This window comes from Amblyraja radiata, unplaced genomic scaffold (genome assembly GCF_010909765.2).
Source record: "Amblyraja radiata isolate CabotCenter1 unplaced genomic scaffold, sAmbRad1.1.pri scaffold_543_ctg1, whole genome shotgun sequence".
Taxonomy (NCBI): Eukaryota; Metazoa; Chordata; class Chondrichthyes; order Rajiformes; family Rajidae; genus Amblyraja; species Amblyraja radiata.
The window spans coordinates 11,429-83,517 of NW_022630603.1; the positions used below are offsets into that span (position 1 = coordinate 11,429).

At 47.6% G+C, this 72,089-nt stretch overlaps 1 long non-coding RNA gene across 1 annotated transcript; it reads right to left on the reverse strand.

The window, feature by feature from the left end:
* Positions 1–12,703: 12,703 nt before the first annotated feature.
* Positions 12,704–22,557, reverse strand: LOC116970123. The gene is made up of 3 exons (XR_004411021.1): positions 22,544–22,557; positions 13,460–13,464; positions 12,704–12,917 (listed from the first exon to the last, which is right to left on the reverse strand). It is a non-coding gene; the product is annotated as an uncharacterized LOC116970123 (long non-coding RNA).
* Between the last annotated feature and the right edge of the window lie 49,532 nt (positions 22,558–72,089).

The window sequence follows — 72,089 nt, forward strand, 5'->3', positions numbered from 1 at the left end:
AAATGTCTTATAATACATTGTCAGGATCATAAGAATAGATTTATATATGTTACAGTCACCATACATTGGGAAGGAAATTAAGGCTTTAATGTGTGCTCCTCAATTTTTTCATTCAATTCAATGAAGATTTTACCACAAATTATCTCTGAAGTTCAGACAGGTTTTTATTAAAAATCGTTACTAATACTTTAACGTTAGGAGATGAATGAATATTGTACATACAGCGTCAAATACAACCCCAGAATGCGTCATCTCACGTGATACCGAGAAGGCCTTTGATAGAGTAGGATGGGAATACTTATTCAATACGTATTTATCTCTTGGATCAAGCTGATATATCTTAGGCTTCTGAATTTACTAATAATCAGAGATCCCCTGTTTTCAGGCTCTTTCGGGGTACTAGACAGGGCTTTACTATTTGATATTGCTTTGGAAACTTTAGCCACTGCTATTAGGGAATCCCCTAATATTTTTGGTATTGTCCGCGGGAATAAGACACATAAGCTATCTCTTTATGCAGATGATCTGTTATTATGTATTTCTCACCCTGAGAAATCTATTCCGGCAATAGTAGCATTATTTAATCAATGTAGTAGTTTGTCTGGTTATAAGCTAAGAGTGAGCTTTTTCCATTAAATAATCTTGTTTTGAATTATGGACATTTTCCATTTAGATTGACTACCAAAAATGTTACTTATTTACGTATTAAGATCACGAAGAAACACAAGGATTTATTTAAAGCTAATTTTATGCCTTTAATTGACCATATTAAACATCAGTTTACTAAATGGTCACCAATGTCCTTATCCTTAATTGGCCGAATCAATGCTATTAAAATGTTCATTTTACCTAAATTTCTGTATTTATTTCAGACGATACCAATTTTTATTGCCAATTCTTTCTTTGATATTATAGACTCCAAAATGTCTTCATATATATGGCTGAATAAAAATCCCAGACTAGTTAAAAAATACTTCCATAAATCAAAAAAAGATGGTGGTTTGGCACTGCCAAACCTTAGACTCTACTATTGGGCAGTCAATGTTCCTTATTTAACATTTTGGACAAAAGATTTAGAAGATACACAACGCCCAGGATGGATAAACCTAGAACGTGGTTCCTTACAAGGACTATCATTGGCTTCTATTCTAAGGGCCTCATTACCTTTTACAATTACGAGATTGAAAAAATATATGACTCACCCAATAATAAGACATACGTTCTGAATAATGTTTCAATTTCGTAAGTTTTTTGGACTAAACGATTTTATCTTATCGAGTCCTATTTTATCCAATTTTCTCTTCCAACCATCTAGTACTGATCAAGTATTTTTGTTATGGAAGAGGAAGGGATTAGTAGCTTTTCCTGATTTGTTTTTGGAGGGTTGTTTTATGTCTTTCGAACAACTCTGCAATAGCTTACCTAATTCACATTTTTTTTAGATATTTACAGATTAGACATTTTTTGAAGGCTACTCTACCATTTTTCCCGCTACCACATCAATCTGAAATTTTGGAATTTTTTTACAGTTGAACCCTTATCAAAAAGGATTAATAATGACTATTTATGAGTTGATTTTCAAATTACAAATAGATACATTTCATTAAATTAACAATGGCTGGGAAAGAGAACGCCAAATGTCTTTATAGAGAAATGGGAGAGTATTCTTCAATTAGTTAATACCTCTTCAATGTGTGCAAGACACGCTTTGATACAATTCAAGGTGTGTTCACAGAGCTCACAATTCAAGGTGTGTTCACAGATAATCAGCTGCTCCTGAGTGGGTCTAAAACTAAGCTGAAGCTCAGAGGGGACCGTGCCTTTGCTGTGTCGGCACCCAAATTATGGAACGATCTGCCTCTCCACATTAAACAGGCCTCTTCTCTGTCTGTTTTTAAATCACTTCTTAAAACCCATCTCTTCTCCGTGGCCTTTGATACCCAGTAAGATGTCGACTTTATTTATTTACTTGATTTAATTTCTTATTTTTTGATTGCTTTTATTCCGTGGCTATTATTTTTACTCATGTTTATGTCTTTTAATTTATTGTTGTATTTCATATGTAATTTTTGCGCCTCATGTGAGCTGTTATGGTGTCTGTTATGATGTCTTGTTTATTCTTCTGTACAGCACTTTGGTCAACATTGGCTGTTTTAAAGTGCTTAACAAATAAAGTTGGATTGGATTGGATTGGATATGTAAAAACATAAGTTAGCTCGTTTTTATGGTCATATAAATCTTACCTGTGACAGATGTAACTCTGAAGTGGCCTCACTGACCCATATGGTTTGGTCCTGCCCTCCTTTGGAAAAATATTGGAAATAAATTTTTGATACGATTTCTGTAGTATTAGGTATAGATTTACAACCTCCACCTATAACTGCAATTTGTGGGCTACCAATGTTAGATTCTATTCATTTGTCCCGCTCCACCCATCGGTTGATTGCTTTTACCACATTAATCGCCAGAAGATCTATTCTATTTTAATGGAAAAACTCCAACCCTCCGACTACACTCCAGTGGTATTCTGAAACGATATAATATTTAAATTTAGAAAAAAAATCAGGAGTGACATTGTTGAACCCTTGGTTAAATTTGATAAGACTTGGGGAAAATTTATTGAGCACTTTCATACAACATAAATTGCTCCCGCTTTAACAGTTATAAACATTATTTTACCTCTATAGTGTGGTACGGACTTGACGACAAACAGACATAAATTGTTGAAATTCTCAGTTCAGATTCGGTTTTGCTTTGCTTTGTTTATTTATTTATTTTATTTTTATTCTTATTTTATTATTATAAATTGTTTTCCTTTAGTTTAGGAGGGTTTTGTTTTTTCCTTTTTTCTTTTTCTTTTTGTCTTTTTATCTTTGTGTTTTTTTTACATTTATAAGTTTCCTTTTAAAGATTGAACTATATTTACATAGAGACCGGGAGTCTATATTCATAGTGTATTTTGACACTGGTCTCATATTAGGTTATACCTGTTATTAATGTAATCCTGATCCCCAAGTATCAATATCATTGTTATGTTTATCATTATTCTTTTTGCTGTTTTTTTATGTTTTATTTTGGGGGGTTTTGGGGGGAAAACACAATTGATTTCAATGAACCAACCACTTTTACATGTTTTCTCTCTGATTATCTACCTGTTTCTTCCCTTCTTTCACCCAATCCATCAGGTGAAACTTTAATCGACGCCCTCAGCCCAAGAGAGAGAAATAGTCATGAGTTGTTAAAAGGGGGGTTGCACGTAAGGTCACTGGGTCATAGGACTTGACGCACGGAGCCGCCAAATCCATCTGGAGGACATCCGTAACTTCCGGTATATGTTATTAATGTAAGAAACGCGTACTTTCATCAGGGCTGCCAACTCTCACGCTTTGAGCGCGAGACTCACACCCTCAAGCAAACTCTCACGCCCTCACGCTCATCAGAAATTTCTCACGCTCAGTGGTGAGAAATGTTGTGATCAACGAAAATTTCAAAATTCGGATAAACTGCATGGTCCGCTGGTGTTGGAGAGCCGGGGCTGCGGGAGGGATGGGAGAACGAATGTTTGCCGAGGCCGGCGTGTCGCTCGCTGCAGCTCTGGCCATGGAGCACTCCGGACAGTGAATGCCGCGAGAGTCTCTGTGCCGAAGGGACCAGACTCTCAAAGGGAGGTGGAGAGAGAGAGAGGGAAGGGAGACAGGGAGAGAGACGGGGGGGGGGGGGGGGGGGGAGTGGAATGGAGAGAGAGAGAAGAGGGAGGGGGAAGAGAGGGGAGAGAGAGGTAGGGGGAGGCGAGAGGAGGAGAGTGAGAGAGGGGTGGAGAGGGTAGGAGAAAGCATGGAAGATAGAAGGGGAAGAGAGAGGGGGAGGGGGAAAGAGAGAGAGAAGAAGAGAGAATAGGAGAGAAGGAGAGAAGTAGAGAAAGGGGAAGAGGAGGGAAGAGAGAGAGATATGGGAGAGAGAGGGAAGAAAGAGAGGAGAGGGGGACGGAGGGAGAGAGAGAGGAAGGAGAAGAGGAGAGAGAAGGAGAGAGAGGAAGAGAGAGAGGAGGGAGGAGAGAGAGAGAGGGGGAAGAGAGAGACGGTGAGAGGAGAGACAGAGAGAGAGGGGAAAGAGAGAGGGGAGTGAGTTGTGGAGAGGGAGAGAGAGGAGGAGATAGAGAGTGAGGGGGAAAAGACGTTGGGGGAAGCGATAGTGGGAGAGAGGAGAGAAGAGGGGGAGAGGAGAGAAGAAAGAGAGGGAGAGAGAGAGAGGGGGAGAAAGTTGGGGGAAGAGTTAGGGGAGAGAGGGGGAGAGGGGACAAGAGATAGGGGGAGGAGTGAGGTGGGAGGGAGAGGGGGGAAAGAGGAAGGAGAGAGAAGAGAGGGAAGGGGAGAGAGCGAGAGGGGGAGACAGGGGAGAGAGAGGGAGTGAGCGGAGAGAGAGAGAGGGAGGGAGGAGAGGGGAAAGGGGGGGGGGAGATAGAGGGGGAGAGAGAGAGAGAGGGGGTGAGAGGAGAGAGAGCTGAAGAGGGGGGAGAGAGAGAGAGTCTCTGTCTCGAATTTGCCCAGATGACCGGCATGGATCAGGCTGCGGCTCGGTGCATCCTGGAGGACAACCAGTGGCTGCTGGAGGAAAGTACCAAGCACTGGGTAGAAACGCTGGAAGATAGTTGAATTCAAATGGGGGTGATTGGAGAAAGCATCCTGCTTGCCTGCTAGATTTTCACTTACTGTAACTGCAGGAAAAATGTTCCCGATATTGGGGGCGTTCAGAACCATGGGTCACAGTTTAAGAATAAAGAGGGGGGGGGGGGGTGCAGTTAGGACTGAGATGAGAACAAACTTTCTTCACGTAGAGAGTTGTGAATCTGTGGAATTCTCTGCCACAGAATGCAGTGCAGGCCAATTCACTGGATGTTTTCAAGAGAGAGTTACATTTAGTTCTTGGGGCTAACGACATCAAGGGATATGGGGAAAAACAGGAAAGGTACTGATTTTAGATGAATAGCCATGATCATATTGAATGGCGGTGCTGGCTTGAAGGGCCGAATGGCCTATTCCTGCACCTATTTTCTATGTTTCTATGCTTAAGTATATGGCAATAAAACTCGATCACTTGATTTTACTTTGGAGTCACGTGAGTGACTATGTGAAGAGCCCGCTCAGCACGCATGCGCGGCATTACGTTCTGCAGTGCAACAACGGCCGCATCGGGAGTCAGGCGCTCCCGCTACAGGTGAAAGATCGGACCGTCAGGTAAGCTCTGAGGTCGGGTTTTCTTTCACAGGGAGCCTTCTGCTTTCAGGCAGAGAACAAAGGCTCTTGGACAAACCTGTCCCCCACTCGACTCTATGGAGGAGGGTTCCATCTTGGGGGGGGGGGCAGCATCAAGGCGGTAGGACCGCTTACCCGGCGCTCCGCTATTTCCCGACACCGTGCCGAGCCCAGCCCGCTAGCGCCTGAGCAGCGGGCTGGAAGTAAAGCCACGGAAGAGGCGTCCGGCCGGTGGCTTCCGACTTGTCGGACGGGGACGTATTTCCACCCGCCCGGGGGAGTGACAGCCGCCTGAGCGGCTCCTGGAGCAGGAGCTCCAGCAAGCCGCGTTTCGTGAGGGGCGCTCTCGCAGGGGGAGTTCAGGCACTCCCTCCACAGTGCCTTGTGCACTGCCCATTGCTTCCTCCTTACCCGAGGGTAACTTTGGTGACCAGGACTGGGCTGGTCAAGATGAGGGGACGATGGCTGAAGATCTCGGGAATATGCAAGGGGTGCAGGAACAGGAAGTGCTGCTAGGTGTGGTGGACCGCTACGTGGCAACCCCACGTGCAGGAGGCCGTTAAAGGCCAAACCAGCGGCCAGCATTAACCACCTCTCCAACAGGCCTCTACGGGAGAGGTGGTCAATAAGGCCTTAAAAAACTGCAGCGGATCCTCAGGCTCCTGACGTCAGCCATCGTATCGTTTGCTCGTTCCGTGGACAAATACGGAGATGACCACAACTTTCACAAATAAATCATAAAACCTGCCATAAAATCCTAAATTTGTGCATACCCCAGCCACTGAGCCAGACCCACTGCTCTTTGGCAAAAACCTCACAAAGCATATGAAGGATATGAAAGAGGCTTTAAAAAACTTTCGGTCTCATGACGGCAGGCCCAGGACGAGCAAACCAAAAACAATAATTCCTAAGCAGCAGCACCCCACCGCGTCCATCAGTCGACGTCTACCATATGGGACTGGTGTAAAGCTCGGGGTCCGCATTCTATCCCCGGAAGTCTTTTTTAGACCAGGGCCCAGAGCGGACCCCATGGAAAATGCGCCACCCCCCAACATCACCGCCACGTCAGACAACGTGCAAGACTCGTTGGACCGGCAGGAAACAGAAGAATACCCATAACCATAGAGGTAGGTGGATCTGGTTCCTACCAGCGTATAGAAAATAGAGGCTTAATACTAACAGGGGGAAGATTACACATGTTTTAAGAAGCACGGGAGTCTATCACGAGTGATCAGTATATACTCAATGGCATTAGTGGATATAAAATACAATTCATACTAGAAAAATTGCCACCAGTTCAACATTCACCCCAGAGGGTATTTTCCCTCTCCGTTAAAGAAACGAGAGGGACAAGCTGAACTGGTGAGACTAATTACAAAGGGTATCATGGGAAACATGAACCCTTGGAATTCGTATCAAATATTCGTCACTAAACCCAAAAAAGATGGTGGATGTCGCATCATCATTGACTTAACTTCACTAAATATGTTTGTTAAGTATATACATTTCAAAATGGAAACGGTTGTTACTGCCAAACAACTAATTTCCAAAGGATACTTCATGGCAAGCATTGATCTTAAAGATGTTTGCTATTTAGTACCATTCACAAAGATCATCGCAGATACCTGAAATTTACCTGGATGGGGCAGCAATGGCAGTTTAAAGCGTTACCCAATGAATTCACATCAGCCCAAGATTATTCACCAAGATACTAAAACCAGCTCTGGCAATATTCAGAAGACAAAAACATATTGTCATGGCATATCTTGAAGATATCTTAAATAATAGGCAAGACCATGGAATTGACTATGTTAGCTGTATCAGCTACCAAACAGTTATTCGAAACCCTGGGATTCTCTTACATCCAGATAAATCTAAGTTGAAGCCATCCACAATCATGAACTACTTGGGCTTCACAATTAATTCAGTCTACGTGACTGTAACATTGCCAAGAGACAAAACAGTTGAATTGGCACAATCATGCAACAATTTAATGATTCGGACCTTTGCACTGTCAAAACTTACAAAGAGCAAAGGTACAGGCACCAACACGACATACAGGTCATTATGATCATGTCATAAAGTTACCCACTGAAGCAATATCAGAACTACAGTGGTGGGCAAAAAACGTTTGCATAATTTCAGCCCTATTATCATCACTAACCCTACGTTAGTTATCCAAACAGAAGCCAGTGCTCAAGGCTGGGGAGCAACTAACTCTATATTCAGCACAAGTAGTAGATGGACTAACCCAGAGTCATTGTTACCACTTACACTGGGCATTAATTATCTAGAGATGTTGGGTGACTTTTATGGTTTAAAAGCATATGCACAAATATGCATCACTTGCATGTACGGTTACAAATAGATAATACTACGGTGGTGACCTACAATAACCATAGGGGCGGCATAAAATCGGTATCATGCGACAAGTTGGTCAACACAATTTGGCAATGGTGTGTCGAAAGACATATTTGGCTATCAGCAACTTACCTGCCAGGTAAACTAAATACAGTGGCAGACAACAGGTCACGTAAATTTAATGACAACATCGAATGGATGTTAAACCCCAAAACATTTGCAAAAGTTATCAAGCAATATGGCACGCCAGATATCGATTTATTTGCATCAAGGCTAAATCACCAGATACCTATGTATGTCGCTTGGGAACCAGACCCTGAGGCAGCAGCGGTAGATGCGTTCGTGCTGGATTGGGGAAATTCTTCTTCTATGCATTTCCTCCCTTCTGCCTCATCAGTTGGGGACTACGCACAATACAAATGGACTCTGCTTCAGGTATTTTGATAGTACCCGACTGGCCATGGTTCCCAATACTCCATGACATGGTTGTTAAAACTCCGATGGTATTCCCCAGTGACCCAGAGTTATTAACACCTAGTGTCGGGCACTAGCCACCCGTGCCATGAAAAAATCAAACTCCTGGGTTGCAGATTCTGCGCAAACCACTTCTGGGACTGGGATTATCAGAACAAACCGTCGACACCATGTCAGCATCCCTCCGAACATCCACTAAAAAACAGCACTTAGTCCAGCATCAACAAAATGGGAGAAGTACTGCTTGGATACAGGGACCACCTACTCAACCGCTACAGTTACCAACGTACTGGAATTCCTGGCGAACCTTCACCACGATGAAGGACTCAGCTACAGAGCCATCAACACAGCTAGAAATGCCCTGCCTGTCTATTTAAAACCAGCTCCAGGACAACAGGCCATGGGGTCCCACCCGCTGGTGGTCAAACTAATGAAGGGTATTTACAACTCTAACCCCCTAGACCAAGGTACACCCATATATGGGATGTCAGTGTGGTCCTGACATACCTCAGGGGATGGCCACCAGCCAGATCCCTCAACCTGGAACAATCTATGCTCAAAACACTCATGTTGATGGCACTTGTATCTGCACAGAGGGTCCAGTCACTACACCTATTGCGACTGGACAGCATGCTCACATCTCCAGACCAGATCTCTGTAGTTATCCAGGGACTGATCAAACAGAGCAGACCAGGAACACCTAATCCAGTCGTGGGATTCAGGGCTTACCCGCCAGAACCACGGTTATGTGCCATGACCCACCTACTATCCTACATAGACACAACCAAAATATTCGAGGGAGATGAAAAGTCTTGTGGGTCAGTCATAAAAAACCTTATGGTCGGGTGACGAGCCAAACGATTGCGAGATGGCTCAAGCAGGTGCTAAAAGCTGCTGGGATAAACACTAACATGTACAAATCTCATTCCACCAGGGCAGCATGCATGTCGACAGCTAAAAGAATGGACGTGCCTATAGACCACATCCTGGCTACAGCAGGATGCTCGGGGGAAAGACCGTTCAGAAATTTTATAATAAGCCGTTGGCAAACCCTGTTTTATTTGCAGAAAAGATTTTACAGACTGCAAATATTTAATTTAAGACCAGGGGAGCAATTTAATTTCTTTGTTGTTATTGTTAAAAAATACCATTGTGTTTTTCTACAAACAGATTCATTGGTTGATTACGATAACACACTTCCTCCCTCAAGGACTTCGGCAGTGATGTAGTAATACCTGTTACACGGTTTGAAATCACAGAGCTTTGAAATCTTCACGTAGTCACTCACGTGACTCCGAAGTAAAATAGTAAGATTAAACGAGAACTTATCAGTTTGAAGTTTGATCTGTATTTTATGAGGAGTTACGATGAGGGATTATGTGCCCTCCGCTCCCACCCTCAATAATATGGGTCAAACTGATAAACTGATGTCTCTTTTTCTTTACTATGTTTACTTCAATAACTGTGTCTATCTGTGATTCCACACCGCTGCTTTGAAGTATGCCGCGCATGCGTGCTGAGCGGGCTCTTCACGTAATCCCTCATCGTAACTCCTCATAAAATACAGATCAAACTTCAAACTGGTAAGTTCTCGTTTAATCTTAATATTTTGAAGCATTCATGCATGGTGGAGGTATAATGTAGTCATAGAGTGATACAGTGTGAAAACAGGCCCTTCGGCACAACTTGCCCACACCTGCCAACATGTCCCAGCTACGCTACCTGCTTTTGGTCCATACCTCCAAACCTGTCCTATCCTTGTATCAGTCTAACTTTTTCTTAAATGTTGGAATGGTCCCTGCCTCAACTACCTCCTCTGGCAGCTTGTTCCATATACCCATCACCCACTGTGTGGATAAAGTTACTTCCTAAAAAGTTACCTCTTAAAAATACTTCATACAAAAACATTGAAATCATACTACTACAGTGCACAAAAACATTATTTTAATACAGCAAATTTCGAAAGGTTCCTACCCTTCTTCCACACCCTCTCCCCACTCGGTTGCTCCACTCCCTCACCAGGTACACCCAAGGCCAGAGATCAGTGATCGCACAGCCTCCCCCCTTTCAGAAACGCTCCAATCCAATTTAAAGCATATATATTGCATTCAAGTGTCAGTTATAAGACTCGCTACAGTATGCACCATATTGCACAATTTCAAGCTGAAAAATGCAAATGTTCCGTACCAATGGGAGGGGGCACCCCGGTCGCGATGCTCCCTCGGGCTTGGTCTCTCGCAAAATTCTCACTCCCAACTCTCACGCAATGTTGGCAGTCCTGCTTTCATACCTGTTAAAAACCGCCAAAATGTTGCATTTTTGCGCTGAAAAAAAGTGTGGAAGTTGGGGCAAGTGAGAGACACGTACCCAACTTTAGAATTCCAAAAGTGAAGCTAAATGAAGGTAAAGATAAGCGAGAGCTGAAGGGACAACAGCAGCTAAAGTGCATGGTAAACAGACGTCACCAGGAATACAGTATGCGGTAGATGAGGTGACCGTGAACCTCCGCCTCATTTGGAAGGACGGCTGTGATCCCTGATGGAGGCGAGGGGGAAGGTACTATGTTCAGTTCAGTTATTCAGTTTAGTTTATTGTCACGTGTACCGATCTACAGTGAAAAGCTCGTGTTGCGTGCTATCCAGTCAGCAGAAAATCAAGCCATTTCCAGTGTACAGGTATATGATGAGGGAAGAACGTTCAGGGCAAGGCAAAGCCAGCAAAGTCCGATCAAGTATAATCGGAGGGTCACCAGAGAGGTAGACAGTAGTTCAGCACAACTGTCCGGTTGTGGAAGGAGAATTCAGTTGCCTGATAACAGCTGGGAAGAAATTGTCCCTGAATCTGGAGGTGTGCTTCTTACCAATGGAATTTACAGTTGTATCAAATCCTGTATTTCATTCCCTCACGGACCCCAGCAAATGTGCCAAATGCCTTCGTCACCACCCTGCCCATCCCTGGTGCAATTTCCACGGAGTTGTGTGTCTGCATTCCAATGTCTCTCTAGTCTGCTAAAAACAACACAGGGCGTGACTTTTTAATATGTATAATGTGCCCTGGCCTGTCTTAACAACTTGCATCACTTTTATCCGAGTCTTTAAACCGCCCATGACCCAGTTCATGAAAATCTTGTTCCATCCCAGATGAATGTATTTACTCTCTGAAATGTCACCATAGAAACGTAGAAACATGTTAACATAGACAATAGGTGCAGGAGTAGGTGATTCGGCCCTTCGAGCAAACATCGCCATTAATTTGATCATGGCTGACCAACGAAAATTAGCACCCTGTTCCTGCTTTCTCCCCCATATCTCGTTATTGTATTAACCCTAAGAGCTTTATCTAACCATCTCTTGAATGCACCCAGTGATTGGCCTCTACTGCCTTCGGTGGCAGAGAATGCCACAGAACTCTCCAGGTGAAAAAGATCTCCCTCGTCTCAGTCCAATATGACCTACCCCTTATTTTTAAACTGTGACTCCTGCTTCTGGATTTTAAATGGTACTACCTCTGAACTATCCCAACTGTGGACAGGTGATCTCTCACTACCTTTAAACAACCTCTAGCATCTAAATCAAACGTATTTGTTTATCTTACCGTTGTGTGCGATCTGGCCAGGTATAAATGACAACCATTTGTTACCAGTGTATTAAAGACAATGTGTATTTACTTTATTGATTAAAATAGTGCATGCAGAAAACTATGTAAGTCCAATAGTGGATGATCCATTATCAGAACTGGGACTGTAATCAAATGCTGCTCAAACTGCTGAGTGTTTCCAGCATGTCAGCATTTTCTCTTTTTTCTTCAGATCTGGAATAGCAATATTTGTTTTTAATTCCCATGCCCAAAAAACTGGTCGCAAAAGTCACACGTCATCCTACAGTGGTCATTGGATTTGTGAAAATGTCATACTTCCATTCACATTCCCGATAGTCCCAACTGGTTTGTTGTCATTTCATTATTGCACAAAACGCATTCTGTGTTGCAAATCATAAATCCTTAACGTTCCTCTTACTATCATTCTGCTGCTCCTTCTCCTGGGATCACACTATGACCAGAGGATGATAATAATGTGCACTCTCCTTACAGAAAGCTGGGAAAAGACTTTACTCTGACAATGGAGGAATTTGCCCACCACAAATAACTGAAACCGGAAATAACAACAAGCTATCTGAAGAAGGGTTTCGGCCCGAAACGTCGCCTATTTCCTTCGCTCCATAGATGCTGCTGCACCCGCTGAGTTTCTCCTGCATTTTGTGTACCTTCGATCTTCCAGCATCTGCAGCTCCTTCTTGAACAATAACAACAAGCTGACGGTTTCATTATGAAATAGTTCCCTGAACATTCAGCCATTTAGTAACTGTAATACAAACTCCGACATTTGCTTTGACTCCACCAGACTGCTCAGCGCTTTCACCACATCAACTGTTAGTTCCAACTTTATACAAGTCTGTGTGATTTGCAGCATCTACACAAACACATCCAATGACAAAACACAGCAGCAGCTGTTGATCAACATGACTTTCCTGCTTCAAACTATCACTGGGACACATTTACTCACAACAATAAATTCAATATGTTGCAGACAAGACAAGAACAAATCACATTAAATGGGGAATTTAACCCAAGTCTCTCCCCAAGATTAGAGCCGGTGTCCACTGGGGAGCGGCGGACAAAATACTCACCGATGGACGGATGGACGGACGTCAATCTGCTGTCCTCGCTCCCCACAGCGGCCCTGAGTCTCCCCGCCCGCTCGCCCGCTCACACACCGCGGTGGCCCCGCTCCCCACAGCGGCCTGGACAGTGGAGACCCGACCCTCCACTCCCCTCTTCCCGCTCCCCCAGCCCAATGGGCGGGAAGGCGGGAAGGCGGAAGGAAGGAAGGAAGAAGCTATAAAATCTTTGCTGATGGCGGCGGCGGCGGCGGCGACCGCTCCGGGCACCAACCGTCGCCAGGTCCCGCCCCCCGACCGCGCTGAGGAGGAGGCGGCGACCGACGGCGGTCCCGGCCAATGAACGAAGGAGCTGGAGGTTGTCCCGCCTCCTGTCGTTGCTCATTGGAGGAGGAGGAGGGAGACGGACAGACGGCCCGGCCAATGGGCGGAGGGTAAAAGGGACATCTGGAGCAAAGATTATAGATCTAAGTATTCAAAAGGGAACTGCAGATGCTGGAATATCGAAGGTACACAAAATTGCTGGAGGAACTCAGCGGGTGCAGCAGCATCTATGATGCTGCACCCGCTGAGTTCCTATAGATCTAAGTATATTTGCTCCAGATGTCCCTCTAAACCTCCGCCCATTGGCCGGGCCGTCTGTCCGTCTCCCTCCAACTCCTCCAATGAGCAACGACAGGAGGCGGGACAACGAACAACTCCTCAGCCCATCTTTAAGAGCCCTCTCTAACTAATCTAACTCTCTCTTGAAAACATCCAGAGAACCGGCCTCCACCGCCCTCTGTGACAGAGAATTCCACAGACTCACCACTCTCTGTGAGAAAAAGTGTTTCCTCGTCTCCGTTCTAAACGGCCGACTCCTTATTCTTAAACTGTGTGTGTGGCCCCTGGTGCTGGACTCCCCCAACATCAGGAACATGTTTCCTGCCTCTAGCGTGTCCAAGCCCTTAACAATCTTATATGTTTCAATGAGATCTCCTCTCATCCTTCTAAACATCCGAGTGTACAAGCCCAGCTGCTCCATCCTCTCAGCATGACAGTCCCGCCATCCCGAGAATTAACATTGTAAACCTACGCTGCACTCCCTCAATAGCAAGAATGTCCTTCCTCATTTTAGGGGACCAAAATTGCACACAATACTCCAGGTGTGGTCTCACTAGGGCCCTGTACAACGTATGTGAATATATATATATATATGTGCGTGTGTGAATATATATGTGTGTGTGATGAAGCTGAATTTTAGTTAAAAATATAAGAAGATATTAAATAGGTTTCTGTGCTAGCTTATAGCTTATATTTAGTGTCAAATTAGGCTTGCCTCAGGTTGCAGCGTGTGGGATAATAAACACCATAACATTGGCTCCCAAGGGACAAGCAGAGAGAAAGAGCTAGTCACATCTTTGAAGTAAGATGCCATAAACCAAATGGCCTATGTTTATGAAGGACCAAATGACAGAGAGGAAGCAACGAGAAAGAGCTAGGGTGATCTCTGTGAAGATAAAATGTCGTAAACCAAATGGCCAATGTTATCTTGTATGTACTATGTAAACAAAAAACCTTTGATGTGATGCATTCTGTGGAAACCTTTTCCTGTATCTCTGACCATGACTAATGTCTGTGAAATGTGCTAAGGGGACAAAAAACCCATATTTAAGGCAATGTAATTCTGTTGTTCAGTGAGGTGAACGGAGGACGGTCAAGTGTCTGTAATGGTCACTTGACTGGAGTTCTCCCTCCCTTCCATCGGCCGATAATAAGTAAAGTTGTGAACTGGTCTACCAAACAGTTTGTGTGGTGTCTGTTTATTGAGAAGCGAACCTGGTTTAGTAGTTAAGTAAGTAGTTTTTTCATTGGCGTTTTTTTGGCAGGCCTCGCTGGGACCACATCAACAACTGACTGTGCAAGAGGTTGCAGAGGTTGCCGGGATTGGAAGGGAGATAACTGAGCTCTATCGGCCCCCTTGTAAGACCGACTCCCTAGAAACTCCCGGGAACATCTCTGATCCTTCATCAGACATTGAATTGGTTCCCTGCCGAGGTTCTTAGAAACAGACAAAGGTAAGACCAGTTGGGCTTTATATGTTTTTTTTAAGAAGGGATTGTGTATGTATTTTTAAGACAGAATTGTGCATGTATTTTTAAGAAGGGCTTGTGTATTTTTAAGAAGGACTTGAGCGGTTTCTCTTTCTATCTCTCTTTGTTTTCTCTTTTTCTCTATCTCTACTAAGGGCTCATCGGCCTCGTTAAGACATCCGTGATTTGTCGGGTTGAATGGGGGTTGAGGTGTGCGTCTGGCTTATTGAGACATCTGAAGAGATGTCGGATTCAGAAATAAGTGGCGTTGTGTATTAAAGATTTAAGAAGTCTGCCAGGTTGAGAAACAGGGGTCCCGGTTAGTGGGTCTGCTTCGTTGAGACACTTGGGTCGTATATTAAAGAGTTAAAAAGTCAGCCAAATTGAGAAACTGGGGTCTCGAGTAGCGAGTCGGCCTGGTTGATATATTTGGAACGATTCGGAATTAAGAAGTCTGTTTTCTCTCTCTTTCTATCTATCTATGGGGAATGCTCTGGATAACAGTCCAACATATGTGTTATTTGAATCCTAAGTATAATAAGATATTTAGAATGTTAAGTTACAAGTTGACCAAACGGTTGGGGGATGAAGCCTGGCCAGTAGGGGGAACATGGAATGTAGAGACATTTATATGGGAAAGGAAGGCAGGAAAGAAATGGAAGAAAGGAATTAAAACATGGGACGCAGACGCAGTGAAGAAGCATGAGGAGAGTATAGAGTTTGAAGTTGGATGGATGCTGTATGTAAGAAGGGGATAGAGTTAAGAAACAAGGATAGGACTCGGAAAGGATGGAACGTATTGCAACTAGAATGCCAGTGGGCAGAGGAACAAGAGGAAATAATTAAAAGACAGACAGGAGGTGAGAAACAGGTGATGGTTAGTAAAAAAATAAACCCAGTACTGGTAAATCCTCTGGAGGAGACTTCATGTCTGGCACGACGACCCTATTTGGTAATGAAGATGAGGAGTTAGATAATCTTGAGAGATGTCCACCTCCCTATGCCCTACCAGTAGCAATGGCACCTTTACCTGGGACAGTTCCGTCAGTAACATCCCTATACCTTGAAGTTCTGACCTTACAAAGCTCCCCAGGATTGGGAGCACGGGAATGCCTTTCTGTGCGTAATTTGTTTAACGCATTGATGCTACCAGAACAGCTGGTCATTGTTAAATGTACTGCACACACTGGTGCTGGGGACCCTATAGCAAAGGACAATGAGTTGCTGATAGTGTATCCAAACATGCAGCCTGTACATCCAAATGCGTAGTGACAGCACGTAAACAGATGCTAGCAAATAGAACGGTCCTGCCAAACATGAAGGAGGTATGTACATTACAGAGGGACGCCTCTCATATATAATAATAACTATGGAAACAGGAGGGCTGTGCCATTGATTCAGCACACCCCGCTTGGACAAGTTGGTGTACACTACATTTTTACCCGTCTTACCCATGCTGGTAAGGAGGGAATGATAAGATAACAAAGGAAATGTGGTGGCAGGCCTATGAATGTAAAATTTGCCAACAAAGCAATCCAGGCAAACCATTTTAAGATACCCTCAGGGGTGACGCCAATGCCATCACGATCGTTTGAATGCATACAGATTGATTTTATTGAAATGCCAAGGGCCCAGTGTTATAAATATTGCTTAGTGATTTTAGATTTATTTAGCAGGTGGAGTGAAGCTCTACCAACCACTAATAATACTGCTGAAACTATGGTAACATTGTTGTTAAGAGAAGTTATTCCCAGGTTTGGCCTACCTAATGTCATAAGCTCGGACAATGGTCCCCATTTTATTGCCACTATTAATAAGGAAATATGTGCACATTGTAATATTCAACAGCAATTCACTGTGTACACCACCCACAGGCATCTGGGATGGTGGAAAGAGTCAATGGGGATTGCAAAACAAAATTACCCCGGAGGTAAATCCTTTTTCTGACAGGCAACTATGTTATAAAAAAAATTGGGGATGAAGGTAAATTTGATGGATAAATGAGGAAAGAGCTAGGGAGACTGAAAAGTCAAGGGGAGTCTGACTAATCATGATCTGGATCAATGTCCAATTAGGGTTAGGTAACCAGGATTTTGGTAAACAGAAGTCTTGTCAGAAAAAGGGAAAGTAAATTACAAAGAGACGTCTTTGAAGATGAAATTATATACTGCTGGTAAAACAATGTTTTTGTATATGTGCTGATTGTAAAGCAAAGTTGTGTGTCACTTTAAGAAGTTTGTCCTTTAAAATGCAAATGGACAGTTTATGGTGTGCTCCGTTAAGAAACAGGCATGAATGGGGGGCGGAGCTATACTCGAATGATAAGATGTGTTGGTTGATTATAAGTCTTTTGAACCAAGTTTTTTTTTAAAAGACTCTTCCCGATTAAAGTGTTAAATGAGATTGGAAATGTCAAAATTACAGAGAAAAAGAAAATGTATTATTGATTACTGATTCTGAGTGGGAAAGATTGTTTTGATATGATAACAGAGGTTGTCTTTTAAAATGCAAATGAAGCAAGATTACTGTTTTCAAGCAAACAAAAAGATGTTGAAGCATGTGCTGTGTGAGGGAAATTAGGTAGATGAAAAATTGTCTTATGACTTACAAAAGGGGGTTTGAGGGAAGTAGATTGGGGAAGAGAACATATTTGGAGAATTGAATATTTAGGTGGGGAGAGCCTCTTCGGATATAATTGGATTAAAGAATAAGTTCACAGGGAAGTGTTAAGAAGGAACTGAGATACTGAAGGATCAAAGGAAGACAAAAGTGCTGGAGAAACTCAGCTGGGAACAAGATTTACAACTTTTTATTGATACAGGAAAAGCTGCGGGTGTCCACCCCCTGGAGAGTGGGGGGGGGGAAGCCACCTACAGGCCCTGGGCAATTAACTAATTATGTATGGTCGGCAATTAACCCATGTCTTGCCAGATCTACATTCCCAGGTTGGAGGAGTTTTTGCTGGAAACCAGTGACCAAGGCCATAAAAGCTATACGATGATGGTGCTGGGACAAGAAAAAAATTGAGACTGTATTGAAAAGAACAACCAAGTGTTTCTAACAACATGAACTGCTGTAAAGATTGAAGAACATCGTCGCTGGATACATTTGATTGACTGTGAACAGTTTGTGGAAACAAGGACGATGGGCTATTGATACTCCCTTTATTCTGGGGTGGCCCAGCCCACATGGACTGAACTTTCTTCAGGCTGGCAAGCTTGCAGACTAACCCACAATTAAAGGATGGTACACACCTCCTTTTAAACAAGATTGAAGTTAAACATGACAAGCGCAGCAAAGATACCCTGACTACAGACAGTAAGAGGTCTGCAAAGGCCAGTTAAATCGACCTGTTTTTGCCACAACCAAGGCACTGGTGTATTTTTAGGAAACAGTATATTTGTGACAGGCATTGTTATGTTGCAAATGCAGTGCCACACAAGAGAAGCATGAACCAGTTACACCAGCACACGGGGAATTCCAAGCGAAGCCGAATAAAGGCTGAGCAATTTTAATGATCCTTTTCCTGTCCTATGGTAGTATCTTAGTGTCACGTCCGGGGGAGGTTGGTGGCCATTTAAAATGTTTGGAGGGACTTGTGGAACGATTGTCCACTATGAAATGATTGTGTTACTAGTGTACTATTAATTTGTCTGATGAGATGTTATGGTCTTTCGTATGTACTCAGCAAGGACTGTAGTTGTTATCAAAATTTTGATAAAAGGATGGAATGATGAAGCTGAATTTTAGTTAAAAATATAAGAAGATATTAAATAGGTTTCTGGGCTAGCTTATAGCTTATATTTAGTGTCAAATTAGGCTTGCCTCAGGTTGCAGCGTGTGGGATAATAAACACCATAACATTGGCTCCCAAGGGACAAGCAGAGAGAAAGAGCTAGTCACATCTTTGAAGTAAGATGCCATAAACCAAATGGCCTATGTTTATGAAGGACCAAATGACAGAGAGGAAGCAGCGAGAAAGAGCTAGGGTGATCTCTGTGAAGATAAAATGTCGTAAACCAAATGGCCAATGTTATCTTGTATGTACTATGTAAACAAAAGACCTTTGATGTGATGCATTCTGTGGAAACCTTTTCCTGTACCTCTGACCATGACTAATGTCTGTGAAATGTGCTAAGGGGACAAAAAAACCCTATTTAAGGCAATGTAATTCTGTTGTTCAGTGAGGTGAACGGAGGACGGTCAAGTGTCTGTAATGGTCACTTGACTGGAGTTCTCCCTCCCTTCCATCGGCCGATAATAAGTAAAGTTGTGAACTGGTCTACCAAACAGTTTGTGTGGTGTCTGTTTATTGAGAAGCGAACCTGGTTTAGTAGTTAAGTAAGTAGCTTTTTCATGTGTGTGTGAATATATATATATGTGTGGGTGTGTGAATATATATGTGTGGGTGTGTGAATATATATGTGTGTGTGTGTGTGTGTGAATATATATGTGTGTGTGATTGAGTCTGTGTGTGCGAGTGTGTGAGTGAGTGAGTCCGTGTATGTGTGTGTGTCTATGAGTCTGTGTGTGTGGGTCTTTGTGTGTATGAGAGTGCGTGTGAATACGTGTGTGTCTGTGAATATGTGTGCGTGTGTATGTGTGTGTGAATATGTGCTTATGTATGTATGTGTGTGTGTGTGAATATGTGTGTGTACGTATGCATGATTATATATGTGTGTGTGTGTGTGTGACTATGAGTGTGTGTGTGTGTGTGTGTGTGTGTGTGTGAATATGAGTGTGTGTGTGAGTGTGTGTGCATATGTGTGTGAGTGCATGTGAATATATATGTGTGTGTGTGAAATAATATAGTATTTCGTAGTTCAGAGCGTATTTGTTATGTTTAATAGCATGATGGCTGTCAGGAAGAAGCTGTTCCTCAATGTACACAGTTACAGTTTTCAGTTTACAAAAGTCAGACGTGACTCCAGAAGTCAGGCATCAGTCAGTCCACAAGCTGTGAGAGTCATTCCAAAGGCCATGAGTTAATCCCAAGGCAGTGAATGAGTCCACAGGTCATGAGTAAATCGCTCACTGCCCCCCTCCTCCACTGACATCCCCCACCTGAAGACGCTGCCCTCTGCCATGCCATAGGACGCACCCCCACTGAAGCCGTCCACATCCCCTGCATGAGGACACCCCACCCCCTTCTCATCAGTTCACGACAACCCCCGCCTGAAGCTGCCCTTAGCTGCACGACATTTACCACCCATAGGGCAGCGTCTTGAGGTGGGGGATGAGTCTGTGTATGTGTGTGTGATTGAGTCTGTGTGTGCGTGTGTGTGTGAGTGAGTGAGTGAGTCCGTGTGTGTGTGTATGAGTCTATGTGTGTGTGGGTCTTTGTGTGAATGTGTGTGTCATTGAGTTTGTGTGTGCGTGAATGAGTCTGTGTGTGTGTGAATATGTGTATGAAAATGTGTGTGTGTGTGTGAATGTTTGTGCGTGTGAATATGTGTGTGAATATGTGTGCATGTGTGTGTGTGAATATGTGCGCTTGGATATGAGTGTGTGAATGTGTGTGTGTGTGTGTGTGTGTGAAATAATATAGTATTTCGTAGTTCAGAGCGTATTTGTTAAGTTTAATAGCGTGATGGCTGTAAGGAAGAAGCTGTTCCTCATTGTAGATGTTATCATTTTCAGTTTACAAAAGTCGGACGTGATTCCAGAAGTCGGGCATCAGTCAGTCCACAAACCGTGAGAGTCAGTCAGTCTAAAGGCCATGAGTTAATCCCAAGGCACTGAGTGAGTCCACAGGTCATGAGTAAATCGCTCACTGTCCCTTCTCCTCCACTGACATCCCCCACCTCAAGATGCTGTCCACCGCCTGGCTATAGGATGCACCCCCTACTGAAGCCGCCCTCTTCCCCTGCATGAGCCCCCCCCCCCATTTCTCATCAGCTCACGAGAACCCCCGCCTGAAGCTGTGCCCCTCCCTTGGCTGCACGATGTTTACCACCCCCCACCCCACCCTGACAGCCCCCACCTCAAAACAATGTTTTGCACAAATTCTTCAGTGTTCATTAACAACTGAAATTGTCTTTAGGCTGTTTTTTCAACATGTCAGGAAATGTGTGTGTATGAATATATGTGTGTGAGTGAGTGTGTGTGCATATGTGTGTCAGTGCGTGTGAATATATATTTGTGTGTGTGTGTGTGAAATAATATAGTATTTCGTAGTTCAGAGCTTATTTGTTCAGTTTAATGGCGTGATGGCTGTCAGGAAGAAGCTGTTCCTCAATGTAGATGTTACCGTTTTCAGTTTACAAAAGTCGGACGTGACTCCAGAAGTCGGGCATCAGTCAGTCCACAAGTCGTGAGAGTCAGTCAGTCTAAAGGACATGAGTTAATCCAAAGGCAGTGAGTGAGTCCACAGGTCATGAGTAAATCGCTCACTGCCCCCTCTCCTCTACTGACATGCCACACTTCCGCCTGGCTATAGGATGCACCCCCTACTGAAGCCGCCCTCATCCCCTGCATGAGCCCCCCCCCCCCATTTCTCATCAGCTCACGAGAACCCCCATCTGAAGCTGTGCCCCTCTCTTGGCTGCACAATGTTTACCATCCCCTACCCCACCCTGAGAGCCCCCACCTCAAAAAAATGTTTTGCACAAAATCTTCAGTGTTCATTTACAACTGAAATTGTCTTTCGGCTGCTTTTTCAACATCTTGTCAGGAAATGTTAGAGGTCAAGGTGATGTGGCTATTGCATTAGTATCCTCTAGGATAGCAGCTACATTTCTGCCTGGTGGAACAACTACACATTCTCGATTCAAGATACCCATCCAAGTGGCCGAGGATAAACTGTGCAACATCGAGAAGACGGCACATTTCACGAGGCAAGTGAAAGTCATTGTTTGGGATGAATGTCCAATGATTAGGAGAGAATGCTTTGAAGTTGTGGACAGAACTCTTCCAGATGTCTTCAGCAACACCAAGCATTTTGGTGCCCCCCCCCTCTGCCATTACAGGCCTCAGTGACTGAGCTGCCAGCCCTCAGCGACTGAGCTGCCAGCCCAAAAATCCATTCCGCCCACAAACTCCATACTAGCCCTCTGGAAACCAGTACCTTTGGCCCAACATACTAGCTCAACAGAAATATGAAGGGAAATGTCAAAGGTTTCCTGAAGGATGGAACATCGCCCAAGAATGTTGTCATTAATAGCGTGCTTCGTTGAATGATGACTTCTGAGATAGTCTCAGATTTTCCTTCTTAAAATTTGACCGCTGGCTTTCTCTATATTAAAATTGTCTCTTTTTATCAACAGGAATTAGTCATCAAGAGGCAGCGAGCAGCAGAACACAACAAGACGCAACAAGACACAACAAGTAAAAACTTAATAAATCTCATCTTTAAAATTTAAATTGTTCTTATATTTTAAGAGTCATTCAAATTTTAAACTTTAATAAAACCTTTTTGCACTTTTAATGCTGTGTGTTCTTCATCACAATAGAACCTAATAGGCAGGAACGGCTGCTCTGTGGGAGAGCCACTAAGAGTGCATGGGGGGGGAGATTGTTTGGAGATGCACTGAATGTGTGGGTGGGAGGGGAATGGCAAGGAGCAGACTGGGGGGGGGGGGGTGAGTGAACTGCCAGCGTACCAGGCGTGAGTGACTGCACTGCCAGCCCACGAGCCATGAGTTAGTGAACTGCCAGCCCACCAGCTGTAACTGACTGAACTGCCAGCCCAATAATCCATTCAGTCCACCCTCTTCCCCCTTCTCTCTTACAGTCTCACCTGTTTTGGGCAGAATTTCTGGCAGTTTCTCAGCGCCAGCCTGCTAGGTCCAAGTGATTGTACTGCCAGGCCTCAGTGACTGAGCTGCCAGCCCTCAGTGACTGTGCTGCCAGCCCAAAAATCCATTTGGTCCCTTCGGCCCCCAACACTCATACTAGCGCAACAGAAAGCCCCCCCCACCGGCCAGCAATATTGGAATTGGTGGAGAGGTGGAATATTGTGTTAGGTGTCCAGCCCTCCCGTGTGATGCTGGGACCCGACGGGTCCCACTTAGTCTAGTGCTTTATATAATTTCATCATCTAATTGCTGATTTATGGCACAAAAAGCTGAACCTAAAACATTTAGTTCCAAGCATAAATACACAAATATATTACATGCCAGTAAGGGAGAGGGGGTGGGCGGCCCGGGGAGAGGGAGTGTGGGGCCCGGGGAGAGGGGGTGTGGGGCCCGGGGAGAGGGGGTGTGGGGCACGGGGAGAGGGGGGGTGCGGCTCGGGGAGAGGGAGTGTGGGCCCGGGGAAGAGGGTGTGTGGGGCCCGGGGAGAGGGGTGTGGGGCCGGGGAGAGGGAGTGTGGGGCCCGGGGAGAGGGAGTGTGGGGCCCGGGGAGAGGGGGTGTGGGGCCCGGGGAGAGGGAGTGTGGGGCCCGGGGAGAGGGGTGTGGGGCCGGGGAGAGGGGGTGTGGGGCCGGGGAGAGGGGGTGTGGGGCCCGGGGAGAGGGAGTGTGGGGCCCAGGGAGAGGGGAGGGGGGGGAAACGGGGAGAGGGGAGGAGGATTGGCTGGAGATGAGGGGAGTGGGGAGACCGGGCAGTGGGGGGGAAAGGGGGTTTATCTGAGGGGGGGGTGGGGCAAAGGGGAGAGGGGGGGGGAGAAAGCCAGGGAGAGGGGGCGGGGGCGGGAAAGGGGATGAGGGCGGTGGGGGGAACGGGAGAGGTAGGGGGGGGAAAGGGGAGAGGGAGTGGGGGAAAGGGGAGGCCAGAAGGGGTCGGGGGGGAAAGGGGACCAGAGGGGCTGTGAGGGGACGGGGGGGAAGGGGAGAAAGGGGGGTGGGAAAGGGGAGAGGGGGGGGGGAAGGGAGGAGGGGGGGGGGGGAAAGGGGAGAGGGAGGGGTGGGGAAAAGGAGAGGGAGTGTGGGTCCTGCAGGGGGGGAGGGACAGGAGGGAAGAGGGGGGAGGAGCGAAGGTGTGAGGATCGGGAGAGGGAGTGTGGGGGAGGGATGGGGTGTGGGGGGAGAAAGGGGGGAGAAGGGGGGTGTGGAGCCGGGAGAGGGGGTGTGGGGCCGGGGAGAGGGGGGGGGGGGACCGGGGAGAGGGGAGTGTGGGGCCGGGGGGGAGAGGGGGAGTGTGGGGGCCCGGGGATGGGGGAGGGGTGTGGGGCCGGGGAGAGGGGGTGTGGGGCCCGGGGAGAGGGGGTGTGGGGGCCGGGGAGAGGGAGTGTGGGGAAGGGGGAGAGGGGGTGGGAGGAAGGGGAGAGGGTGGGGTGGGGGGCCGGGGAGGAGGGGGTGTGGGACCGGGGAGAGGGGTGGGGCCGGGGAGAGGGGGGTGGGGGCCCGGGGAGAGGGGGTGTGGGACCGGGGAAGAGAGGGGGGTGGGCCGGGGAGAGGGGGTGTGGGACCGGGGAGAGGGGAGTGTGGGGCCAGGGAGAGGGAGTGTGGGCCACGGGGCGCGGGGGAGGCGGAGTGTGCGGACGGGGAGAGGGAGGTGGGGCCCGGGGGAGAGGGTGTGTGGGCCGAGGAGAGGGGGTGGTGTGGAGCCCGGGGAGAGGGGGTGTTGGGGCCCGGGGAGAGGTGGTTGGGGCCCGGGGTAAGAGGAGTGTGGGCCAGGGAGAGGGAGGGTGTGTGAGGCAGGGGAGAGGGGGGGGGGGAAAGGGCGAGAGGGGGGGTGGGGCCCGGGGGGGAGAGGGGTGTGGGTAAGGGGGAGAAGGGGGTGTGGGGAAAGGGGAGAGGGGGTGTGGGGCCGGGGGAGAGGGAGTGGGGGCCCAGGGAGAGGGAGTGTGGGCACGGGGCAGCGGGGAGGCGGAGTGTGCGCTCGGGGAGAGGGGAGTGTGGGGGGCCCGGGAGAGGGGGTGTGGGCCCGGGGAGAGGGGGTGTGAGGGGCCCGGGGAGAGGGGTGTGGGGCCCGGGGAGAGGGGGGGTGTGGGGCCCGGGGAGAGGGAGTGTGTGTGGGGCCCGGGGAGAGGGAGTGTGGGGCCGGGGGAGGGGGTGTGGGTGTGGGGCCCGGGGAGAGGGGGTGTGGGGCCCGGGGAGAGGGGGGTGGGGGCCGGGGAGAGGGATGGGGGGGAAAGGGGAGAGAGGGGGGGGGAGACCGGGGAGAGGGGGTGTGGGAAGGGTGGAGAGGGGGTGGGGGGAAGCGGTGAGATGGGGGGGGGGGGGGGAAAGGGGAGAGGGGTGGGGGGGGACCGGGGAGAGGGAGTGTGGGGACATGGGGAGGAGGGGGTGTGGGGCCGGGGAGAGGGGGGTGGGGACCGGGGAGAGGGAGTGTGGGGCCCGGGGAGAGGGGGTGTGGGGCCCGGGGAGAGGGGGTCGGGGGACCGGGGAGAGGGGTGGGGACGGGGAGAGGGAGGTGTGGGCAGGGGAGAGGGAGTGTGGGGCCGGGGAGAGGGGGTGTGGGGACCGGGGAGAGGGGAGGGAGTGTGGGCACCGGGGAGAGGGTGTGTGTAGGGCCCGGGGAGAGGGTGTGTGTGGGGCCCGGGGAGAGGGGGTGTGGGTGGGGCCCGGGGAGAGGGGGTGGGGATGCCGGGGAGAGGGGGTGTGGGGCCCGGGGAGAGGGGGTGTGGGGCACGGGGCAGCGGGGAGGCGGAGTGTGCGGCTCGGGGAGAGGGAGTGTGGGGCCCGGGGAGAGGGTGTGTGGGGCCCGGGGAGAGGGGGTGTGGGGCCCGGGGAGAGGGAGTGTGGGGCCCGGGGAGAGGGGTGTGGGGCCGGGGAGAGGGGGTGTGGGGCCCGGGGAGAGGGAGTGTGGGGCCCAGGGAGAGGGAGTGTGGGGCACGGGGCAGCGGGGAGGCGGAGTGTGCGGCTCGGGGAGAGGGTGTGTGGGGCCCGGGGAGAGGGTGTGTAGGGCCCGGGGAGAGGGGGTGTGTGTGGGGCCCGGGGAGAGGGGGTGTGTGTGGGGACCGGGGAGAGGGAGTGTGGGGCCCGGGGAGAGGGAGTGTGGGGCCCGGGGAGAGGGGGTGTGGGGCCCGGGGAGAGGGGGTGTGGGGCCCGGGAGAGAGGGGGTGTGGGGCCCGGGGAGAGGGAGTGTGGGGACAGGGGAGAGGGGGGTGTGGAGCCGGGAAGAGGGGGTGTGGGGCCGGGGAGAGGGGGTGTGGGCCCGGGAGAGGGGGGTGTGGGCCCGGGGAGAGGGGTGTGGGGCCCGGGGAGAGGGGGTGTGGGGCCCGGGGAGAGGGGGTGTGGGGCCCGGGGAGAGGGAGTGTGGGGCCGGGGAGAGGGGGTGTGAGGGGCCCGGGGAGAGAGGGTGTGGGGCCCGGGGAGAGGGGTGTGGGGCCGGGGAGAGGGGGTGTGGGGCCCGGGGAGAGGGAGTGTGGGGCCCGGGGAGAGGGGGTGTGGGGCCCGGGGAGAGGGGGTGTGGGGCCCGGGGAGAGGGAGTGTGGGGCCCGGGGAGAGGGAGTGTGGGGCCCGGGGAGAGGGGGTGTGGGGCCCGGGGAGAGGGAGTGTGTGTGGGATCGGGGAGAGGGGGTGTGGGGCCCGGGGAGAGGGAGTGTGGGGCCCGGGGAGCGGGGGTGTGGGGCCCGGGGAGAGGGAGTGTGTGTGGGGATCGGGGAGAGGGAGTGTGGGGCCCGGGGAGAGGGGGTGTGGGGCCCGGGGAGAGGGGGTGTGGGGCCCGGGGAGAGGGAGTGTGGGGCCTGGGGCAGCGGGTAGACGCAGTGTGCTGCCCGGGGAGAGGGGCATAGGAGGGGGGGAGACATTGTAGTGTGGGGGCAGGCGAGGGAGTGCGGGGGGGGGGGGGGGAATAGTTGAGGGGGGGGATAAGGCCTAGTGTGTGTGAAGTTGTGTGGAGGTTTACAATGTTTCTTATTTAATGTCCCTTGTCTAGTCTGAAATAAAGTTCATCATTGGATCAGAAGAAATATAATTGTGTGTGTTATATGATTATATACATTTATATCACATTCATGTATGTGTGTTTATAAACATTTTATTATTTAACAAGAATTTACAGAATTATGAACTAACAGAATTATGAATCTAACCCTATATCACACACAAAAACTGTTCCCCCGCGAGTCGGGTCGGTTCCAGTTACTACAAAATCAACTCAAACACTGCTTGTGAGCCATTTAAAAAGAAATGATTTAAAAAACATTAAAAAAAGACAATTACCAGAGTCAAATTTTATTCTTGACAAGAAGTATGAACTGACAGAATGATGAATCTAACCCTATATCACACACACAAACTGTTGCCCCGCAACATTGATTACACTGCGAGTCGGGTCGGGTCAGGTAGGCTCCGGTTAGTAAAATGGGCGGGGAAACATGCCCGGGATCCCCTCCGTAGCTACTACACGTCAGCCCATTGTATTTCGCAGGAGTGGCCTATCTTGCTCTGCTCTAAGATCTTTGGTTTAATCCACGTCAGTCCATTGGATTTTGCAGTTTATCTTGTTCTCTTAGCCTTCATTGTTAGACTATTATTATCTTTGTTTATAATAAATAAGGTGCTCCTTTTTAAAAAATATATTAAAAATGGAAACTGCGTATAAAATGAGCAACAATGCGCAATGAAAGGACCATATGAATTCTATGATCTTTTGTTTAATCAGTATTGTGGGGGAACGGTATGTGTGTGTTTCTGTGTGAGTGGCAAGATAGAGATAATAGATTTCAAAGTTCCTCATGGATCAGAAGCAACTTTGATTTAACGCAACTCATGATGTACATAAGCCATAAAGGCAATTATATTTGCCTTTATATTTTGCTATAAGATATAAGGAACATAAGCCAATATATTTGCCTATGTTTATACTGTATATGATACACACACACACACAAATATTAATGTGATGTTGATGTATATAATTATATAACACATACATGTTTCTCTAGTTTCTTATATATATATATATATAAACACACACACATATATATATATGATGCGTATATATGTGTGATATATATTGATATAAATATATAACACACACATATGTATGTTTCTCTAGTTTCTCTAGATCTCCCAATTTTGTTGAACTTTTTTTTCTTTCATTCAACCTCTCTGAAATCCTAATATTATGTATAAATAAAAATGAACACATGGCAAGATATTTTTTCATTCTATTTTAGTGTAAAGAAATATAGTGTATACATACCTACATTGATGGAGAAGTGCGAGCATTAGACATGAAAACTGCATTGCTACCATAGTTTAGTTTTTAATTTAACATATATTTGAGGGAAATCTACATATATTTGAGGGAAATGAGTTACCGTATTTTCCGGTAAAGTAGACGCACCACCATTTGAGTTGTTAAATTTTGAGAAAATGATGGCGGGACAGAATCGAGGGTTTGGTTTAGTCCAGGGATCCGCAGCCTTTTTTGAATAGGGTCCAGGACCCTCCGGGACTAGCTGCAGTTCCCAGGTTACCTGCGAGCCCCGGGTCTAGCTGCAGTTCCGCTGTCCGGGCCCGGCAGCCGCTCGCAGCCACCCGTGCTCTGAGTGAGTTTTTAAATGTGAATATCTCATAACTAAACATTTGTGGGATAGCAGTATATTGCATCAATCCACTCATTTTTAAATCGTTCTACAACAAATTTCATAAACAAGGATAACACTTTTTATTTCTGTCATTTATGGTAAGATTTAAATAATTTATTGTTTTATGTGTGAGATATACAGGGTGTTCAGAACAAAGACGGCATTTCTTTGACAAGTACTCCGTAATTCCCTATAGGAGATCTTATCAACGAGTATTCTGGACCCACTGTCAACATCTGAAATTACCGTAAAATATATAGAATTAACTTATAAGAACAAATCTGATTATAACTACATAACTGCAGAATGGATGATATGCCACTTAATTGCAATTGTTTTCAGGGGTGGGGAGAGACATGTATATTGAAGATGCATTTTTCCTCTAGTAGGTCAATTTATGCCTACTGAATATATTCTGCATTCATGCCTACTATATTCTGTTGTGCTGAAGCAAAGCAAGAATTTCATTGTCCTATCTGGGACACATGACAATAAACTCTCTTGACTTGACTTGACTTGATCTTAAATGTAAAAGAGCTTACAATACCATGCCTGCCTTACAACAAGAACAAAACCAAAAATGTACAGCAGTGTAAAAATTGATACCTTTATTATTGTTTAAGAAGAAACTGCAGATGATGGAATATGGAAGGTAGTAAAAAAATGCTCCAGTATTTTTTGTCTACCTTTATTATTGTGCTAAGTCTAGATCTATAAAATAAGACTTTCTAATAACTTGCTCATGTACCAAAAAATGTCTTATAATACATTGTCAGGATCATAAGAATAGATTTATATATGTTACAGTCACCATACATTGGGAAGGAAATTAAGGCTTTAATGTGTGCTCCTCAATTTTTTCATTCAATTCAATGAAGATTTTACCACAGATTATCTCTGAAGATCAGACAGGTTTTTATTAAAAATCGTTACTAATACTTTAACGTTAGGAGATGAATGAATATTGTACATACAGCGTCAATAAAACCCCAGAATGCTGTCATCTCACGTGATGCCGAGAAGGCCTTTGATAGAGTAGGATGGGAATACTTATTCAATACGTATTTACCTCTTGGATCAAGCTGATATATCTTAGGCTTCTGTATTTACTAATAATCAGAGATCCCCTGTTTTCAGGCTCTTTCGGGGTACTAGACAGGGCTTTACTATTTGATATTGCTTTGGAAACTTTAGCCACTGCTATTAGGGAATCCCCTAATATTTTTGGTATTGTCCGCGGGAATAAGACACATAAGCTATCTCTTTATGCAGATGATCTGTTATTATGTATTTCTCACCCTGAGAAATCTATTCTGGCAATAGTAGCATTATTTAATCAATGTAGTAGTTTGTCTGGTTATAAGCTAAATCTTAGTAAGAGTGAGCTTTTTCCATTAAATAATCTTGTTTTGAATTATGGACATTTTCCATTTAGATTGACTACCAAAAATTTTACTTATTTACGTATTAAGATCACGAAGAAACACAAGGATTTATTTAAAGCTAATTTTATGCCTTTAATTGACCATATTAAACATCAGTTTACTAAATGGTCACCAATGTCCTTATCTTTAATTGGCCGAATCAATGCTATTAAAATGTTCATTTTACCTAAATGTCTGTATTTATTTCAGATGATACCAATTTTTATTGCCAATTCTTTCTTTGATATTATAGACTCCAAAATGTCTTCATATATATCGCTGAATAAAAATCCCAGACTAGTTAAAAAATACTTCCATAAATCAAAAAAAGATGGTGGTTTGGCACTGCCAAACCTTAGACTCTACTATTGGGCAGTCAGTGTTCCTTATTTAACATTTTGGACAAAAGATTTAGAAGATACACAACGCCCAGGATGGATAAACCTAGAACGTGGTTCCTTACAAGGACTATCATTGGCTTCTATTCTAAGGGCCTCATTACCTTTTACAATTATGAGATTGAAAAAATATGACTCACCCAATAATAAGACATACGTTCTGAATAATGTTTCAATTTCGTAAGTTTTTTGGACTAAACGAGTTTATCTTAGCGAGTCCAACTTTATCCAATTTTCTCTTCCAACCATCTAGTACTGATCAAGTATTTTTGTTATGCTAGAGGAAGGGATTAGTAGCTTTTCCTGATTTGTTTTTGGAGGGTTGTTTTATGTCTTTCGAACAACTCTGCAATAGCTTACCTAATTCACATTTTTTTTAGATATTTACAGATTAGACATTTTTTGAAGGCTACTCTACCATTTTTCCCGCTACCACATCAATCTGAAATTTTGGAATTTTTTACAGTTGAACCCTTATCAAAAAGGATTAATAATGACTATTTATGAGTTGATTTTCAAATTACAAATAGATACATTTCATTAAATTAACAATGGCTGGGAAAGAGAACTCCAAATGTCTTTATAGAGAAATGGGAGAGTATTCTTCAATTAGTTAATACCTCTTCAATGTGTGCAAGACACGCTTTGATACAATTCAAGGTGTGTTCACAGAGCTCACAATTCAAGGTGTGTTCACAGATAATCAGCTGCTCCTGAGTGGGTCTAAAACTAAGCTGAAGCTCAGAGGGGACCGTGCCTTTGCTGTGTCGGCACCCAAATTATGGAACGATCTGCCTCTCCACATTAAACTGGCCTCTTCTCTGTCTGTTTTTAAATCACTTCTTAAAACCCATCTCTTCTCCGTGGCCTTTGATACCCAGTAAGATGTCGACTTTATTTATTTACTTGATTTAATTTCTTATTTTTTGATTGCTTTTATTCCGTGGCTATTATTTTTACTCATGTTTTATGTCTTTTAATTTATTGTTGTATTTCATATGTAATTTTTGCGCCTCATGTGAGCTGTTATGGTGTCTGTTTATGATGTCTTGTTTATTCTTCTGTACAGCACTTTGGTCAACATTGGCTGTTTTAAAGTGCTTAACAAATAAAGTTGGATTGGATTGGATTGGATATGTAAAAACATAAGTTAGCTCGTTTTTATGGTCATATAAATCTTACCTGTGACAGATGTAACTCTGAAGTGGCCTCACTGACCCATATGGTTTGGTCCTGCCCTCTTTTGGAAAAATATTGGAAAGACATTGTTGATACGATTTCTGTAGTATTAGGTATAGATTTACAACCTCCACCTATAACTGCAATTTTTGTGCTACCAATGTTAGATTCTATTCATTTGTCCCGCTCCACCCATCGGTTGATTGCTTTTACCACATTAATCGCCAGAAGATCTATTCTATTTTAATGGAAAGACTCCAACCCTCCGACTACACTCCAGTGGTATTCTGAAACGATATCATATTTAAATTTAGAAAAAAAATCAGGAGTGACATTGTTGAACCCTTGGTTAAATTTGATAAGACTTGGGGGAAATTTATTGAGCACTTTCATACAACATAAATTGCTCCCTCTTTAACAGTTATAAACATTATTTTACCTCTAGTGTGGTACGGACTTGACGACAAACAGACATAAATTGTTGAAATTCTCAGTTCAGATTCGGTTTTGCTTTGCTTTGTTTATTTATTTATTTTATTTTTATTCTTATTTTATTATTATAAATTGTTTTCCTTTAGTTTAGGAGGGTTTTGTTTTTTCCTTTTTTCTTTTTCTTTTTGTCTTTTTATCTTTGTGTTTTTTTTACATTTATAAGTTTCCTTTTAAAGATTGAACTATATTTACATAGAGACCGGGAGTCTATATTCATAGTGTATTTTGACACTGGTCTCATATTAGGTTATACCTGTTATTAATGTAATCCTGATCCCTAATTATCAATATCATTGTTATGTTTATCATTATTCTTTTTGCTGTTTTTTTATGTTTTATTTTAAAACAATCAAAAGATTAAAAAAAAAGAAAGGAACATTCACAGACAGAGTTTAAAAGCAAGCTTTTCTGTCCACACCGATTTGGGTTTATTTCAATTGGAGTATTAGAAGCATCAAGCACATCATTCGAATAAACACAATCTTTCTATTCGGTTCTTATCAATGTTACTGGTCCTGTGAATTACCCAACAACAACAACAGGGTACTAAATATATATGTTTTATTAATCTACTGACCAACAATATTGTAAGTGGATTTGATTTCAATGAACCAACCGCTTTTACATGTTTTCTCTCTGATTATCTACCTGTTTCTTCCCTTCTTTCACCCAATCCATCAGGTGAAACTTTAATCGACGCCCTCAGCCCAAGAGAGAGAAATAGTCATGAGTTGTTAAAATAGGGGTTGCACGTAAGGTCACTGGGTCATAGGACTTGACGCACGGAGCCGCCAAATCCATCTGGAGGACATCCGTAACTTCCGGTATATGTTATTAATGTAAGAAACGCGTACTTTCATCAGGGCTGCCAACTCTCACGCTTTGAGCGTGAGACTCACGCCCTCAAGCAAACTCTCACGCCCTCACGCTCATCAGAAATTTCTCACGCTCAGTGGTGAGAAATGTTGTGATCAACGAAAATTTCAAAACTCGGATAAACTGCATGGTCCGCTGGTGTTGGAGAGCCGGGGCTGCGGGAGGGATGGGAGAACCAATGTTTGCCGAGGCCGGCGTGTCGCTCGCTGCAGCTCTGGCCATGGAGCACTCCGGACAGTGAATGCCGCGAGAGTCTCTGTGCCGAAGGGACAGACTCTCAAAGGGAGGTGGAGAGAGAGAGGGGAAGGAGACAGGGAGAGACGGGGGGGGGGAGTGAATGGAGAGAGAGAAGAGGGAGGGGGAAGAGAGGGGAGAGAGAGGTAGGGGAGAGAGAGGAGGAGAGTGAGAGAGGGGGTGGAGAGGGTAGGAGAGCATGGAAGATAGAAGGGGAAGAGAGAGGGGTGGTAAAAGAGAGAGGGGAGAGGGGGAAAGAGAGAAATGGGGAAAGAGAGATAGATAGGGGGGCAAAGAAAAAGAGAGAGACAGGAGAAAGAGGGGAGAGAGGGCAAGGGGAAGAGTGAAGTAGGAGGGAGAAATGGGGAAGAGAGGAGGAGAGAGGGGGATGAGAGAGAGGTGAGAGGAGACAGAGAGAGAGGGGAAAGAGAGAGGGGAGAGTGTGTGGAGAGGGAGAGAGAGGAGGAGATAGAGAGTGAGGGGGAAAGACGTTGGGGGAAGCGAGTGGGAGAGAGGAGAGAAGAGGGGGAGAGAGAGAAGAAAGAGAGGGAGAGAGAGAGAGGGGGGAGAAAGTTGGGGGAAAGAGTTAGGGGAGAGAGGGGGAGAGGGGACAAGAGATAGGGGGAAGAGTGAGGTGGGAGGGAGAGGGGGGAAAGAGGAAGGAGAGAGAAGAGAGGGAAGGGGAGAGAGTGAGAGGGGGAGACAGGGGAGAGAGAGGGAGTGAGCGCAGAGAGAGAGAGGGAGGGAGGAGAGGGGAAAGGGGGGGGGGGAGATAGAGGGGGAGAGAGAGAGAGGGGGGGGTGAGAGGAGAGAGAGCTGAAGAGGGGGGAGAGAGAGAGAGAGTCTCTGTCTCGAATTTGCCCAGATGACCGGCATGGATCAGGCTGCGGCTCGGTGCATCCTGGAGGACAACCAGTGGCTGCTGGAGGAAAGTACCAAGCACTGGGTAGAAACGCTGGAAGATAGTGGAATTCAAATGGGGGTGATTGGAGAAAGCATCCTGCTTGCCTGCTAGATTTTCACTTACTGTAACTGCAGGAAAAATGTTCCCGATATTGGGGGCGTTCAGAACCATGGGTCACAGTTTAAGAATAAAGAGGGGGGGGTGCAGTTAGGACTGAGATGAGAACAAACTTTCTTCACGTAGAGAGTTGTGAATCTGTGGAATTCTCTGCCACAGAAGGCAGTGCAGGCCAATTCACTGGATGTTTTCAAGAGAGAGTTACATTTAGTTCTTGGGGCTAACGACATCAAGGGATATGGGGAAAAACAGGAAAGGTACTGATTTTAGATGAATAGCCATGATCATATTGAATGGCGGTGCTGGCTTGAAGGGCCGAATGGCCTATTCCTGCACCTATTTTCTATGTTTCTATGCTTAAGTATATGGCAATAAAACTCGATCACTTGATTTTACTTCGGAGTCACGTGAGTGACTATGTGAAGAGCCCGCTCAGCACGCATGCGCGGCATTACGTTCAGCAGTGCAACAACGGCCGCATCGGGAGTCAGGCGCTCCCGCTACAGGTGAAAGATCGGACCGTCAGGTAAGCTCTGAGGTCGGGTTTTCTTTCACAGGGAGCCTTCTGCTTTCAGGCAGAGAAGAAAGGCTCTTGGACAAACCTGTCCCCCACTCGACTCCATGGAGGAGGGTTCCATCTGGGGGGGGGGGGCAGCATCAAGGCGGTAGGACCGCTTACCCAGCGCACCGCTATTTCCTGACACCGTGCCGAGCCCAGCCCACTAGCGCCTGAGCAGCGGGCTGGAAGTAAAGCCACGGAAGAGGCGTCCGGCCGGTGGCTTCCGACTTGTCGGATGGGGACGTCTTTCCACCCGCCCGGGGGAGTGACAGCCGCCTGAGCGGCTCCTGGAGCAGGAGCTCCAGCAAGCCGCGTTTCGTGAGGGGCGCTCTCGCAGGGGGAGTTCAGGCACTCCCTCCACAGTGCACTGCCCATTGCTTCCTCCTTACCCGAGGGTAACTTTGGTGACCAGGACTGGGCTGGTCAAGAAGAGGGGACGATGGCTGAAGATCTCGGGAATATGCAAGGGGTGCAGGAACAGGAAGTGCTGCTAGGTGTGGTGGACCGCTACGTGGTAACCCCACGTGCAGGAGGCCGTTAAAGGCCAAACCAGCGGCCAGCATTAACCACCTCTCCAACAGGCCTCTACGGGAGAGGTGGTCAATAAGGCCTTAAAAAACTGCAGCGGATCCTCAGGCTCCTGACGTCAGCCATCACATCGTTTGCTCGTTCCGTGGACAAATACGGAGATGACCACAACTTTCACAAATAAATCATAAAACCTGCCATAAAATCCTAAATTTGTGCATACCCCAGCCACTGAGCCAGGCCCACTGCTCTTTGGCAAAAACCTCACAAAGCATATGAAGGATATGGAAGAGGCTTTAAAAAACTTTCGGTCTCATGACGGCAGGCCCAGGACGAGCAAACCAAAAACAATAATTCCTAAGCAGCAGCACCCCACCGCGTCCATCAGTCGACGTCTACCATATGGGACTGGTGTAAAGCTCGGGGTCCGCATTGTATCCCCGGAAGTCTTTTTTAGACCAGGGCCCAGAGCGGACCCCATGGAAAATGCGCCACCCCCCAACATCACCGCCACGTCAGACAACGTGCAAGACTCGTTGGACCGGCAGGAAACAGAAGAATACCCATAACCATGGAGGTAGGTGGGTCTGGTTCCTACCAGCGTATAGAAAATAGAGGCTTAATACTAACAGGGGGGAGATTACACATGTTTTAAGAAGCACGGGAGTCTATCACGAGTGATCAGTATATACTCAATGGCATTAGTGGATATAAAATACAATTAATACTAGAAAAATTGCCACCAGTTCAAAATTCACCCCAGAGGGTATTTTCCCTCTCCGTTAAAGAAACGAGAGGGACAAGCTGAACTGGTGAGACTAATTACAAAGGGTATCATGGGAAACATGAACCCTTGGAATCCGTATCAAATATTCGTCACTAAACCCAAAAAAGATGGTGGATGTCGCATCATCATTGACTTAACTTCACTAAAAATGGAAACGGTTGTTACTGCCAAACAACTAATTTCCAAAGGATACTTCATGGCAAGCATTGATCTTAAAGATGTTTGCTATTTAGTACCATTCACAAAGATCATCGCAGATACCTGAAATTTACCTGGATGGGGCAGCAATGGCAGTTTAAAGCGTTACCCAATGAATTCACATCAGCCCAAGATTATTCACCAAGATACTAAAACCAGCTCTGGCAATATTCAGAAGACAAAAACATATTGTCATGGCATATCTTGAAGATATCTTAAATAATAGGCAAGACCATGGAATTGACTATGTTAGCTGTATCAGCTACCAAACAGTTATTCGAAACCCTGGGATTCTCTTACATCCAGATAAATCTAAGTTGAAGCCATCCACAATCATGGACTACTCGGGCTTCACAATTAATTCAGTCTACGTGACTGTAACATTGCCAAGAGACAAAACAGTTGAATTGGCACAATCATGCAACAATTTAATGATTCGGACCTTTGCACTGTCAAAACTTACAAAGAGCAAAGGTACAGGCACCAAAACGACATACAGGTCATTATGATCATGTCATAAAGTTACCCACTGAAGCAATATCAGAACTACAGTGGTGGGCAAAAAACGTTTGCATAATTTCAGCCCTATTATCATCACTAACCCTACGTTAGTTATCCAAACAGATGCCAGTGCTCAAGGCTGGGGAGCAACTAACTCTATATCCAGCACAAGTAGTAGATGGACTAACCCAGAGTCATTGTTACCACTTACACTGGGCATTAATTATCTAGAGATGTTGGGTGACTTTTATGGTTTAAAAGCATATGCACAAATATGCATCACTTGCATGTACGGTTACAAATAGATAATACTACGGTGGTGACCTACAATAACCATAGGGGCGGCATAAAATCGGTATCATGCGACAAGTTGGTCAACACAATTTGGCAATGGTGTGTCGAAAGACATATTTGGCTATCAGCAACTTACCTGCCAGGTAAACTAAATACAGTGGCAGACAACAGGTCACGTAAATTTAATGACAACATCGAATGGATGTTAAACCCCAAAACATTTGCAAAAGTTATCAAGCAATATGGCATGCCAGATATCGATTTATTTGCATCAAGGCTAAATCACCAGATACCTATGTATGTTGCTTGGGAACCAGACCCTGAGGCAGCAGCGGTAGATGCGTTCGTGCTGGATTGGGGAAATTCTTCTTCTATGCATTTCCTCCCTTCTGCCTCATCAGTTGGGGACTACGCACAATACAAATGGACTCTGCTTCAGGTATTTTGATAGTACCCGACTGGCCATGGTTCCCAATACTCCATGACATGGTTGTTAAAACTCCGATGGTATTCCCCAGTGACCCAGAGTTATTAACACCCAGTGTCGGGCACTAGCCACCCGTGCCAAGAAAAAATCAAACTCCTGGGTTGCAGATTCTGCGCAAACCACTTCTGGGACTGGGATTATCAGAACAAACCGTCGACACCATGTCAGCATCCCTCCGAACATCCACTAAAAAACAGCACTTGTCCAGCATCAACAAAATGGGAGAAGTACTGCTTGGATACAGGGACCACCTACTCAACCGCTACAGTTACCAACGTACTGGAATTCCTGGCGAACCTTCACCACGATGAAGGACTCAGCTACAGAGCCATCAACACAGCTAGAAATGCCCTGCCTGTCTATTTAAAACCAGCTCCAGGACAACAGGCCATGGGGTCCCACCCGCTGGTGGTCAAACTAATGAAGGGTATTTACAACTCTAACCCCCTAGACCAAGGTACACCCATATATGGGATGTCAGTGTGGTCCTGACATACCTCAGGGGATGGCCACCAGCCAGATCCCTCAACCTGGAACAATCTATGCTCAAAACACTCATGTTGATGGCACTTGTATCTGCACAGAGGGTCCAGTCACTACACCTATTGCGACTGGACAGCATGCTCACAGCTCCAGACCAGATCTCTGTCATTATCCAGGGACTGATCAAACAGAGCAGACCAGGAACACCTAATCCAGTCGTGGGATTCCGGGCTTACCCGCCAGAACCACGGTTATGTGCCATGACCCACCTACTATCCTACATAGACACAACCAAAATATTCGAGGGAGATGAAAAGTCTTGTGGGTCAGTCATAAAAAACCTTATGGTCGGGTGACGAGCCAAACCATTGCGAGATGGCTCAAGCAGGTGCTAAAAGCTGCTGGGATAAACACCAACATGTACAAATCTCATTCCACCAGGGCAGCATGCATGTCGACAATGGACGTGCCTATAGACCACATCCTGGCTACAGCAGGATGCTCGGGGGAAAGACCGTTCAGAAATTTTATAATAAGCCGTTGGCAAAACCTGTTTTATTTGCAGAAAAGGTTTTACAGACTGCAAATATTTAATTTAAGACCAGGGGAGCAATTTAATTTCTTTGTTGTTATTGTTAAAAAATACCATTGTGTTTTTCTACAAACGGATTCATTGGTTGATTACGATAACACACTTCCTCCCTCAAGGACTTTGGCAGTGCGTGAAGTAATACCTGTTACACGGTTTGAAATCACAGAGCTTTGAAGTCTTCACTTAGTCACTCACGTGACTCCGAAGTAAAATAGTAAGATTAAACGAGAACTTATCAGTTTGAAGTTTGATCTGTATTTTATGAGGAGTTACGATGAGGGATTATGTGCCCTCCGCTCCCACCCTCAATAATATGGGTCAAACTGATAAACTGATGTCTCTTTTTCTTTACTATGTTTACTTCAATAACTGTGTCTATCTGTGATTCCACACCGCTGCTTTGAAGTATGCCGCGCATGCGTGCTGAGCGGGCTCTTCACGTAATCCCTCATCGTAGCTCCTCATAAAATACAGATCAAACTTCAAACTGGTAAGTTCTCGTTTAATCTTAATATTTTGAAGCATTCATGCATGGTGGAGGTATAATGTAGTCATAGAGTGATACAGTGTGAAAACAGGCCCTTCGACACAACTTGCCCACACCTGCCAACATGTCCCAGCTACGCTACCTGCTTTTGGTCCATACCTCCAAACCTGTCCTATCCATGTATCAGTCTAACTTTTTCTTAAATGTTGGAATGGTCCCTGCCTCAACTACCTCCTCTGGCAGCTTGTTCCATATACCCATCACCCTTTGTGTGGATAAAGTTACTTCTTAAAAAGTTACCTCTTAAAAATACTTCATATAAAAAACATTGAAATCATACTACTACAGTGCACAAAAACATGATTTTAATACAGCAAATTTCAAAAGGTTCCTACCCTTCTTCCACACCCTCTCCCCACTCGGTTGCTCCACTCCCTCACCAGGTACCCCCAAGGCCAGAGATCAGTGATCGCACAGCCTCCCCCCTTTCAGAAACGCTCCAATCCAATTTAAAGCATATATATTGCATTCAAGTGTAAGTTATAAGACTCGCTACAGTATGCACCATATTGCACAATTTCAAGCTGAAAAATGCAAATGTTCCGTACCAATGGGAGGGGGCACCCCGGTCGCGATGCTCCCTCGGGCTTGGTCTCTCGCAAAATTCTCACTCCCAACTCTCACGCAATGTTGGCAGTCCTGCTTTCATACCTGTTAAAAACCGCCAAAATGTTGCATTTTTGCGCTGAAAAAAAGTGTGGAAGTTGGGGCAAGTGAGAGACACGTACCCAACTTTAGAATTCCAAAAGTGAAGCTAAATGAAGGTAAAGAAAAGCGAGAGCTGAAGGGACAACAGCAGCTAAAGTGCATGGTAAACAGACGTCACCAGGAATACAGTATGCGGTAGATGAGGTGACCGTGAAGCTCCGCCTCATTTGGAAGGACGGCTGTGATCCCTGATGGAGGCGAGGGGGAAGGTACTATGTTCAGTTCAGTTATTCAGTTTAGTTTATTGTCACGTGTACCGATCTACAGTGAAAAGCTCGTGTTGCGTGCTATCCAGTCAGCAGAAAATCAAGCCATTTCCAGTGTACAGGTATATGATGAGGGAAGAACGTTCAGGGCAAGGCAAAGCCAGCAAAGTCCGATCAAGTATAATCTGAGGGTCACCAGAGAGGTAGACAGTAGTTCAGCACAACTGTCCGGTTGTGGAAGGAGAATTCAATTGCCTGATAACAGCTGGGAAGAAATTGTCCCTGAATCTGGAGGTGTGCTTCTTACCAATGGAATTTACAGTTGTATCAAATCCTGTATTTCATTCCCTCACGGACCCCAGCAAATGTGCCAAACGCCTTCGTCACCACCCTGCCCATCCCTGGTGCAATTTCCACGGAGTTGTGTGTCTGCATTCCAATGTCTCTCTAGTCTGCTAAAAACAACACAGGGCGTGACTTTTTAATATGTATAATGTGCCCTGGCCTGTCTTAACAACTTGCATCACTTTTATCCGAGTCTTTAAACCGCCCATGACCCAGTTCATGAAAATCTTGTTCCATCCCAGATGAATGTATTCACTCTCCGAAATGTCACCATAGAAACGTAGAAACATTTTAACATAGACAATAGGTGCAGGAGTAGGTGATTCGGCCCTTCGAGCAAACATCGCCATTAATTTGATCATGGCTGACCAACGAAAATTAGCACCCTGTTCCTGCTTTCTCCCCCATATCTCGTTATTGTATTAACCCTAAGAGCTTTATCTAACCCTCTCTTGAATGCACCCAGTGATTGGCCTCTACTGCCTTCGGTGGCAGAGAATGCCACAGAACTCTCCAGGTGAAAAAGATCTCCCTCGTCTCAGTCCAATATGACCTACCCCTTATTTTTAAACTGTGACTCCTGGTTCTGGATTTTAAATGGTACTACCTCTGAACTATCCCAACTGTGGACAGGTGATCTCTCACTACCTTTAAACAACCTCTAGCATCTAAATCAAACGTATTTGTTTATCTTACCGTTGTGTGCGATCTGGCCAGGTATAAATGACAACCATTTGTTACCAGTGTATTAAAGACAATGTGTATTTACTTTATTGATTAAAATAGTGCATGCAGAAAACTATGTAAGTCCAATAGTGGATGATCCATTATCAGAACTGGGACTGTAATCAAATGCTGCTCAAACTGCTGAGTGTTTCCAGCATGTCAGCATTTTCTCTTTTTTCTTCAGATCTGGAATAGCAATATTTGTTTTTAATTCCCATGCCCAAAAAACTGGTCGCAAAAGTCACACGTCATCCTACAGTGGTCATTGGATTTGTGAAAATGTCATACTTCCATTCACATTCCCGATAGTCCCAACTGGTTTGTTGTCATTTCATTATTGTACAAAACGCATTCTGTGTTGCAAATCCTAAATCCTTAATTGTCCTCTTACTATCATTCTGCTGCTCCTTCTCCTGGGATCACAGTCTCCGCTATGACCAGAGGATGATAATAATGTGCACTCTCCTTACAGAAAGCTGGGAAAAGACTTTACTCTGACAATGGAGGAATTTGCCCACCACAAATAACTGAAACCGGAAATAACAAAAAGCTATCTGAAGAAGGGTTTCGGCCCGAAACGTCGCCTATTTCCTTCGCTCCATAGATGCTGCTGCACCCGCTGAGTTTCTCCTGCATTTTGTGTACCTTCGATCTTCCAGCATCTGCAGCTCCTTCTTGAACAATAACAACAAGCTGACGGTTTCATTATGAAATAGTTCCCTGAACATTCAGCCATTTAGTAACTGTAATACAAACTCCGACATTTGCTTTGACTCCACCAGACTGCTCAGCGCTTTCACCACATCAACTGTTAGTTCCAACTTTATACAAGTCTGTGTGATTTGCAGCATCTACACAAACACATCCAATGACAAAACACAGCAGCTGTTGTTCAACATGACTTTCCTGCTTCAAACTATCACTGGGACACATTTACTCACAACAATAAATTCAATGTCTTGCAGACAAGACAAGAACAAATCACATTCAATGGGGAATTTAATCCCCAAGATTAGAGCCGGTGTCCACTGGGGAGCGGCGGACAAAATACTCACCGATGGACGGACGGACGGATGGATGGATGGATGGAGGATGGATGGATGGACGTCAATCTGCTGTCCTCGCTCCCCACAGCGGCCCTGAGTTAGCAAAGTTACAAAATTTTGAGATTTTAAAAATCAAGTCTGTAATTTATCCCATCAGATAAAGCATAAAAATAAGTTTAATTTGACACCTAATTCACTTTCATATCTCCAGTATTTAAAAGGTTATGGCCATTTTCATACTCGGAAATGAGCAGCTTGTTCCCTATTGATTTTCTATGGACATAACAAAAAAGCTGTGATCGTGAACAGTCAAAAGCCCATAACTTTCTTAACAATTAAGAGAACTGAATGAAATTTTCAGTTATCATAGATTGAAGCATTCTGAAACAAATATAAAATAATCTTACTTGGATGACCTGAAATTAAAGCATATAATTAGTTAGTTACCTAATTGTAGCTAATTTCAGACTTCAATTACTAGATCTAAACATCTATCCATTTCTTAATAAATGATTAACATTTTTAAATAGCCTAAATGTCCAAATAATATTCACAAATAATTCACAATAAAACATGATTTTAAAATCTCATTTACATTAATTTATAGGCCAAATGGAAGGAATTTAGTGTTCAATTGCTGTAAATAAATGTCCATTTAAATCAGCTTTCCAGTGGGATCCTGTGAACGCGCTGGTTTAGAACGTTCACATTGCGCTAGATTTGTGCCCCAAATGCCCAGAAAAATACTGCGGGATATAATGGGCCCAAAATGAGCTGCTCGCAATATTAAACTTTGTATAAAGGGATCTTTAGAAGCCCTTTTTAATGTAAAAATATACAGCTTACCTTCAGCTATTTACTCTATGAGACCCTGCGGTTGCTGCTGTTCGCGGGTTTAGAGATTGATTTTTAAACTACTATAACTATTATACGAGGCCTTTAAAACTAATAATAGCTTTTGCGACGGGGTCTTCCAGCGATTTTTCGTTAATAATTAACTAGGCTGAACATCTTCGATTTGAACAGCCTAGAGAAAATCGCGTTTTAAACCCGCCCCCCTCTAAACGGCGCCAACATCGCGCACACCCGCAGCGGCAGATTTTCAGCGACGCTTCAGGTAGGCTTTGCAACAAACCTACCTGAGTCTCCCCGCCCGCCCGCCCGCTCACACACCGCGGTGGCCCCGCTCCCCACAGCGGCCTGGACAGTGGAGACCCGACCCGACCCTCTCCTCCCCTCTTCCCGCTCCCCCAGCCCAATGGGCGGGAAGGCGGAAGGAAGGAAGGAAGGAAGAAGCTATAAAATCTTTGCTGATGGCGGCGGCGGCGGCGGCGACCAAGATGGCGGCGGCTCCGGGCACCAACCGTCGCCAGGTCCCGCCCCCCGACCGCGCTGATTGGACGAGGAGGCGGCGACCGACGGCGATCCCGGCCAATGGGCGGAGGAGCTGGAGGTTGTCCCGCCTCCTGTCGTTGCTCATTGGAGGAGGAGGAGGAGGGAGACGGACAGACGGCCCGGCCAATGGGCGGAGGCTAAAAGGGACATCTGGAGCAAAGATTATAGATCTAAGCATCTTTGCTCCAGATGTCCCTCTAACCCTCCGCCCATTGGCCGGGCCGTCTGTCCGTCTCCCTCCAACTCCTCCAATGAGCAACGACAGGAGGCGGGACAACGAACAACTCCTCCGCCCATTGGCTGAGCCCGATGTCCGTCGCCGTTTCCTCCTCCAATCACTGCCTGTAGGAAGCGGGACAACCACCAACGTCTAGCTGCCCATTGGATGATCTAGCCGCCCATCATCCATCTAATCAGCCACGTCTAGAGGCGGGAGTCACCAACCCCCCCCCCCCCCCCATTGGATGATCTAGCCGCCCATCATCCATCTCCATCCAATCAGCCACGTCTAGAGGCGGGACAGACACCAACTCCTCCCCCCATTGGATGACCTAGCTGCCCATCACCCATCGCCATCCAATCAGCCACGTCTAGAGGCGGGACAGTCACCATCTCCCCCGCCCATTGGCCCTTCCATCCCATCCTCCTCCAATGAGCGCGGTCGGGACAACCCTTAGACCCTCCCCCCTCCTCATTGGATGATCCGTCCGCCCCTCTCCCGTCTCCATCCACCAGCAACGACAGGGGGCGGGACAAACTCCAACCCCCGCCCGCCCATTGGCCGGCCGTTCCGTCCGTCAACCCCGTCTCCACCTCACCAGCTCGCCCATTGGATGATCCGTCCGCCCATCACTCAGTCCCCGTCCAATCAGAGCCTATGGGAGGCGAACCCTCCGTCATTGGCCGGGACCGCCGTCGGTCGCCGCCTGCTCGTCCAATCAGCGCGGTCGGGGGGCGGGACCTGGCGACGGTTGGTGCCCGGAGCCGCCGCCATCTTGGTCGCCGCCGCCGCCATCAGCGTCTCCGCTCAGTGAGTCTCTCTCTCTCTATCTCTCCCCCAGCGGCCCCGCCCCCTTGATGCCCCCCCGCTACCTTGGTGCCCCGCCCCCTTGATGCCACGCCCCGTGGTGCCCCGCCCCCTTGATGCCCCGCCCCCTTGATGCCCCGCCCCCCCCCCGCTACCTTGGTGCCCGCCGGGGGTGAAGCGCTGCCGCCCGGGGCCGTGGATGATGCGTTGTCAACCCCGTCCATGTCCGCCATCTTGGCGCGGCGCTCGTTCACGCGCTCGGGTGTTTCCGGCAACGGGCTGACGTCACGTGTAGTAGCTACGGAGGGAATCCTGGGCATTTCCCCCCCGGCCATTTTAGTAACCGGAACCTAGGTTCAGGGTGAGGGTTGAAGAGGTTTGTTGGTCTAAACTAACAGACTGGGGTCTGTTGGTTAGAAAGTCCAGTATCCAGTTGCAGAGGGAGGGGTCGATGCCCAGGTCACCGAGTTGGTGATCAGTTTAGAGGGTATAATGGTGTTCAATGCTGAGCTGTAATCGATGGACAACATTCTTACGTAAGTGTCTCTGTTGTCGAGGTGGGAGAGGGCGGAGTGAAGTGCCGTTGAGATGGCATCCTCCGTACTCCTGTTCTTGCGGTAGGCGAACTGATAGGAGTCCAGTGTGGGGGGTAGGCAGCCTTTGAGGTGTGCCAGGACCAGCCTCTCGAACCACTTGGTGATGATGGGAGTAAGTGTAACTGGGCGGAAGTCGTTGAGGCTTGCCGCAGTGGAGTGTTTTGGCACCGGCATGATGGAGGTGGTTTAAAAAAAATCAAGTCTGCAATTCATCCCATCAGATAAAGCATAAAAATAAGTTTAATTTGGCACCTAATTCACTTTTATATCTTCAGTAGTAAAAACGTTATGGTCATTTTCATACTCGGAAATCAGCATCTCGTTCCCTATTGCTTTTCCATTGACTTAACACAAAAGCTGTGATCGAGGACAGTCAAAAGCCCATAACTTCCTTAAAAATGAACAGAACTGAATGACATTTTCAGTTATTGTACTGAAGCATTCTGAAACAAATATAAAATATCATACTTGGATGGCCTGAAATTAAAGCATATAATTAGTTAATTACCTAATTGTAGTTAATTACAAAGTTCAATTACTAGATCTAAACATCGATCCATTTCTTAAGAAAAGATTAACACCTACGTGTCCAAATAACATTCACACAAGAATTCACAATATAACATTCACAGCAAAAAAAGGTTTTGAGTATAGGAGCAGGGAGGTTCTACTGCAGTTGTACAGGGTCTTGGTGAGACCACACCTGGAGTATTACGTACAGTTTTCGTCTCCTAATCTGAGGAAGGACATAAACACAAATGGATTATGGGCCCATGAAAAATGCTGGAATTCACCGCGCACACGCACACTCACTCACACCTACACACCGTCTCTCAAACACAACACACACTCACTCACACACAACACACTCTCTCACACACAACACACACTCTCACCCTCTCTCACACACTCACCCTCTCACACACTCACCCTCTCTCACACACTCACCCTCTCTCACACACTCACCCTCTCACACACACACACACTCACTCAAACACACTCACATTCTCTCCGTCCCACACATGAACGCCATCACTCACACACTCTCTCACACACATGCACACTCTCACCCTCTCTCACACACTCACCCTCTCTCACACACTCACCCTCTCTCACACACTCACCCTCTCTCACCCACTCACCCTCTCACACACACACACACTCACTCAAACACACACACATTCTCTCACATGCACATACACACACACATCCTCAAGATCTCGGAGAAAACCCACGCAAGACACGGGGAGAACGTGCGAACTCCGTACAGACCGATCCCGTGTCACTGGCGCTGTGAGGCAGCAGCTCCACCCACTGCGCCACCGTGCCACTCACATCTACAGAGAATGTGGCAGAACTGCATTGTTGTGAAAGATAGCAGCAGGATCTTGATCGATTGGTCAGATGAGTTGAGGAATGGTTGGTGGAGTTTAATACTGAGAAGTGTGAGATGTTGAATTTTGGGACACCTAACAAGAGCAGGACCAACACAGTTAATGGTCGGCCTCTGGGTAGTGTTGCCTGGGTAGCTTGACATGGTTGGATCATATTGGTCTTTCTACCCTCAAAGCCTCCCTCTATGTATCGTCACTCCTCACGTTCCTTTAAACACAAAATGCTGGAGCAACTCAGTGGGTCAGGCAACATCTTTGGAGTCATAGAGTCTTACAGCATGGAAACAGGGCCTTCAGCCCAACTTGCCCACACCGGCCAAAGACCCCCATCTACACTAATCCCACCTGCCCTACTTCCACCCATATCCCTCCAAACAAGTCCAATCCATGTTCAGATTCAGATTCAGATTCAGATTCAATTTTAATTGTCATTGTCAGTGTACAGTACAGAGACAACGAAATGCATTTAGCATCTCCCTGGAAGAGCGACATAGCAAATGATTTAAATAAATAATAATAAGTGATAATAAGTGTCCGGGGGGTGGGGGGGTGATTGGCAGTCACCGAGGTACGTTGTTGAGTAGAGTGACAGCCGCCGGGAAGAAGCTGTTCCTGGACCTGCTGGTTCGGCAACGGAGAGACCTGTAGCGCCTCCCGGATGGTAGGAGGGTAAACAGTCCATGGTTGGGGTGAGAGCAGTCCTTGGCGATGCTGAGCGCCCTCCGCAGATAACGCTTGCTTTGGACAGACTCAATGGAGGGGAGCGAGGAACCGGTGATGCGTTGGGCAATTTTCACCACCCTCTGCAATGCCTTCCGGTCGGAGACAGAGCAGTTGCCATACCATACTGTGATGCAGTTGGTAAGGATGCTCTCGATGGTGCAGCGGTAGAAGTTCACCAGGATCTGAGGAGACAGATGGACCTTCTTCAGTCTCCTCAGGAAGAAGAGACGCTGGTGAGCCTTCTTGATCAGAGTTGAGGTATTGTGGGTCCAAGAGAGGTCATCGGAGATGTTGACTCCCAGGAACCTGAAGCTAGAAACACGTTCCACCTCCGTCCCGTTAATGTGGATGGGGGTGTGCGTGCCGCCCCTGGACTTCCTGAAGTCTACAATGAGCTCCTTGGTCTTCTTGGAGTTAAGGGCCAGGTTGTTGTCAGCGCACCATGCTGCTAAGTGCTGGACCTCCTCCCTGTAGGCCGACTCATCGTTGTTGCTGATGAGGCCAATCACCGTTGTATCATCTGCATACTTGATGATGGTGTTAGTACCATGTACAGGTGTGCAGTCATAGGTGAAGAGGGAGTAGAGGAGGGGGCTCAGCACACAGCCCTGTGGAACGCCGGTGTTCAGGGTGAGGGTTGAAGAGGTGTGCTTGTCTAACCTAACAGACTGGGGTCTGTTGGTTAGAAAGTCCAGTATCCAGTTGCAGAGGGAGGGGTCGATGCCCAGGTTACCGAGTTTGGTGATCAGTTTTGATGGTATAATGGTGTTGAATGCTGAGCTGTAATCGATGAACAGCATTCTTACGTAAGTGTCTCTGTTGTCGAGGTGGGAGAGGGCGGAGTGAAGTGCCGTTGAGATGGCATCCTCCGTACTCCTGTTCTTGCGGTAGGCAAACTGATAGGGATCCAGTGTGGGGGGTAGGCAGCTTTTGAGGTGTGCCAGGACCAGCCTCTCGAAGCACTTGGTGATGATGGGGGTAAGTGCAACTGGGCGGAAGTCGTTGAGGCTTGCCGCAGTGGAGTGTTTTGGCACTGGCACGATGGAGGTGGATTTAAGGCACGTGGGGACAACTGCTTGGGCAAGTGACAGGTTGAAGATGTCAGTCCAGACGTCTGTCAGCTGCGCAGCACAGGCCCTGAGCACGCGCCCGGGGATGCCGTCAGGGCCAGCAGCTTTACGTGCATTAGTCCTACTCAGTGCCACGAATACGTCGTAGGGGGTGAGTGTGAGGGGTTGGTGATCGGCAGGTAGCACAGCCTTGATGGCTGTCTCTAGATTGTCCCTGTCGAAGCGGCCATAGAAGTGGTTAAGCTCCTCAAGGAAGGAGGCGTCGCTGGATGTGGGGGTGGTGTTGGAGGGTCTGTAGTCCGTGATGGCCTGGATGCCTTGCCACATGCGTCGGGGGTCGGAGTTGTTGTTGAAGTGCTCCTCAATCCTGAGCTTATGGCAGTGCTTGGCCTTCTTGATGCCCCTCTTCAGGTTAGCCCTGGCTGAACTGTAGGCTCGAGCATCGCCTGACCTGAAAGCGGTGTCCCGTGCTTTCAGCAGTAGCCTGACCTCGCTGTTCATCCATGGCTTCTGATTCGGGAATATGGTCACCTGTTTGAGGGAGGTGACACTATTGATGGTGGAGTTTATAAAGTCCAGAACAGAGGATGTGTAGGAATCAATGTCCGTGTGGGAGTCAAGGGTGGCCTGGGCTGCAAACGCCTTCCAGTCAGTGTTTCCAAAACACTGCTGAAGTGTGAAGTCCGCTTCCTCTGACCAGACTTTAACTGTCCTCACAGTTGGTTTAACCCGTCTGATGAGTGGGGAGTACTTAGGGAGCAGGAACAATGAGACGTGATCAGACTGACCAAGGTGGGGGAGGGGGATGGCTTTGTAAGCTTCAGCCATGTTGGTGTAGACTTTGTCCAGTGTCTTGTCTACTCTAGTGGGGAAGGAGACATGTTGGTGGAATTTGGGGAGTACAGTCTTCAGGTTAGAGTGATTGAAGTCACCCGCAACAATGAAGGCTGCCTCGGGGTTGTGCGTCTGTTGATTGCTAATGGCAGTATGCAGCTCTTTCATTGCAAGCTTGGCATTAGCATCAGGAGGGATATAGGCTGCAGTCACAACAGTGGAGGTGAACTCTCTGGGCAGATAGAACGGTCTGCATCTAACCAAGAGGAACTCAAGGTTAGCTGAGCAGTGACTCTCGATGATGGTGGAGTCCGTGCACCATGCTTTATTTACATAAATGTTACCTGTCCAACTGTTTTTTAAAGATTGCAATGGTCCCAGTCTCAACTCCCTCCTCCAGCAGCTCGTTCCATACACCCACCACCCTCTGTGTGGAAATGAAATAGCCAACGTTTTGATGCTGAAACCCTTCTTCAGACCTGAAGAAGAGTTTTGGCTCGAAACGTTGCCTATTTCCATCGATCCATAGATGCTGCCGCACCCGCTGAGATTCTCCGGCATTTTTGTCTACCTTCGATTTTCCAGCATCTGCAGTTCCTTCTTGAACCATCTCCTTAGTAATCGCCACTTCACTAACTTCCACCCCTGACTCTCTAGGATTGCAGGTACACTGCTGGTGTCCTCCATGGTGAGGACTGACGCAAAAAAGTTATTCAATTCCTCTTCAATTTCTTGATTTCTGCTGCATCATTCTCCTGCGGTCCAACATCCACTCGTGTCTCCTTTTTCACTCTTTATATATCCATAGAAACTCTTGCCATCCACTTTTACATTATTGGCCAGCTTACATCCGTACTGAAAATAGACACAAAAAAGCTGAACTAATTCAGCAGGACAGGCAGCATCTTTGGGGAGAAGGAACGGGCGAGGTTTCGGGTCGAGGCCCTTCTACAGACTGGTTAGGGATAAGGGAAACGAGAGATATAGACGTTGATGTAGAGAGATAAAGAACAATGAATGTAAGGTCGGAGAGCAGGAGGCATCACAGAGAGGGAGCAGTGGGAGAGAATGTGGCAGAACTGCATTGTTGTGAAAGATAGCAGCAGGATCTTGATCGATTGGTCAGATTAGTTGAAGAATGGTTGGTGGAGGTTAATACTGAGAAGTGTGAGATGTTGAATTTTGGGACATCTAACAAGAGTAGGACCAACACAGTTAGTGGTCTACTTCTGGGTAATGTTGTAGAGCAGAGGGATCTAGGAGTGCAGGTGCATGGTGCCTTGAAGGTCGAGACACAGGTAAATACGGTGGCCAAAATGGCATTTGGCAATTTGGCCTTCATCAGTCAGAGTATTGAGTATAGAAGCCGGGAGGTCATGTTGCAGTTGTATAAGACGTTGGTAAGACCACGTTTAGAGTATTGTGTTCAGTTCTGGGCACCGTGTTATAGAAAAGATATTGTCAAGCGTGAAATGGTTCAGAGATGATTTATGAGGATGTTGCCGGGACTAGAGGGAGAGGTTGAGCAGGCTGGGTCTCTATAGAGAGAAGGAATGGGTGACGTTTCAAGTCGAGACCCTTCTGCAGACTGGTCACATCCGTACTTTATCGTTTCTCTCCGTATTGTACTGTTTGACACGTGGAACTCTGCCGTGTGAACACGTTTAAATCTCCGTTTGTCTTTAGATGCTCCACAGAATCTCTCAATCACTTCCCCCGACAACGTGAACAATTCCTGGGTCAGTGTAAAGGAAGGAAACTCTGCAGCGATCCTCTGCAATGTCCAGAGTTTCCCAACATCTAACCTGACGTGGAGACATCTCGGTGTCACGCTGAACACAACACGTTCCAGCAACGAGCTGTGGATGGAGTTCCCTCAGCTGACACGGCAGGATGCTGGGGTCTATCAGTGTGTGGCGGAGAATGAACACGGGACAGTAGAGAGGGATGTGACCCTCACTGTAGAATGTAAGTAGACACACACTGACATATCCCTCGAAACATCATAAGGTCATAAGTGATAGGAGCAGAATTAGATGACCGAATGGCCAAGTCTACTCCACCATTCAATCATGGCTGATCTATCTCTCCCTCCTAACCCCATTCTCCTGCCTTCTCCTACAGTTATAGAGCCTTAAAGTCATAGTCACAGAGAGTGATCCAGTGTGGAAACAGGCCCTTCGGCTTAACTTACTATCAACAGCCTACATGTCTCAGCTATATTAGTCCCACCTGCCCACGTTTGGCCCATATCCCTCCAAACCTGTCCTATCCACGTACCTGTCTGTATCTTAAACACTGGGATAGTCCCTGCCTCAACTACCTCCTCTGGCAGCTCGTTCCATATACCAACTATCCCGCTGTATGAAAACGTCGCCACCTAGATTCCTATTAAATCTTTTCCACTTCACCTTAGGCCTATGTCCTCTGGTCCTCGATTCCCCTACTCTGGGCAAGAGACTCTGTGTGTCTACCCGATCTATTCCTCTCATGATATTATACACCTCTATAAGATCACCTCTCATCCTCCTGCGCTCTATGCAGAATAGATTCCCAGCCCTGCCCCAACCTCTCCCTATAGCTCAGGGCCTCGAGTCCTGGCCACATCCTCATAAATCTTCTCTGTACCCTTTCCTGCTTGACAACACCTTTCCTTTATTTCCTCTCTCCTGTTCTAAGACGAGGAAGATTAGATAACATTATTTGAAGCGTTGTGTGCAGTTCTGGTCACCACATTGCAGGAAGGATGTGGTGAGGGTGCAGAATGCTGCCTGGATTACAGAGTATTAGCAATAAGGAGTTTTAAGGAGGGCACACAGTGGTCCAACGGTAGAGTTGCTGCCTCACAGCACCAGAGAGCCAGGTTCGATCCTGACTACGGGTACTTGTCTGTCGGGAGTTTGTAAGTTCACCTCAGATTCAGATTCAGATTCAAACTTTATTGTCATTGTGCAGTGTACAGTACAGAGACAACGGAATGCAGTTAGTTAGCATCTCCCTAGAAGAGCGACATAGAATATGAGCAATAAATATATATATATGTACATACAGTCATAGTAGTGCATTTTTTTCTGGTGTAAGGAGTATCCGGGGGGGGGGGGTGACTGGCAATCACCGAGGTACAGAGTTGAGTAATGTAACAGCCGCAGGGAAGAAGCTGTTCCTGGACCTGCTGGTCCGGCAACGGAGAGACCTGTAGCGCCTCCCGGATGGTAGGAGAGTAAACAGTCTGTGGTTGGGGAGAGAGCAGTCCTTGATGATGCTGCGCGCCCTTCGCAGACATCGCTTGCTTTGGCCAGACTCAATGGAGGGGAGCGAGGAACCGGTGATGCTTTGGGTAATTTTCACCACCCTCTGCAGTGCTTTCCTGTCGGAGACAGAGCAGTTGCCATACCATACTGTGATACAGTTGGTAAGGATGCTCTCGATGGTGCAGCGGTAGAGGTTCACCAGAATCTGAGGAGACAGATGGACCTTCTTTAGTCTCCTCAGGAAGAAGAGACGCTGGTGAGCCTTCTTGACCAGAGTTGAGGTATTGTGGGTCCAAGAGAGGTCATCGGAGATGTTGACCCCCAGAAACCTGAAGCTGGACACACGTTCTACCTCCGTCCCGTTGATGTGGATGGGGGTGTGCATGCCACCCCTAGACCTCCTGTAGTCCCCAATGAGCTCCTTGGTCTTCTTATAGTTACAGGCCAGGTTGTTGTCAGCGCACCATGCTGCTAGGAGCTGGACCTCCTCCCTATAGCCTCCATGGACCTCCTCCGCAACATCGCCAAACTCAGACCCTCTCTCACACCGCCCGCTGCTGAAAGACTCATCCACGCCTTCATCTCCTCCCGACTGGACTATTGCAACTAACTTCTCCTTGGCATCAGCTCCACCTACATCAACCGACTCCAACTGGTCCAGAACGCAGCCGCCCGACTCATCGCCCACACCAAATCCTGGCATCACATCACTCCAGTCCTCAAAAAACTTCACTGGCTTCCCATCTCCCACCGGATCACCTACAAAATCCTGGTCCTCACCTACAAAGCCCTCCACCATCTGGCCCCCCCATATCTCACTGACCTCCTCTCCCCCTACCAACCCTCACGGTCCCTCAGATCCACTTGAGCCGGTCTCCTCTCCATCCACAAGTCCAACCTTCGCAGTTTTGGGGACAGAGCCTTCTCCAGGGCAGCTCCCAGGCTCTGGAACTCCCTCCCCCAACTGATCCGCAATTCCGTTTCCCTCACCATCTTCCAGTCCCGCCTCAAGACCCATCTCTTCACCTCTGCCTATCCTTAGCCCCACGTCCCCGTCCCTTTTCATCTGTGCAATAATTGCCTCATACTGTGTTTTGTATTGAATTCTGTCTTTACTTTGTGTACTAGTCATGTCTCTACTATTTATTTCATACCCCTTACATGTTTTTCCTCTACATGCTCAATTTTTGTAAGGTGTCCTTGAGACTCTTGAAAGGCGCCCATAAATAAAATGTATTATTATTATTATAGGCCGACTCATTGTTGTCGCCGATGAGGCCAATCACTGTTGTATCATCTGCATACTTGATGATAGTGTTAGTACCATGTACAGGTGTGCAGTCGTAGGTGAACAGGGAGTAGAGGAGGGGGCTCAGCACACAGCCCTGAGGAACGCCGGTGTTCAGGGTGAGAGTTGGTTATCTGACCTAACAGACTGGGGTCTGTTGGTTAGAAAATCCAGTATCCAGTTGCAGAGGGAGGGGTCGATGCCCAGGTCGCTGAGTTTGGTGATCAGTTTTGAGGGGATAATGGTGTTAAATGCTGAGATGAACAGCATTCTCACGTAGGTGTCTCTGTTGTCGAGGTGGGAGAGGGCGGAGTGAAGTGCCGTTGAGATGGCATCCTCCGTACTCCTGTTCTTGCGGTAGGCGAACTGTTAGGGATCCAGAGTGGGAGGTAGGCAGCCTTTGAGGTGTGCTGTGACCAGCCTCTCGAAGCACGGGTCTGGTTAAAGATATGAACACATGGGCTCACTGGTCTGAGGGCTATAGAAAGAATCTTGCACTTTGCTGACTTTCACAAGCAATGTTAAACTGAGACCAACGAGGTAACGGCAATAGTTTGTTTTAGAGAGATGGCGTGAAAACAGACCCTTCTGCCCACCGAGTCCACCAACCAACGATCACCTGTACATTAGTCCTATATCCTTCACACTAGGGGCAATTTACAGACGTCAATTTACCTACAACCGGCACATCTCTAGAATGTGGGAGGAAACCAGAGCACCCGAAGAAAACCCACGCGGGTCACAGGGAGAACGTACAAACCACATGCACACGTAGTCAGGATCGAACCCGGGTCTCTGGCACTATAAGGCAGCAACTCTCAGTCTATCGCTGCGCCACCATGCTGATCAATTCACTTGATGCTAAGGAAGTTGTATGTCAGCCCTCTGCGAACTTTAAAACCCAATGAGATGTTCCTTCTCCATTTGGCACATCAAGTCCTCTCCGTCATTCAATCATATCTGGATTGGCATGGCTTAGAACATCAGAACAACTCTCTGCCACAGCCACTGATTTCTCAGGGACTACAAAGGGAAAATGTACTCCAGTAATCCCTCTGTGCGCTTTATATCTGCCTGTTAAGGTGTTCAGATTTGTCAAATATTTAATTGCATTCCAACAATGGAGTCTTTAGGTTTATAGAGTTAAGTGTGAAACTGATAAAGCAGAAGTATTTTCGTGCCAGGAACAAACTACACACACTTTGACAATAGACAACTCTCATTTGGCAAATGTCAAAAGTATTCTGCTGCTTTTAAAGTATTTTTCCCCAACATGGCAGTGTGGCTCAGCGGTAGAGTTGCTGCCTCACAGCGCCGGTGACCCAGGTGCTGTCTGTACAGAGTTTGTATGTTCTCCCCGTGACCCGCGTGGGTTTTCTACGGGTGCCCCGGTTTCCTCCCACACTCCAAAGACGTGCAGGTTTGTAGGCTAATTGGCTTTTGTAAATAAGCCCCCAGCGTGTAGGATAGTGCGGGTGTAGAGGTGAATACAGGTCGGCGTGGACTCGGTGTGCCAAAGGGCCTGTTGCCACACTGTATCTCAAAATGAAAACACTTGATATTTAATATTGTTTGTGCTGGAGTAACTCAGCGGGTTGAGCAGCATCTCTGGAGAACATGAGTGGGTGACGTTTTGGTTCAGGACCCATCTTCATGACCAGACGTCAACGAGTGCTGGACTCACCATGACGTAGAAACATAGAAAATAGGTGCAGGAGTAGGCCATTCGGCCCTTTGAGCCAGCACCGCCTTTCAATATGATTTTGGCTAATCATCCAAAATCAATACTCCACTCCTTCTAACTCCCCATATCCCTTGATTCTGTTAGCCCAAAGAGCCACGTCTAACACTGACTTGAAAACATCCAGTGAATTGGCCTCCACTGCCTTCTGTGGCAGAGAATTCTACAGATTTTCTGCGTGAAAATGTTTTCCCTCTTCTGAGTCCTAAATGGCCTAACCCGTTATTCTTAAACTGTGACCCCTGGTACTGGACTCCCCCAACATCGGGAACATTGTTCCTGCTAGCCTTAGCTCCTTTAAGAATGTTATATGTTCTCATAAGACCTCCTCTCATCCTTCTCATTTCCAGCGAATTCAAGCCCAGTCTACCCATTCTTTCATCATAGGTAAGTCCCGTCACCCCGGATATTGACCTGGTGAACTTACGCTGCACTCCCTCAATAGTAAGAATGTCTTACTGTAAATTAGGAAAGGTACAGGAGTGTGAAAACACCCACCTCCAGATTAAGGGACAGTTTCTTCCCAGCTGTTATCAGGCAACTAAATCATCCTACCACAACCAGAGAGCAGTTCTGAACTACTATCTATCTCATTGGTGACCCTCGGACTATCCTTGCTGACTTTACCTTGCACTAAACGTTATTCCTTTACCATGTATCTATACATTGTAAATGGCTCGATTGTAATCATGCATTGTCTTTCTCCTAACTATTTTTAACACGCGACAAAAAGCATTTATCTGTACACGTGACAATAAACGCAATTGAACTGAGTTCCTTGTATCTAACACTTGAGTCCAGTTGGTTATAACCACTGTGACCTGTGGTCATATGGTGAAGTGGTTTATTCCCTTCTGGGCCGGCCTTCCATTCATAAGATCGCAAGTTTGTAAACCATCATAATCAGAGGTGACCTCATAATGTGCCTGACCGGCGACATCACATTGAACTGCATCCGTAACCATGAGAGACGGACGGGTTCCATTCCATCCATCAACTTGAAGTGGGTTCACAGTTTGCGAGATATTGAACAAATCAGAGTTTTAACATTCACTCTACGTATTTAGAAACCAAGGAACGTGTATCAAAAATGCCAGTGGAGAGGGCTAAGCAGGATGATAAAAGGCGATCTAAGGTAGATTTGAATCCGTTAATAGACCAAAATAAAAGGTGGAGTGACTCAGCGGGTCTTATTCTTAAACTGCGACCCCCTGGTTCTGGACACCCTACATTGGGAACATAGGGACGTAGGGCTCTACTGTCACCTCTGAGCTTTTCTTTATGGGAGAAAATCCGATCCATCAAGTGACAATCCTGTCTCCAGTCTTCAACACACGCCCCCCCCCCCCCCGCCACTCCCCTTCCCAGCCTTCTACCCTCTCTGGACCTTTTTATATCCACTGTTGGTGCAACAACTGTCTTGGCTTCTCTACTCCACTGGCCCACTCAAACCGGAAGGGTCCTGACCTGAAACGACAAATGTTAGGGAGCATCTCTGGAGAACATCTCTGGAGAAGGATATTGAATTATGTGAGGTAAGGGAAACAAGTAGAATAGCTATGGAAACTATGAGATTAAAAGAAGAGGAAGTACTGACACTTTAAAAATATATAAAAGTGGTTAAGCCTTGAGGGAAGTTAGTATAGAAATAACAGGGTCTATGACAGAAATATTTCAAATGTCATTAGAAACGGGAATAGTGCCGGAGGATTGGCGTACTGCGCATGTTGTTCCATTGTTTAAAAAGGGTTCTAAGAGTAAACCTAGCAATTATAGACCTGTTAGTTTGACGTCAGTGGTGGGCAAATTAATGGAAAGGATACTTAGAGATAATATATATATATATATATAAGCATCTGAATCAACAGGATCTGATTAGGAACAGTCAACATGGATTTGTGCCTGGAAGGTCATGTTTGACTAATCTTGAATATTTTGAAAAGGTTACTCAGGAAATTGATGAGGGTAAAGCAGTGGATGTTGTCTATATGGACTTCAGTAAGGCCTTTGACAAGGTTTATTTTGGAAGGTTGGTTAAGAAGGTCCAATTGTTGGGTATTAATGTTGCAGTAGCAAGATGAATTCAACAGTGGCTGAATGGGAGATGCCAGAGTGTAATGGTGGATAGTTGTTTGTCAGGTTGGAGGCAGGTGACTAGTGGGTGCCTCGGGGATCTGTGTTGGGTCCACTGTTGTTTGTCATGTACATTAATGATCTGGATGATGGTGTGGTAAATTGGTTTAGTAAGTTTGCAGATGATACTAAGATAGGTGGTGTTGTGGGTAATGAAGTAGATTTTCAAAGTCTACAGAGAGGTTTAGGCCGGCTGTGTGGACTGAAAGATGGCAGATGGAGTTTAATGCTGATAAGTGTGAGGTGCTACATCTTGGCAGGACAAATCAAAATAGGACGTACATGGTAAATGGTAGCGAATTGAGGAATGCAGGTGAACAGAGGGATCTAGGAATAACTGTGCATAGTTCCCTGAAGGTGGAATCTCATGTAGATAGGGTGGTAAAGAAAGCTTTTGGTGTGCTGGCCTTCATAAATCAGAGCATTGAGTATAGAAGCTGGAATGTAATGTTAAAATTGTACAAGGCATTGGTGAGGCCAATTCTGGAGTATGGTGTACAATGTTGATCGGCTAATTATAGGGAGATGTCAACAAAATAGAGAGAGTGCAGAGGAGGTTTACTAGAATGTTGCCTGGGTTTCAGCAACTAAGTTACAGAGAAAGATCGAACAAGTTAGGTCTTTATTCTTTGGAGCGCAGAAGGTTAAGGGGGGACTTGATAGAGGTATTTAAAATGATGAGAAGGATAGACAGAGTTGACGTGGATAAACTTTTCCCATTGTAAGTACGGAAGGTTCAAACAAGAGGACATTACTTGAGAATTAAGGGACAGAGGTTTAGGGGTAACATGAGAGGGGACCTCTTTACTCAGAGAGTGGTAGCTGTGTGGAATGAGCTTCCAGTGGAAGTGGTGGAGGCAGGTTCGATTTTATCATTTAAAAATAAATTGGATAGGTGTAAAGAGCTGCAATAACGCACTGTTGTCTTTACTACATTTATTGGTAATACACAAACATTACTGCACTAGCTGTACGTGGTCCGTCACAGGAGCTAGAGAGAGATCAATGGGTGGGGAGGTTACATTTATACTTCTGATATGGGGAGTGGTTAGTAGTGGTGAGGTCACTATGTTAAAGGCACATGCACATGTCATCTACATCCTTCCCCTTGGAAACAAAGCAATACAGTAGTGACGGGGCGACCACGTCTCATGCGCTACGAGCAGGCAGGGTTTCGGAGGAGAAAGAGCCGGCGGAGGCGGAGGCGGGGACATAGTGGTGGAATCGGGTGGACGGGCAGGCGAGCTAGGGGAAGCAGGCGGCGAGTGAGGCTGAGAGAGCTGGGAAGGCAGGGACCGAGGCATTCGCGGGGCGGCAGGCAGGGTTTCGTTCAGGGGAGGGGAGAAAGGGACGGCAGGCGGCGGAGGAGGCTCGTTGACAGGCCGAAGATGTTGGCGGGTCCGCCGGTAAATGGTGCCGTCGTGGTTGACCAGGTAGGAGCGCGGCGATCCAGCATCACCGACAACGGTGGCGAGCTTAGAGGGACCTGAGGGGGACTGCATCCGGACGACTTGGCCGGGAAACAGACGCGGAAGGGGGCGGCAGGACTGGTCGTGGGAGCGCTTCTGCACTTCGTGCTTGTGAGCAATGCGCTCCTGGACAGCAGCAGGCTGGAGGGGAGAGGGCACGAGGGACCGCTGGGTCACAGGGAGTGGAGGTCTCGTAGTGCGAGACATCAGCCGTTTGGCTGGCGAGCCTAGGGCAGCGTCGCGGGAGATGTTACGGATATTAAGAAGGGCTAAGTAAAAATCGGATTCGGACAGTCTACAATGTTCCAGCAAGTCCTTGGCACTGCGGACAGCGCGTTCCGCCAGGCCGTTACTCTGCGGGCACTCTGGACTGCTGGTGTAATGACGGAAGTTCCAGCTGGCAGCGAATCCCCGGAACTCGGCACTGGTGAACTGGCTGCCGTTGTCAGATTGGAGGGTCGCCGGGGAGCCGAAGGTTGCGAAGTGGCGGCGCAGCTTGCCAATGACGGCCGAAGAGGAGAGGGAGTGCAGCTGATCAACTTCGAACCAGCTGGAATAAGAATCAACAAGGACCAGAAAGTGCTTGCCACGCCACTCGAAAATGTCCGTGGCGAGGGCCATCCATGGAAGTTCAGGGGCAGGCTGTTGCAGAAGTGGCTGGCGTTGCGGACGGGGAGCGAGGCTATTGCAGGTAGCGCAGGCGGAGACCCTGTCCCGGATGTATTCGGCCATGCCGGGCCAGTAGAATTGACTCTGGGCGTGTGACAGAGTGGCTTCGACCCCAGGATGACCGCGGTGGGCGGATTCGAAATAGTGAGCGTGCAGCGCAGCGGGCACGACCACCTTGTGTCCCTTCACCACCACGCCGTCGTGCAGGACAAGCTCATCGCGGACCAGGAAGTACGGATCAGCACCGGCAGGTAGAGATGAACGACGGTCTGGCCAGCCCTGCCTGATGACGTCGGCAAGCTGCTGTAGGGCAGGTTCCAGGGCAGTGTGCCTGACCAGGGATTGCATCTGCTGAGAAGGCACAATGTTAAGGTTAAGCACCATCAGGTCGGACGACTCGTATGGGTGTTGGGCAGTGGATAGCAGGGGTGCACGGGACAGCGTATCGGCCACAAACATGTCCTTGCCTTTTCGGTACACAATTTGAAAGGTGAAGCGTTGAAGCTGCAGCATCATACGCTGCAGGCGGGATGAGGCGGCGTGTATCGGCTTGTTCAGGATGGTAACCAGCGGCTGGTGGTCAGTCTCGATAACGAAGTTGTTGCCTAGGATGTAATCCTTGAACTTCGAGCAGGCAAACACCACGGCAAGGAGCTCCTTCTCGATCTGAGCATAACGCTGCTCAGCAGAGGTCATGGTGCGGGAAGCGTAGGAGACGGGTAGCTGCAGCTTGTCGTAGAGCTGTAGGCAGGCGGCACCGAGGCCGAACTTCGAGGCATCGCAAGTGAGGACGATGGGGCGCTTCAGGTCGAAACATTTGAGAGTGGGTGCTCGGACCAACTGGGACTTCAGGGCTTCGAAAGCCGACTGATGGTGCGGGAACCAAACCCAGGCGACGTCCTTCTTGGTCAGTTCCCTCAAAGGCGCGCTCATTTCGCTGAGGTCGGGGATGAACTTCCCCAGGTAATTAACCATGCCCAGGAAACGCTGCAGGCTTGGCACGTCGGTGGGCGAAGACATACTGGAGACGGCAGCCGTTTTCTGCGGGTCGGGCTTCAGACCCGAGGCAGTGAAAACGTGTCCCACGTACGTGACCTCCGGGACGCGGAAACGGCACATCTTGGGGTTGAGCTTGAGGTTTATATCACGAGCCCGGTCGAGGACCTGGCGGAGGTGGAGGTCATGCTCGGCTATGTCCTTCCCGTAGACCAGGATGTCGTCCACGATTATGGCACACGGCAGACCGGCAAACAGCTGCTCCATGGTCCGCTGGAACACCTCGCTGGCAGAGTTGATCCCGAATGGCATGCGGAGGAAACGGAAACGTCCAAAAGGCGTGCTGAAGGTGGTCAGGTAGGAGGATCGCTCGTCCAGCGGTATCTGCCAGGGCGAGCTCTTGGCGTCGAGGACAGAAAAGACAGTGGCCGGACCGACCTGTGCAGCGACGTCCTCTACAGTTCGCATAGGGTAGTGCGGTCGTTTGATCGCCAGGTTCAGGTCCTTGGGGTTGATACAAATGCGAATTTCACTTTGGTCCTTTTTCGCGGCAACGACCATGGTGGAAACCCACCGGGTGGGATCGCTCACCTCTTTGAGAATGCCCCAGGTGACCATGTCGCGCAGCATTGATTCCACCTTGTCCTTCATGGCGAAGGAGACGCGGTGTGGCGGGCGGATCACAGGTTCGACATCGGGGTCGACGACAATCTTGTAGCAGTTGGGCAGCTTGCCCAGCTTATCGTCGAAACGGTCGGGGTATTCCCGCAGGGGGTCCATGAGGGTCCGCACCTGGCGGATGTCACGGTGGAAGGAGACCAGGCCGAGGTCTTGACACGCCTGGGCACCCAGCAAGGTAACGTTGTCAGAATCTAGCAGATAAAAAGTGAGGGGCCGAGAGGCCTGCAGGATCTTGCAGTGCAGGGTTGCCTTTCCCATGGGAACGAGAACCCCTCCCCCGTAGGCATGTAGGCGGGAGTTGTCAACAGTAACTTTCTCATCGGTTCTAATCTTTTTGAAAAGGCTTGTTGACATTACATTTGTAACTGCCCTCGTATCTAGTTTCGCAGTGAAGGTCTAACCATTAACAGTAACTCTGACCGAAGGGTCTGCTATCAGGGCATGTGCATCTAAGAGCGAAAAGATGCCTGCCTCCCCCTGGGAGGAACTGGTATCAGACAAAGGGAGTTCGTCAGGCTGGTGCTGGGAACCAAACTCGCTATCAGGCTGTGCAATGTTGTTTAACACTCTCCGTGGAGCGGGTACTGGCTTGCCCTTGGAGCGGCAAGCTGCAGAGAAATGGTTTAATTTCCTGCAAAAATTACATGTCTTTCCCAAAGCTGGGCACACATTAAACTGGTGAGAGGAAAAGTTGCAGTTGGGGCAACGCCGTGGGCTGCCGACGCCGGGTGCAGGGGAGACCTGTTGCCGTGGAGGGCCAGTGTACCGCCGGCGGGCAGCAGCACTGGCAAAGTTAATGTCATGACCGGCGGGCGACGAAGCCGAGGCGACAGCCTCAGCCATGCGGGCGGCGTGTAGAGCCTCGTCTAAGGACAGGTCGGGTTTCCGCAGAAGTTCAGCCCTAAGCTTATAATCTAAAAGGCCATATACAAGAATATCCCTGGTCACTTGGTCTGGTGTGAGAGCGTCCAGGCGACAACGTCTGGCCATGTGTCGCAACGCGGCGATGTAGTTATCAACGGACTCGTCAATGATCTGACGCCGATTGAACAGTTTGAACCGCTCTAGAATACAGTTAGTGGGGATGTCGCACATCGCGGTGAACTTAGCCATAAGACATACCGGGTCTCGTGCATCTTCACCTGCACCATAGACAAACGACTCGGATCGTTCCAGGGCAGCGGGGCCGGCTATGTTGAGGAGGAGAGACGCCCGCATCTCGGCGGTGGCTGCGGGATGGGCAATCGTCACGTAGTGCTGAAAGTCGCGTCTAAAGACATCCCAACGGTGGGCAATGTCCGAGTCGAAGACAAGAGGATCTGGTTTGCGGCACGAGGTAGCCATGGCACGGGAGATAGAAAAGGGATAGCGAACTGGGTCAAATAAAAAAACAGGAGAACAGGAGGCGCAGATTGGAGTCACGATTGTGACACCATGTAAAGAGTTCCAATAACGCACTGTTGTCTTTACTACTTTTATTAGTAACTCACAAACAATACTGCACTAGCTGTACGTGGTCCGTCACACGAGCTAGAGAGAGATCAAGGGGTGGGGAGGTTACATTTATACTTGTGATATAGGAAGTGGTTAGTAGTGGTGAGGTCACTATGTTAAAGGCACATCTACACCTCCCCACCCCCAAACAATGTGACCTCCTCCCTGTGGCTCCCTGCCCCTTACTCCTGCCGCCTCCTGCTCCTTACCCCCCTTTGTCCCTCCCCCTCCTCCCCACCCCCAAACGATGTGAACCCCCACCAGGCTCCCTGCCCCATTCCGTGACTCACTTGACCCCTCTCTCTCTCTCTCTCTCTCGGGTTGGTGTTGCGGGTTGAGGCTGGGGTTGGGGCTGGAGATGGGGCTGGAGATGGGACTGGGGTTGGGGCTGGGGCTGGAGATGGGGTTGGGGCTGGAGATGGGGCTGGAGATGGGGCTGGGGTTGGGGCTAGAGATGGGGCTGGGGTTGGGGCTGGAGATGGGACTGGGGTTGGGGCTGGGGCTGGAGATGGGGCTGGGGCTGGAGATGGGGCTGGAGATGGGGCTGGGGTTGGGGTTGGGGCTGGAGATGGGGCTGGGGTTGGGGTTGGGGCTGGAGATGGTGCTGGGGTTGGGGCTGGGGCTGGGGTTGGGGCTGGAGATGGGGCTGGGGTTGGAGATGGGGTTGGGGTTGGTGTTGCGGGTTGAGGCTGGGGTTAGGGCTGGAGATGGGGCTGGGGTTGGGGGTGGAGATGGGGTTGGGGTTGGGTGGAGATGGGGTTGGGTGGGGATGGGGTTGGGTGGGGATGGGGTTGGGTGGAGATGGGGTTGGGGTTGGAGATGGGGTTGGGTGGAGATGGGGTTGGGTGGAGATGGGGTTGGGTGGAGATGGGGTTGGGTGGAGATGGGGTTGGGTGGAGATGGGACTGGAGATGGGGCTGGAGATGGGGTTGGGGTTGGGGCTGGAGATAGGGCTGGAGATGGGGTTGGGGTTGGGGCGGGAGATGGGGCTGGGGCTGGGGCTGGGGCTGGAGATGGGGTTGGGGCTGGAGATGGGGCTGGGGTTGGGGCTGGGGTTGGGGCTGGAGATGGGGCTGGGGCTGGGGCTGGAGATGGGGTTGGTGTTGCGGGTTGGGGCTGGGTTTGGGGTTGGTGTTGACGCTGGGGTTGGGGTTGGGGTTGGCGCAGCTCGGGGAGCTGGGCCTGGGGTTGATGTTGGGCCTGGGGTCGGGGCTGGGCCTGGGGTTGGGTCCCGCCGCTGCCGCAACACCACCATCATTAAGCTGTGTGTGTGTGTGGGGGGGGGGGGGGGCTGATGGGTGGGAGTGTCGTGCGGCAGCTGGAGGTGCTGGAGGAGTCATGTCGGGGCTGAGGGGGGCGGGGAGTCGGCACATTCACTCACTGATGTCTGTATCTCTCTATCTCTGTCTGTATCTCTATCAAATTTTCAATTAAAAAACGTTATTGGCATGACAAAAATACATTGTTATATTGCCAAAGTATAGGGGGTTGCACTTAAGTCACTGGGTGACAGGGCTTGACGCACGGAGCCGCTCAATCTATCTGGAGGACATCCGTCACTTCCGGTATATATTATTAATGCAAGAAACGCGTACTTTCCTAACTGTTAAAAACCCGCCAAAATGTTGAATGTTTGCGCTGACAAAAATTGTGGAAGTCGGGGTAAGTGTGAGAGGCACGTACCCAAATTTACAATTCCAAAAGTGAAGCGAAATGAAGGTATAGAGAAGTGAGAACTGAAGGGACAACAGCAGCTAAAGTGCTTGGTGAACATTGGCCGTGCAGATATCGGAATTGAAAATATTGGGAATTATCGCGTTTGCTCACTGCATTTCTGTTGCGCTTGTATGGGTATTGTTGGCCAAAGGGACTAATTTCCAGAGGCCTAGTATGGACATTGTGGGCCGAATGGATTCGTGGGCTGGCAGCTCAGTCACTGAGGCCAGGCAGAACAGTCACTCAGACCTGGCAGGCTGGCAGCGAAGAAACTGCCAGAAATTCTGCCCAAAACAGGTGACAGACTCTGTGAGAGAGAAGGGGAGAGGGTGGACTGAATGGATTATTGGGCTGACAGTTCAGCCACTTTCACAGGTCACATTGCAGATTTTCTACCCCGCTGTTAATTATGCTGCAATTGTTATTTAGGATCTCTTTAAAAATTATAATGCACGCAGAGACAAAAAGGATAAAATCACCTGCCGGACAAATATTTTCAACACTATTTCAGACGGGCACACAGTGGGGGTGGGGCGTGGGCAGGCACGTCCTGGTTTTATCAGTGTTCTCGACAAACCAAAATATAGCTCGTGATGCCGAGTGAAATATCAATAACCGGGCCCAGATCTGGTCTTTGGTTTGCACCTTGTTTACGCTTCAGCTCCTGTCCTGTTGTCTCTCCCTGTTTTATTGTCAGCCACTTTGACATTGTTTCTTTTCAGGGATTTGAATGGGAACAACATCACAAGAATCACCAAATCAACCTATTCAGGATTAAGACATGTGTGAGTTCTGTAAATCCAGATTTTGCATTTTGCACAATTTGGATACATTTCTGCTGCTGCTTCGTGCTTCCAGCTGTTTACTTTCTGCCATCAGTGTTTCTGTTTGTAAATTGCAGCTTGTTATTTAATACAACTTTTCACAGTCCCTTGTGAATGAAGTAAGTGCAGGAGTGAAGTGTTGTTGGGATTAGTACACGGCCAAGTCAGCAAAGACTATATTCCACAGTATTGTCCCTCACATATTTACCCCTGAGTACTGTGAATTATGATGGGATGTACAGTGCCCTCCATAATGTTTGGGACAAAGACCCATCATTTATTTATTTGCCTCTGTATTCCACAATTTGAAATTTGCAGTAGAAAAAATCCCATGTGGCTAAAGTGCACACTGTCAGATTTTAATGAAGGCCATTTTTATACATTTTGGTTTCACCATGTACAGTAGAAAGTAAAGCAGTGTTTACACATAGTCCCCCATTTCAGAGCACCATAATGTTTGGGGCACAGCAATGTCATGTCAATGAAGGTAGACACGCTTAGTATTTTGTTGCATATCCTTTGCCTGCAATGATTGCTTGAAGTCTGTGATTCATGGACATCACCAGTTGCTGGGTGTCTTCTCTGGTGATGCTCTGCCAGGCCTGTATTGCAGCCATCTTTAGCTGATGATTTTTGGGGGCTAGTCCCCTTCAGATTTCTCTTCAGCATTTAAAAGGCATGGGTTCAGATCGGGTGAATGACTTGGCCACTCAAGAATTGACCATTTTTGTTGCTTTAGCAGCGTGTTTGGGATCATTGTCTTCCTGTAGAATGAACCACCAGCCAATGAGTTTTGAGGCATTTGTTTGAACTTGAGCAGATAGGATGTGTCTATCTGCTTCAGAATTCATTATGCTACTACCACCAGCAGTTGTATCAACAATGAAGATAAGTGAGCCAGTACCTTCAGCAGCCACACATGCCCAGGCCATAACACCCCCACCACCGTGTTTCACAGATGAGGCGGTATGCTTCCTGTCTTGAGCAGTTCCTTCTCTTCTCCATATTTGGCTCTTGGCATCACTCTGATATGTGAATCTTCATCTCATCTGTCCACAACGCATTTTTCCAGAACTGTGTTTGCTCTTTTAGGTACTTCTTTGCAAACTGTAACCCGGCCATCCTATTTTGTGGCTACCCAGTGGTTTGCATCTTGCAGTGTAGCCTCTGTATTTCTGTTCATGAAGTCTTCTGCGGACAGTGGTCATTGAGAAATCCACACCTGACTCCTGAAGAGTGTTTCTGATCTGTCGGACAGGTGTTTGGGGGTTTCCTTTATTATAGAGATAATTCTTCTGTCATCAGCTGTGGAGATCTTCCTTGGCCTGCCAGTCCCTTTGCGATTAGTGAGCTCACCAGTGCTCTCTTTCTTCTTAATGATGTTCCACACAGTTGATTTTGGTAAGCCTAAGGTTTGACTGATGTCTCTAACAGTTTTATTCTTGTTTCTCAGTCTCATAATGGCTTCTTTGACTTTCATTGGCACAACTTTAGTCTTCATGTTGATAAACAGCAATAAACGTTTCAAAGGTGATGGAAAGACTGGAGGAAAGACTAGGTGCTGAGAGCTCTCTTATACCTGCATTAAGGAGGCAATTAAACACACCTGAGCAATTACAAACGCCTGTGAAGCCATGTGTCCCAAACATTATGGTGCCCTGAAATGGAGGGACTATGTATAAACACAGCTGTAATTTCTACATGGTGAGACCAAAATGTATAAAAATGGCGTTTAATAAAGGCTTCCAGTAGAATTGCAGGATGTTGCAACGTTGGTTGCCCGAAGTGCTTGCTTGTTGTAGCCAGTCAAGGTTTTGGAAGTGCATGGAAGGCAAGTTTCACTGTTGTCCAGGATACTGTGATATTTCAGCTGGGTCTGAGATCTTGATTTTCAAACCCTTTTCCTCAACCCACTGTGGGCTGTGTTGGCACAATGAATGAAGGCTGTGATGAATTGGAGCATTGATTCTCTCCTCGCCAGAAGATGGCTTCCAAGGTACAGGACATGTCCCAGGCTATCACCATGAACCTTTGTTGGAGAGCGGAGTGCTACGCTGCTGGTTAATCAGTTGGAGACATGTGTAAGCAGGTAAGTAACAACATATTCAGTTGATGATTATAGGGAGAAAGGTGCTTTTTGGAAAGGCAGGACTGCTGTTGAGCCATGGGGTTGCATGTATTACAATTTAGCATATCCCTCTGACTGGCTAAGTGGAATTACATTTCCCCCTGACAACAATTGTTTATTTGCATTCTAGGCATCAGTTCAAGTATTCATCCCACGTGATGGCAGCCACGCCAACAGCCGTCCGTCCCTTCAACTTTTTTTGTTATTTTTTAGTATGTCTTAAAATATGTTTTAATGTTTCTCAAAGGTAGACAAAAATACTGGAGGAATACAGGAGGTGAAGCAGCATCTATGGAGCGAAGGAATAGGTGAGGTTTCTGGTGGAGACCCTTGTTCAGACTGATGTGGGGGTGGGGGGAAGAAGAAAGGAAGAGGCGGAGACAGTGGGCTGTGGGAGAGATGGGGAGGGGAGGGGAAAGAGGGAGAAAGCAGGGACTTCCTCAAATTGGATAATCATACATCAAATTGGTTCTTACTGCTGGGGTGTAAACTTTCAGGGTATGTTTTATGTGGGGAGGTCTGGGGAAACCTTGTTCAAGTCACTTACCTCTGCGGAGAAGCGGTTTTCTCTGTGTCACGTCTCTGCCCCCCCCCCCCCCCCCCCCCTGCGGCCTAACAACTTGGATTGGTGCGGCCTTTCCTGGAGACCAGCACAGAGCTTCTGGGCGCGCTGCGGACTTACTATCGCGGAGCGGCGATCCTTTGCCGAGGATCGCTGTGGATGTGCTCCGACCGCGGGGCCTGTGGACTTTAACATCACGAAGCCGCGGGCTCCGGTAAGAAGAGGCCGACTCGATCTCCATGCCGCGGAGTGTTCCGATCCACCCCGACGCCGGAGTTTCCATCACCCCGATGCGAGGGCTTGGACATTGGGCCGTCGGCAGCTGGCGACTGTAGTGGGTTCAGCACCGACTACGGGTGAACAAAGGAGGAAGATGAATGAACTTTATTGTATTCCATCACAGTTAGGAATGTGGATTCCACTGTGGTGGATGTTTATGTTAAATGTTATTGTGTAATGTGTTCTTTTTACTTGTATGGCTGTATGGTCATTCAAATATCACTATAACTTAATTGGTTCATGTGACAATAAATGTGACCTTGAACTGGAAGTTAATAAATTGGCTAATTTCGGGAGGTCGGCAATGTTGTCGACCCAGCATTTCATGTGACCTTTGTGTTTGCCAGTGGGTTTTCTGGATTTAGTAGTAAACTGTCACCAGAATGATAGACTTGGAGGTCAGAACCAGTACAAGTAAAAGTGTTTGATTGTGTAGAATCGCATGATGGATTAATGATCACTATCACACTGCATGTTCCTGATGGTCAGCCGTGTATTCAGCATTGGTGTTTAAATGGGAGTCTCCTTGCTGGAATGTTAAAGAAAGAACTACAGACACTGGTAAAATCGAAGGGAGACACAAACTGCTGGAGAAACTCAGCGGGCGAGGCAGCGTCTATGGAGAGAAGGAATTGGCAATGTTTCAGGTTGAGACCCTTCTTCAGTGATATCAGAGGAGACGGCTGGATAAAGAAAGAATGTAGGCAGAGACAGTAAGACTAGTGGGAAAACGAGGAAGGGGAAGGGATGGGATATGAGGTGCTGTTCCTCCAATTAGCGCTGGGCATCACTCTGCCAATGGAGCCCTAGGACAGAAAGGTCAGATTGGGACTGGGAGGGGGAGTAAGTGCTGGGTCACCGGGAGAGTCTGTGCTTGGTCTTGCCGATGTAGAGAAGATGAAACATGGAACAGCGGATGCAGTAGATGAGGTTGGAGGAGGTACAAACTTGATTGTAATCTAACAGATATAAGGATAATACTCTTAAAACAAGCTCATTAAATTGTTTATGTAGGAGCGGCACAAAAAAGGGAACAGACCAAATCACTTAAAATTCCAAGGAGTGAAGTGAAATGTGGAAAGATTCTTGCTAAGATTGAAAGTAAAAGGCTCTGGAAGTAATCTCGGCTGCGTCTCATTTTGAGATTAATCACTGAGGACCAATTGTCTTGTGGTGTCTTTTTTTTAAATCAAGTTTTGTTCAGATTGATGTTATGTTTTACAAGTTATTCACATGTTTAACTTCACAACATCCCACCTTGACAACAATTGCTTCCATCTGCACACTGGCAGTTACAGCTATGATGCCACAATGGGATCCAATCCTTGCTGGCCCTCCCCACTTAGTCCTGTGGGAAGTTTTTAAAAGTTTAAAAACAGGGAGGCTGAAGAGGAAGGGGAGGGAGTGCTGGGGGAGGCAGGGGATGTGCAATTTGATTATTTTTTAAATTCCTGGCAGCAAGTGCAACGGGGAGGCTGAAGTGGAGGGGAGAGAGTGCTGGGGGATAAGGGGAAATAAGCTGTCCCTGCACATTTGGGGGCTTTAGGTGAGTTGTGGATTATTGCATTGGGGGAACAGGTGAGTGGTGGAATATTGCATTAGGGGAACGGGTTCCGTTGGGGGACCAGGCCTACCATGTGACATGGAACCAACGGTCCCACTTGGTCTAGTACCAAGCTAAAAGTTTCTATCAGCAGAGATAAGCAATGTTCATCATTGAACACTGAAATGGCTTCAAACAAAAAAGTATGTTGTGCAAAATGTGTATAATAATTGCCCTTTCTCTTCTGCAACGTTGGTGACGGCTGCATTAGAAAAAGGTGAGTGTTCACTAGGATTTGACCACAATTGAATCAATGGATCATTTTTTGTACAGCTAATCCATTATTTGTCAGACATACCTTGCAGTACAAATCTTCATTCCCTTCATAAAGGCAAGAGTGGGCATGTTGCTATAGAAACTCCTCAGAGGAATGACCCTTGTAGGAAAGGAAACATTTCCTAATCTAATCAAATCCATTAAACAAATAAAACACAAGAGCAGCCAAACGATATCGCCAGCTGCAGGAACTATCTTTGAAGTAGTGGGGAGGTGTGCAACTGCCCTACGGCTACAGATGTGCATGGAGGCCAGAATCATTTCTTATCATTTCTGGAGATGGTTTGCATTTTCTCTCATTATTGATAACAACATGAATTCTGAAGAATTACGAAAAACACAGTGAGGTCAGGAAAAAAATGGATTTATTTGTTACGTAAGGCACAAATACGTCAAGACTCTCTTTAAAAAAAAAACACATTTAAATGCCTTTAAGTGTTTGGGCCAGTGGCAGCCAGCTGGTACTGTGAGCAGTCGGCTATGTGCTGCTTGGCTCCCTATAGCATTTTCACTTGGGTACAGTATGAATGAGAAGATGCTGGTACTGTTGATGGTCTGCTCCTCGACAGGGCCAAGGAGGGGCTTATATAAGGAACACTTCTCCATGCGTTTCCCACCACGGATGGCTGACCTGCTGAGTTCTACCGGCACTTTGGAGGGGAATCAATACTCCAGGACTTGATTAGGACGCCGGGGGGGGGGGGGGGGGGGGGGGGGGGGGGGGGAAATCTCCTTAATTTGAAGAATTCAATGTTCATGTCATTGGGCTGGAAGCTATAAGGTGCTGTTCCTCCAGTTTGTGTGTCACATCACTCTGGCAATGGAGGAGGCCCAGGCAAAAAGGTCAGTGTGGGAATGGGAAGGGGAGTTAAAATGGTTGGCAACTGGGAGTGTTTGTGTTTGGTCCTTATCCGTCCTTAGCCTGGGCGGACCGAGCGCAATGCAGAGTGGGGGGAATCGAGGACCAGATAGAAGGAACAGCAGATGCTGGTTTACAAAAAGAGACACAATCTCCTGGAGTAACTTGCACGTCTGGAGAGCATGGACAGGCAACATTCTAGGTCAGGACCCTTCTTCAGACTGCTTGGTGTGGGGGGTGGAGAAAGTTGGAAAGGAGAGGTGGGAGTGGTTGCCTTAGATTCCCTTCGCTCTACAGATGCCGCCTGACCCACTGAGTCCCTCCACCGCTTTAGAGGGAATGGACAGACGACGTTTTGAGTCAGGACCCTTCTTCAGACTGAGTGGAGAGGGTGGGTGGGGGGAGGAAGCTGGAAAAGAGAGATGGGGGCTGGACAAAGCCTGGCAAGTGATAGGTGAACACAAAATGCTGGAGTAACTCAGCGGGACAGGCAGCATCTCTAGAGATAAGGAATGGGTGACGTTTCAGGTTGAGACCCATCTTCAGAAGTGATAGGTGAGGGAGACACAAGAAACTGCAGATGCTGGAATCTTGCATAGAGCACAATTTAGTTAGATGCACAGAATCTCTTGCCTAGACTGGGGGAATCGAGGACCAGAGGACATGGGTTCAAGGTGAAGGGGAAAAGATTTAAAAGGAAACTGAGGGGTAACATTTTCACACAGGGTGGTGGGAGTATACAACAAACTGTCAGAGGAGGTAGTTGAGGCTGTGACTATCCCATGAAACAGTTAGACAGTTACATGGATAGGCCAAATTTGCAGGAATATGGACCAAACACAGGAAGATGGGACTAGTGTAGCTGGGACATGTTGGTCGGTGTGGGAAAGTTGGGCCGAAGGGCCTGTTTCCACACTGTATCACTTTATGACTAACACAAATTGCTGGAGTAACTCAGCGGGTCAGACAGCATCTGTGGAAGACATGGATAGGTGACATTCACAGAGTGCTGGAGTAACTCAGCGGGACGGGCAGCATCTGTGGAGAACATGGATAGGTGACATTTCAGAGTGCTGGAGTAACTCAGCGGGACAGGCAGCATCTCTGGAGACAAGGAATGGGTGATGTTTCGGGTCGACACTGAAGATAGGTCTCGACCCTGAAACGTTACCCATTCCTTCCTGCGTCTAC